The sequence below is a fragment of the Fragaria vesca genome, linkage group LG2 (genome assembly GCF_000184155.1).
Source record: "Fragaria vesca subsp. vesca linkage group LG2, FraVesHawaii_1.0, whole genome shotgun sequence".
Taxonomy (NCBI): Eukaryota; Viridiplantae; Streptophyta; class Magnoliopsida; order Rosales; family Rosaceae; genus Fragaria; species Fragaria vesca.
The window spans coordinates 3260579-3329368 of NC_020492.1; the positions used below are offsets into that span (position 1 = coordinate 3260579).

At 40.3% G+C, this 68790-nt stretch overlaps 6 protein-coding genes across 6 annotated transcripts; 5 read left to right on the forward strand and 1 right to left on the reverse strand.

Annotated features, from left to right (window-relative positions):
* Positions 1–95: 95 nt before the first annotated feature.
* On the reverse strand, positions 96–3947 carry LOC101302409. Its single transcript, XM_004289712.1, has 6 exons — positions 3366–3947; positions 2961–3158; positions 2294–2518; positions 1738–1976; positions 1353–1507; positions 96–764 (listed from the first exon to the last, which is right to left on the reverse strand). The coding sequence occupies exons 1-6, from the start codon at positions 3888–3890 to the stop codon at positions 409–411; spliced, it is 1698 nt and encodes a 565-aa protein (XP_004289760.1). The 5' UTR covers positions 3891–3947; the 3' UTR covers positions 96–408.
* A 9262-nt stretch (positions 3948–13209) lies between these two features.
* On the forward strand, positions 13210–14888 carry LOC101303391. Its single transcript, XM_004292052.1, has 3 exons — positions 13210–13485; positions 13573–14034; positions 14526–14888. Exons 1-3 carry the CDS (start codon positions 13210–13212, stop codon positions 14886–14888), a joined length of 1101 nt encoding a protein of 366 aa, XP_004292100.1.
* Positions 14889–33103: 18215 nt separating this feature from the next.
* On the forward strand, positions 33104–46816 carry LOC101302708 (pre-mRNA-processing protein 40A-like). Its single transcript, XM_004289713.1, has 30 exons — positions 33104–33173; positions 34181–34243; positions 35833–35898; positions 35988–36320; positions 36421–36600; positions 36681–36757; positions 36891–36960; positions 38928–38980; positions 39082–39139; positions 39256–39596; positions 39682–39751; positions 39835–39927; positions 39997–40065; positions 40144–40221; positions 40617–40703; positions 40790–40824; positions 40957–41062; positions 41670–41750; positions 41834–41926; positions 41997–42050; positions 42131–42247; positions 42347–42445; positions 42761–42808; positions 42884–42976; positions 43731–43838; positions 43985–44049; positions 44264–44366; positions 45237–45533; positions 45646–45776; positions 46646–46816. The coding sequence occupies exons 2-30, from the start codon at positions 34211–34213 to the stop codon at positions 46692–46694; spliced, it is 3087 nt and encodes a 1028-aa protein (XP_004289761.1). The 5' UTR covers positions 33104–33173; positions 34181–34210; the 3' UTR covers positions 46695–46816.
* Positions 46817–47458: 642 nt separating this feature from the next.
* On the forward strand, positions 47459–48110 carry LOC101302992 (phytosulfokines 3-like). Its single transcript, XM_004289714.1, has 2 exons — positions 47459–47666; positions 47788–48110. The coding sequence occupies exons 1-2, from the start codon at positions 47541–47543 to the stop codon at positions 47920–47922; spliced, it is 261 nt and encodes an 86-aa protein (XP_004289762.1). The 5' UTR covers positions 47459–47540; the 3' UTR covers positions 47923–48110.
* A 2805-nt stretch (positions 48111–50915) lies between these two features.
* On the forward strand, positions 50916–51534 carry LOC101303285 (thymocyte nuclear protein 1-like). The gene has a single exon (XM_004289715.1). It carries the CDS (start codon positions 50956–50958, stop codon positions 51427–51429), a length of 474 nt encoding a protein of 157 aa, XP_004289763.1. The 5' UTR covers positions 50916–50955; the 3' UTR covers positions 51430–51534.
* A 10731-nt stretch (positions 51535–62265) lies between these two features.
* On the forward strand, positions 62266–62715 carry LOC101303672 (phytosulfokines 3-like). The gene is made up of 2 exons (XM_004292053.1): positions 62266–62460; positions 62581–62715. Exons 1-2 carry the CDS (start codon positions 62335–62337, stop codon positions 62713–62715), a joined length of 261 nt encoding a protein of 86 aa, XP_004292101.1. The 5' UTR covers positions 62266–62334.
* The last annotated feature ends 6075 nt before the right edge of the window (positions 62716–68790 follow it).

Below are 68790 nucleotides of genomic sequence, written 5' to 3' on the forward strand. Positions count from 1 at the left end.
GTATAAACAGGTTTCTGGTTAAATGATAGCTTAATTCTTGGTGTCTCGCTGTCAGCAAACACGGCATGGAATAAATAGAAGGGACGGCATGGAATAATAGAAGGGTCATCTGCATTCTCATTTGCAGTCGGTAAAACTCATAGGTTTTTCCCTAAAGAAATTGATATTGCTTGTATAGCAGCAAAAATGGAGAATATATACAAGGTATGGTGAAAGAATACAAGGCATCACAATGGCTTGGAATAGAAGGTTACTTGAGTCTACCATGCTTGCATACTAACCTGGAACTATGTATATATCAGTCTGTGAGCCTTCATTCTTCCCTAGTTCTCTATTTTGCAGTTACAAAGTGAGAATAGAAATAGTCATCAATCTACAAGAACATATGGACATGCAGTTTTTGACTATTTACAGATCTCCCCTGAAGAACGGCGCATTGAAAAATGAGCTGGAGAATGTTCCTCCGCCATTGGGGAATAGAGTGAGGAAACATATGAGTCCAAGGACACAACCCCAAGCAAATCTGTCATCCCCTAATGGAGTGATCTCATCTTTTGCAGGTACTTCTTCTCCACCTCGGAAGAAGGTTGCAAATAACCCCCATGCCAAGCAAAGGACACTTCCACTCAGGCCACCAATGCCAAGTAAAAGCGATGTGGCAAATGATAGCAGAGTAGCTGTGCTTCTCCCAAACATAGCTTGTGCAATCCGGCCTCCCTCGAGCCTTCCACAAGGCAACAAGTTCAGAGATGTCACAACCATTCCTGCAGAGGATAGATAGTTGTCAGTACATAACTTGTATCCATACTAGTTCTATGTATTTGAGGACCGCCTTTAGATAAATTACAAACCATATATTCACTAAGACACTGGCTTGGCATTAAGTAATTGCATCTTCCCCCAAAACCCAGATTCTCAATCAAGTCACACTTGTTTTCCACAAATACAGACAACAAAGATGGTCAATAATAGAAACAGAACAGGTGATTTTATACCCAACCCCAATTTTCTAGCCAATTCATACTAGTTTCATGTTTTTCTTTTCTTCTTCACCATTTCAACTGGTTAAATTCACATTTAGACCTTGGGAAGAGTCTAAAGTCATTTGCATTTATTCTGATCATATGGAGTTACAGAAGCTATAATGCTTTGAAAGTGCCAAAGAGGTGATCAAAAGGACCAAGTAGAGATAGTATAAACAGAAGCTGAGATAGTAGAATTGAGTTTCTGGGCAAAAGTTGACATTTTTACCCAAATAGCTGACCGCTACCATAGTAATTTTGCACTAAAATATTTTATTTCAGGAAAAAATAACTCTTAATTGTATGGGTTAAGAAGACCAAGGAACTCACCTAGAAGTCCAGCAAAAGCAAGGGGATCAACAGGAACTCCAACACCTTCCACTGCATTGGGTAGCACATTTCCAAGATCATCAGCATAAGGACCAATAACGAATTGGATAAAAGAAAGCAGTGGGTTGTTGTCAAAGAACTGAGGCCTTATATACCTGCCAGGAAATAAGAGATGATTGTTAGAACCAAATAATGAAGGGTGCTCTGAGGGATGCCACAGTATAGTGAAGATTATAGACCAGTATTAAGATAGGCATAACAGTACTTTAATAAGCGCCTCTACCGTTGCTTTACTTGTAAGGTTGTGCCCAAAAATATACAAGTAAAAGTTATTTTTTGACAATTTTTTTAACTTTTTGTTCCGAGGAAGGTTGATAGACATTACAATGCATTGTCACCCCCGTTGAAGCTGCCATCCACCACAAATGCAGCAACTGCAAGCATCAGAGATGTAATATATGCACTAGCTGTGCGCGCCACTGGAATATCAAAGAGAGCTTTTTTATTTGGAAGAAGTGATTCATAGTTATTCATCACTCCTACACACCCCGTCCAATTGGATGGCACAAGAAAAGATGGGCTGAGTTTTACACCATACCGAGCTGCTGTTACTCTAGTGGCTATCTGCATAGCAGAAGTTGTGTCAGAATGAAAAGCAAATAAATGCTTAACACACATAGACAACTGTAGTACATTATCTCTTAACCGTCACATTGAAGTATTGGACAAAGGGATGGAACTGTCCTACTAGTTATATACTATCCACTTATTTAGGTACAAACATCAGGGTATATAAACCTGATATCAGATTTTCATTTTCCATTTCAGAAAAAGGTGTACTGTCAAATAATCATGAAAAAGATCAATCAAGGTTGCCAGTTGAATAATATGAACTATTGCATCATGGAGACATAGACAAGTACCCATGTATGATAACATACCTCAGAAACTCCCAAAATGGATATGAAGCCACTGAAGAGAGGCACAGCATTGGCTACGTAGTCATCAAAAGTAGCACCAGGTTTAAGGAAGAAGCCACTCATCAGAGCTATTGTTCCAAAAGTAGCAACACACAATGCTACTGCGCTAACATAACCCCACGGAGTGCTCAGCTTGGTATACTCAAATTGGAGATCTATTTCTGCTTTAGGTTGCACCATACAGACCTTAAACAAAACCAGTAAAAACCATTAGTATAAATTTCCCCTCACAGTACTAAGTGTAGGATCAGATGACTACAGAAGGTAAACAATTTAAGAAGTTGCAGAAGTTTGAAAACTCCCAAATCAAGGCCATAAGTCAGTTCATGCTACATCAAACTAAAGAATTCATTATCACCATGTAACAACATGCTTAGGCAGCTTAGCAGTTCAGGATACAGCTATAATAGTTCATAAAGCTGGTTAAATGCGTTTACTAAAACAAGGCAATTGCCATGAATATTGACCCCGTTTAGTATAGCTTAGAATCAACACCTCACAAAATGCATAAAATGAGTGATTCACCAAACCTAATAGGTTAACATTCAGGAAAAAATGATACATACGGAATCAGATTCTCTACAAATATAATTTAGAAAAGAAGCTATCTCGGCTCCTGTTCAAGTACCTGTTTTGTGATGTCATTTGTTTTTTCCTCCATGAACCATAAAACAACCTCTCTTCCTGCCGCTTCAGACAGCTTTTTCTCTAATTTGGGCATGACCTCTTCAATTGGTCTCCTCAAATTTCCAATGAAAATGCCTCCATCTCCAAATCTCCGAACATCAGTTGGAAAAAACGTATCGAAACCAAAACAACTCTTCAACTGCCACAACAAACAATAAGGAACAAAAGGTTGGTACTTGATAAGATACTAATCAAAACCAAGTGAGCCACATTATTCAGGTCATCTTTTGAGATGAACCATCATGTTAATATCCAAAGTTGTTTGCTTCCTGACTTATACATTCATACTCTAGAGAAAGTAATGTATCACAAACATGAATAAAGGATTTTCAAGGGAAAAAGTTACCTTGTTAAGGTCAATAGCCTTGAAGGTCTCTTCAGCTTTCTCCAATCTCTCCTTCTCTCTAGTCAAACTATCTCTTAAAGCTCTATTAAGCAGCCCTACAATTGGGTTATCACTACTTTCCCTATCAAGATCCTTGAGCTTCCTATCTGCCCTCTTCTTCTCCAACTTTATTGCAGCTTCAATTGAGGGGTTCCCCATGAACCTCTTGAACTCCTCATCTGTCTTCCAATCCATTTCTTGCTTCTCCTCATCACCCTCTTCACCGTTTTCGCCTTCTTCTCCACTCTTTTGGGTATCACTAGTGTCATCACTTGGCTTCTCAGAAACTACAGCAGTTGAAGAAGAAGAAGAAGATTGGTCATCTTTCATGGAAAATGTAATGGGGTGGTGTTTTCTTGAGATGGGTTTAGGAGATGAAGTAAAAGAGAAGTAATGGGTTCTTTTACCAAATGGGGTTTTGGTGTTCTTGTTCATGGGAGGACATGAAGGTATGGAGGAAGCTGAAGTGAAAGAAAGAGAAGCCATTGGAGTGATTGGACTGAGAGATGAGAGAAGACATGGTTTGGTGATCAGAGAAAAAGAGGGTTGGATGTAGAGGGATAGAGAGAGCTGGGGTAGTCTAGAAAGTTGGAGAAGAGAGGACAGGTGGAGTGGGTCTTGAAGGAGGTGACAAAAGTATGAGTCCCCAGCTGAGCGCCAAGATTGTGGTTTCCGAATTTTTAATTTTTTTAAGTGGAAATGATAATAAATCTATTACGATCGAACGGCCAAGCAGGAGAAAACTCCGATTTAGTTCGTAGATTTGGTCAAACAGGAGATAAACTCTCATCCAAGTCTAAAGAAACTTTACTCGACAAACCAAATGTTACAACTAGAGTTTAAATAGACGGACAATTAAACCATAACGAAAAGATATAAAACATAAATTAAAATTTTCTGACCTTGTACTGACCAAAATAGAACCAATTTTTAGAATCTTGGATCGTCTGAAGTTGCACGGAAGGTGTTTGAGCCCGGCGAGGATTTTGGTCCAAGACTCACAATAAGTTTTGGATAGTATTTTGGCCAATACCTGCGACACTTTTTTAATGTAAAGCCCATGAAGAGTGGCGAGCTTTGGCAGCGCGCGAGGTAGAATTTGGCAAGGACTCTGGTACCCCGCGAGGTTCGTTTCCTCGCGAGATCCTCGTTTCAGTTCGCGTAGGAGTCTACAATACTTGGCGAGGCGGGACGGTATTAGAAGCCTAAGCGGGGTCTGTTATGACACGTGTCGCGTGGGTAGCACAGTTCGCGGGCAAGTTGTGTCCTTGTGGAATTCTAATTGTTGAGTCCGAATGGGTTTGTGATTAAAAAATCTATCAGCTGGCAGCAGGTGCTATATAAGGGAGCTCGGCAACGATTCGAGACACACAATCAAATCATATAAAACTACAAACAAATCTTCGAGCATCCTCGAAACCCTAAAATTCTAAGTGCACCTCGCCTAAGTTCTCAGAGCCCGTTCGGACTTGCCCTTTCTTCCTGATTATTGCTCTGCTCTCTCTAACAGTGAGTATCGATTCATAGGTGAACAAGAGGTTTGCTCGTAATCCCTCGTTCGCGAGGTGGCACCGGAAACCTTTTTCGCTTGATTAGAAGTCTAGCACAGCGCACTCATCCCGCGCCCGTGCGGTGGCACGCCCCGCAACCTTGTTTTTTACTTTTGACGTCGCCGGAGTTACAACTCTACCCCTGCTGAGACGCGTGGCCAAAACATTGGCACGCCCAGTGGGACTGGGAGTATAACATTTTTGTCATCATTGGGAAGTCAGGCGGATCCCCGTACGGGAGACCCTCGATTTCTTGTCTCAAACATAAATCACCACGGTACAAGCCCCATAACAGCGCCGCTTGCCGATCTCTCACCCGAGAAGAGGTTTTTGCTCAGTTTGGCAACCCCGACTCTAGCGAAGCCACAATGACATGTTCACGACCAACCCAGGACTCAAGGTCTACTCTGTCTGCGGAGGAAATCCGCCAGATGTTTGAGGAACTGAAAGGCCGACTCGAGGCCACTGCTACCCAACAGAGCGTCACCGACCTGGCGGAACAGGTCAAGAGGGACAAGGTCCTTTGGGAAGCAGACCAGCACAACCTCGCCATACTTACCGAGGATTTCAACTAGTTTGCAGGCGAAGTAAGGGAAGATAAGGACTTGGTCAACGGGTCCCTCCAGCGAATCCAGAAGGGTTTGGACGATAACACGGAGGTTCTGAAGCTTACCCGCGCAACCATGAATGAGCAAACTCGTCGCTTGGACGAGCACGATACCAAGATACAACAACAGCAGGACACTTCCTTCTTTGGAAGTAAGAATGGCATGGAAAAGCTCGAGGACTACAAAGAATGACATGATAATCTGAGCTTAAGGATCCTACAAGTGGAAGACTGGATGCGGTCTCAGGCACCAAAGAATCATACTCTGAACTTAACTAGTTCAAGTGCAACTGAGGGTTTAAGGTACATTCCACCTAATGAACGCCCTAGGGGAAATCCGAAGGTCGGGGCCCAGAATACTCCCCAATTCACATTGGGGGCCAGTTCATCAAAGACGCCACCCCTTCTACCTCTGCCGCACAGCCCTGGAGTCACACTAAGGGGTGCTGGTAGTTCTCCATATTAAGGGACCGGGACACCAGATGACCCAGTTATAGCTTATTCCAGTTCAGCCCCTAAGAACATCGTGCAGGCCCCTAGCCTCTCTGCATGGCTCAACCACGATCAGGGGGCAGAGTCCACATCAGTAACGGCAACCGATTGGCGCCAGCTCATCTCGAGCATAGTCAAGGAGCAAACCGGAAAATGTGACGCTAACTTGCACTATCATGACCCCTACCCTGATAGCGTGGCACAATATCCCTTCCCTCAAGGGTTTAAGAATATTGTCTTCACCACTTTCTCTGGGGAGACAAGGGAAGATGCAGCAACACATATGGCCCGTTTCAAGGTCCAATGCGGCCAGTACGGGAATGATGATATTCTCAAGCTCAAGCTTTTTGGGACTTCTCTGTCCGGAGCTGCTTTCACTTGGTACTCCAGATTGAAGCCTGGGTCAATAGCAGACTGGCCCACTATGGAAAGACTTTTCCGAGAGACGTACGGCACAATTGAGCCTGAAGTCGGCCTCGACTCCCTCACACAGATGAGCCAACAAAGCATGGAGTCTGAAGTTTCTTTCCTTCAACGTTTCAAGATCCAGCGAGCCAAGTGTGATTACTTGCTACCTGAGCAGGAAGCCGGCCATTAAGTTGGCTATTAGAGGCCTGGAGCACCGCCAGCGGTTGAAGCATCACGGAGAGCGCTTTACTTCCATGGGTGACTTGATTAACAAGGTAGGCAACTACGAGCTAATCCTAAACGAGTTAGACTCCAAAGGAACCTACATGCCAGGGAAGAATCGGACAGTGGGGGCACTAAACCTACAGGCCCCTACTTATGATCCATACTATCAAAGATCTGAGGAAGCTCATACGAATCAGGACCTAGAGGATATTGGCGCAGTAGAATTAACTGGCAAGCCATTAGCTCATAAGTTGAAAAACCTGAAGATAATACATGAGCCAATCACCATCCAGTCCTTTGCATGGACCAAGCTAGAGTACGAGTCATACACCTATGATGCTAAGAACGCCCATCTGATTGAGGCAAGATACGTGTGCTTGGATCATAAGATCCCGCCCAAGGAAGAGTTGAAGGACAAGAAGTACTGTGCCTTCCACAATGTTTACAATCATGACATCAAAGATTGTGTCAAGCTCCGAGACCAGTTGCAGACATGGCTAAACTCTGGCAAACTAAAGATGAAGACGTACAACCTCGTTGGTAGATATAGACCATTTCCCGCCTTTAGTTGGCATGGTCGAGGTAAATTAGGCCGATCAGGCCGAGGATGAAGATCTACGCCGAGCACCTAAAAGGGGCCGCGAGGAAGGTCACAATGATGCCCGCCAGCCACGTCGCCAATATACCTACAACGTCAACCTTGCTCACGACGTTTTGGACGATCTCATTAATGACGGGCTCGTCACAGTGGCCAATTCCTTACCTTACATAGAATACAAGGAATGGCGCATACACTGCAAGTTCCATAATAGCTGGGGGCATAGAACCTGCGAATGTCAGCAACTCAGGGACCAGGTTCAAGATTGGCTCGACCTCGGGGACATTCGCTTTGAGAATAAGAGCGACTTCATGATCGCAACGGCTGACATCGCTTGGCCTCGTGTCGATCAATGAAGATTAACATTAGACTTGTCGCCAAATGCAGGTTTACGCGAACCGCCAGGCCGAAACCGCAAACGGCCGGCGAATAACTATACTATCCCAAATAACCCGAGGGGGAAAGCAGACAACCTGACTCGGCAGTTGGTCACTAAGCTCGAACCAGATCGCCCCTCTCGCAAAGATTAGGGCAAAGCGGTCATGAGAAACGATGGACCGTCCCCCGCTGGAAATTACCAGCCTATGAGTCCCAGGACCCGAGAAGAGCTGGAAAGGAGGATAGAACGTCTTGAGACGTTCGTCTATACATATTGGACAGAGAAGGTACCTTCGTCTCCTGCCACAAGTGAGATGGACGTGTCGGACTCCAGCAGCGATCGTCACGACAACGAGGCCTCGAGCCCTCGTGGAGGTATCTTGACCGACCTCTATATTCCCCCGACGTCCAAATCAGCAATCAAGGACGGGGTTTGGTACACACAGCAAGGGGGCAAGGCAGTTACCATCAACAAGTCCAAAAAGCGAAAGCTCCAAAAGCGGTATGGTAACATCCTGTGTGCCTTACGTGCTGTCAATAAGGGCGCTGTACGTCCCTCACAACTCGTGTAGACGCTTGAGCGGATTTGGAGGGAGGCAGAGGGTTTACGTGCATTCCTTCAAATGCCGCCTGTTACACCCCCAAGGATTTGCGAGCAGTTCGTAGACGAGCCTGCACCCAAAGCAAACATCTTCTGCCGACTCTCGGTTCCACCAAAGCAGGACCCACAACCTTCCAGGCGTAGGCCATCACCCAGCCTGAAAGGAGAAGGGATCCACAACCTTCCAGGCGTAGACAGTCACCGAGCCTGAAAGAAGAAAGGATTCACAAGTTCCTAAGCGCAGACCGTCACCGGAGACTGAAAGGAGAAGGGACTCACAAGTTCCCAGGCGCAGGCCATCTCCTACATCGGAGCCTGAGAGGAGAAGGGATCCGCCTACTGGTCCTAGGCGTAAGCTGTTCATGACCCCAAAGCCAGAGTCAAAGCGCGAACCACCTCAGCCCTCACGACGTCGGGAACCTTAGAATCTGGAAACAGATATCAAAAGGGAACCACCACAACCGCATCAGCCTCGGGCACGATCTACACCGGACCCCAGACTCGGATGGTTCCCCGAGTATCCGCCTTGCAGCGGTTGAAAAAGGAGGACAACGATAAGGCCCCTTTGGCAACAGACAAACAACCAGCCGGGGACCAGCAACCTTCAACTAAGGTAGTATGGCTCCCGCGGCAGCCGGAGGCTCACGAGCCACCAGTAACCGCATGTGCGTCCTCCAGTCCTAACCTTGCTCAGCAAATAGCCCAGCGCTTCTACGAGAATTCAGCGGACGACGAGGTGCACTTCGAACCTCGATTTAACTTAGAGGAAGACCAAGAAGAAGAGCAGGGGGAGTTATTCACCTGTAATATGGTAGAGGTCTCAGGATGGGTTGCAGACGAAGGGTTTAGCCACGAAGAAGACGCCTTCGCGGTGCTCGAAGGGGAACATTAGGTCATTGACACTCCGCTGGTCCTAGTTCACGAACAATTATCCTTTCAGGTCGAGATGGTGTTCTTCATATCGGAGAGATACGCTCTTCCGCCAAACACAACCTGCAGCGCGGCAAATATTCCAGTCAGTAGCGAGAGTGTCAGTAGCATACCTCCGCCATGCAGCAGCAAAATGTGACCAGTTCTGACACCAGCTGACGACGCCCCACAAGTAGAGGTTACGACCAGCATCAAACATAAACAAACTCTGACCTTCTCGACACCAACCTTAGACATGGCCACTCACATGCGGCCACTGTATATCACGGCTGAAGTCGAAGGGAAATTGATCAACAAAGTCATGGTCGATACAGGCGCCGCGGTTAATGTCGTTACAACCCGCACCATGGGACTCCTAGACATCCCGCGCTCGATGATCCAGACTACGTCCTTAACAGTCAAGAACTTCACCGGGCAGGTGTCCAGGACCCTAGGCTTGCAATATCTACGAGTCAAGGTCGAGCCGGCGTCACGGGTTTACACCTTCTTCGTCGCCGAATGCTCTTCCTCTTACAGCATGATTCTCGGCCGAGATTGGATCCACAGAAGTTTTTGCGTGCCTTCCTCCATGCACCAAGAACTCATGATTTGGGACACCGAGAAACGCGAAGCGATCATCATCAAAGCCGACTTGCGGCCATTTTCTATTTCCGCCAACTTCAACGACGCCCGATATTATACCACAAACATGGGCCCGTTGGACGTTCAAGGCGTCAATGACAAAGGCCGCCCATATGGGGTAACGGCCTTCAATTTAGCGCGATGGGGACTTACCCAGGCGAAGGACGATTTGCAACATCCTCACACCATTGCAGATTCCACACCCCGTTCTGATGGATAGTGCCTTCTCAAAGGAGGCACGCGAGGCTAGCGAGTCTTTGTGCGAGAGACTCCTTTCGTACTAGGCAGAACGCGAAGCCTACGACAAGGTCGCGACTATGGAATATGTCAACGAAGTAGTGGATTATACCGATACCAAGGAGGAAGTTATTCAGTTAGCTCCCGCTACCTTAGATGATACACCACCTCAAGTCCGCGACCCCATTTCACAAGTTGACATAGGGACTGCAGAAAAGCCCTTACTTATTTCCATCAGTGCTAAGCTGGCGGAGGACGAAAAGGAAGACCTTATTGCCCTATTACGCGAGTACAGGGATTACTTCGCCGACAAATACAAGGATATGCCTGGCTTGTCCCCAAATTTGGTCTGCCACCGGTTGCCAACTTATCCAGACCGACGTCCAGTGCGGCAAGATGGCCGATTCATGCGAACTGAGACTCAGATCATAGTCAAGTGATAGGTGCATTCTATGCAACGTTCTTAATGTATTTCCGACCCTATTTAGTTATGTAATTCCTTTAACAATATTGATTTTAACTTAGTTTGTGATTTTAGGTCACAAATAAAGCCGAGGAGCACAAAAGAGGCAAAAGAAGAGAAATCTTGAAGGAAAAGGAATCCATATGGCGCAAGGAAAGAAATCTAAAATCTGCCAAGAATAGTCAGTCAACTTCGGCAGAGAATTGTGATCAGCTCACAACGATCCAGGAGATGAACTTTATATCAGCAGAAAGCTAGAAGAGTCTAGTTTTCAGAACTTTTCGCAGATCGTCAATAGCTATTTTGGTGACCAAGTTATGACCGTTTGAGTGACCAAAGGTCAGTCTGCCCGAATTTCTGATTTGGACCGGAACTTCAATTTCAAGGCCCAGACCACAACGGCGAGCCCATGGACGAAAATTAAAGGTTCTCTAACCCTAATAGCAGCTGTTCATATGTTCTCTATATGTATGAGGAGTTGGGGACGGGAAATGGTCGCTCTTGGCCGCAGAAAAACAACGTCTTTCATCTCCTTCAGAAATTCTTCTCCAAACACAAACCCTAGTTTTAGGATTTCTCTTGCCGTGCCTTCTCCTCTGTAATTCTCGGCGTAGTTCCTTGTTTCAATACTCAAAGTGTAATCTAAACTCAAACCTCATGTTTTCTTTTATTATCTATTCAATTACTTTAGTTTGTTTCCATCTCTCTTATTCGTTTGTGTTCATGAGTTGGATTTTTGATTGAGTTTGTTCTTATAATCATGAAAATCAGATCTGTACACTTGAGTTGTTGGTGTAATTGATGATGCTTTTGATGATCTAAATTATGTTTATATGTGTGATTGACAACTTATGACTTGTTCTTAATCAATATGTGTCATTGTTTGTGTTAAGTCCGCGTCGGTGAATTACATTCTAACATGTTCAAGTTCTTCCTTTGATCTATTTTGGATATGAAGTCCGCGTCGGTACATATCTATGAGAGGTTAGAAGGGTTTTAAGTAGTTAAGTCCGTGTCGGTAAATTACTTGAAACATGGAATTTGATTCGTTTCTCCATATGCATGATTTAGGTTGTTAGGGTTGAAATTACATAGCTACTTGATTATATGAATCTGATTTAGTGTTTTCTTGTGTGCAAAGAGACGATCACATGTATATAGTAGCTTAGGTTTTTGTTTCTTTTTAGTTTAGGATTTTCGTCACTCTTCTGTTCTCTGTTTTCTTTTATTTTATTTTTGTATCAAACGATCTCCGAATCCCCTGAAAATTTGTACAGTAGTTCCTCTGTGTGTCTAGTAGATCTCTGTAAATTTTCATATTTTTCTGAGTAGATTAGGTTAGGTTTTTAATTAGGTTTTCGACTGCTGTTCTATGGAACAGTAGCTACTTTTGTAAATTGTTTAAATGTTTTATTACTTGTTAATATTTGTTGTGTTTTTCTAACGCTTTGTTTTGCAAGGTACCCTCAATCCCCGGCCCTATACGATACCCTACTTACTCAATGCTACTAACGATAAAAAGGGTTTATTTGATGCAGGTTTTGCACCCGTCATCAAGGAAGAGATCGAAAACATGCACCGATCGGGTATCATTCGCGTGGCAAAGTATAACGAGTGGCTATCCAACGTTGTCCCCGTTCGCAAGAAAAATGGCAAGATGCGCATCTGTGTTGATTATCGTGACCTCAACAACGCAACGCCCAAGGATATATACCCCATGCATGTCGCTGACCTCCTCATTGACGCAGCCGCGGGGCATGAAGTGTTGTCATTCATGGACTGAACGGCTGGATACCACCAGATTCCCGTCGTTGAAGAAGATTGACACAAGAACGCTTTCCGCTGTCTCGGTTTTGCCGGCGTGTTCGAGTATGTTGTCATGCCTTTCGGACTTAAAAACGCCGGGGCAACATACCAATGCGCCATGAACCTTATCTTTCATGACATCTTGGGAAAGCTAATTGAAGTCTATATCGATGACATGGTAGTTAAAACCAGGACACGCGCAACCCATGTTGAGGACCTACGGCAGGTGTTTACACGGATGCGCCTGCACAACCTGAAGATGAACCCCACCAAGTATGTATTTCTTCGCAGAGGCCGGTGACTTCCTCGGATTTCTCGTCCATCAAAAGGGCATCGAAATCCCAAAGGACAAGGCGCAGGCGGTAATCACCGCCTCACCCCCCACCACCAAGAAGGAGCTTCAACAGTTGCTTGGGCGAATCAACTTTCTCCGCCGTTTCATATCCAATACAACAGGGAAGGTCCAGCCTTTTTCACCTTTCCTCAAGCTCCAGGGGGCAACCGAGTTCGTTTGGGAACCACAACATCAACAGGCCTTCGATCGAATCAAGGACTACCTTACGAACCCACCAGTCCTGATCCCACCTCGCGAAGGTACCCCGCTTAAGCTCTATATCGCCGCTGCCGATTTGTCCATCGGCGGACTCTTGGCACAAGACGATGAAAACGGGGTGGAACGCGCTGTCTATTACCTCAACAGGGTGTTAACTGACTGCGAGACACGATACTCACCTATGGAGAAGTTGTGTCTTGCTCTATATTTTGCAAGATGCAAGCTGCGCACTACATACTTGCCTTTACCACGGTAGTGATCGCTCAATCCGACCTGGTCAAATACATGCTTTCTCGCCTTATCTTGCGGGGACGCATCGGCAAGTGGATATTAGCCATGTCCGAATTCTCGTTGCAATATGTTCCGCAAAAGGCAGTAAAAGGACAGGCAATAGCAGACTTTCTCGCTCATCACCCCCCTTCAGAGCTCACGGCGTTTCGCAAGTTGGAATTCGCTGCTGTGGCACTCGCGTCGTGGACCCTTTACTTTGACGGCTCATGGACTGATACCGCAGCCGGCGCCGGGATAGCCATAGAAAATCCCGCCGGAGATCGCTTCTCCTACTCGCTCCAGCTCGATTTCAAATGCACCAACAACCAGGCCGAATACGAGGCACTCATCATCGGACTGGAAATTTTGTTGGACTTAGGTGTCTGAGAAGTTCAGGTCTTTGGTGATTCCCTGTTGGTCGTCAACCAGCTGGTGGAGAAGTTCAAGTGCTTAAGCTCGTCCATTGAACCATACCTGCGCAAGGCATTCGAAGTGTTGGATCAATTCGACGACGTCTACATCGAACACATACCACGCGAGTTCAACTTCGCCGCCTACGAGCTCTCTCAAGTAGCTTCCGGCCTCAGCCTGCGCCATGAAGTGCACGAACGTTTGCTCAAAGTCGAGCGACGTACCCTTCCCTCTTTCATTGCTAGGGGGCAATTTCAGACCGACACCCCAGAGGTCGCGGCCCTAGACCCTATTGACGAGGATTGGCGGCTACCATTTATCGCCTACCTCCAGAATCCTAATGACGCCACTCACTGCAGACAGATACGTTTCCTCGCTTTAAACTTTGTTTTACGCAACGGCGAGTTTCGTCGGCGTGGTGAAGACGGAAACGACTTCCGCTGCGTGTATGGGAATGACGCTAAGCGTCTCATGCGCGAAGTATATTGTGGGGTTTGCGGTTCGCACCAGGCAGGGCCAAAAATGCGTTGGTTAATCCGCCGCCATGGATAGTATTGGCCGACCATTTTAAAAGACTACATCGCCTTTGCTAAAGGTTGCCAAGACTGCCAGGCCCACGGACCAGTGCAACACATCCCCAACATTCCGTTACAGCCTATCATTAAACCTTGGCCGGGTCGCGAATGGGCGATAGATTTCGTTGGCATTATTCATCCACATTCTTCTGAGCAGCATAAGTTCATTATCGTCGCCACCGACTTCTTTACCAAATGGAGGTCAAGGCCGAACCACTCAAGGTTGCCTCCGCCAACTCGGTCCGCAACTTCATTTTCCGCAATATGATTTCCCGCTTTGGTATTCCGGAGTGCATCGTTACGGACAGGGGGGCAGCTTTCATGGCCAATTCGGTCGTCAAATAGTTAAATGACTATGGCATCAAGCTCCTCCACTCTACGTCATATTATGCACAGTCCAACGGCCAAGCCGAGGCCAGTAATAAGGTCATACTTGACATTCTCCGAAAGATGCTGGAGTTGACCCCGCGCGTCTGGCATGAGGAACTTTACCACACCTTGTGGGATTACCGCACTTCAAAGCGCGGCCCGACGGACACTACCCCGTATGCTCTTATGTATGGTCATGATGTCGTCCTTCCCCTAGAGATCAATATCGCTTCGCTCCGCGTTCAGGAACAACACCAACTACTTAGCGAAGATTACGTCCAAACTATGTGGCAGGAACTGGAAGATCTCGATGAACACCGCGTCATCACTTTCAACAATCTCATCCTCGAGAAACAGCGCATCGCGCGGTTGTACGATAAAGTCACGTGAGGACGGAGCTATGCCGAGGGCCAAAAAGTATGGCGCGCGGTCCTCCCACTTGGGGAAAAAACCGAGGGTCGGGGCAAGTGGTCCGCTCGATGGGAAGAACCCTTCATTATTCACCGTATACTCCCCAAGGGGGCATACCACCTGCACGACCTCGACGGCACCATTCATCGCAATCCTATTAATGGCCGTTTCCTTAAGCGATACATTGCTGGAGTTTGGGAACGCGAGGATCCTCCACCTCCCTCAAAACCCGCAACCACGGTCAATAGTGCTACGCGCCATCGCATTCTTGCTCCGCCGCCTAGCACTAGGGGGCAACCCGGGATAGAAGATTGAAGAAGACATTGTAACGTACCAGCCTAAAAAGGCCAGTGCTAGATTGGGTCCTATTCTAGAGGCCCTAAAAAATAAGATAACTCTATTTATTTAGTTATCATTTTCTTCATTTTTTGTAAACGTGCAAAGTCTAAACACAAAGACAAGTACAAGATTGGGGCCTATTCCAGAGGCCCTAAAAAAATAAATTCATTATTTTTGCCCTTTTTGGCGTTTCTAATACAGGTTTCATACGTGGCTTTGCGGCCAAGGCAAATACATTGACAGAAAGGATGAAATCTGACTATGTTTACTTTCAAAAGCATAGATCTAAAGGTATTGGAAACCTCAACCCGCATATCTTGCAGGGTTGAAGAAGAGGCCGCCGCCGTGTTCTTCGGTTGAGACTGGCGAACGTCTCACCTCCTCAGGCCAGCACAAGCTTGGACACCGGCCCGGACCTAAGACAAATTGTTGAGAAGCTAGAGGTCTACTGGACCTGGGTCCCTCATGCTACCAATCACGCCTCGAAGGTGCTTCAAGGGCACTGGCCAGGGCCTAAAGCGCAAGCGGGTGCGGAACCTCGAAAACCTCACGTTTAGACAGAACAGCTGGTGCAAAACAGAAGGTACTCAAACCATTTGTTTGTCCAAACAAAGGCTTGGCCTGAGAGTAGATTTTCAGACTCAAAAGGAACGAAGGGTGAAGTTGAGAAATGGGGGTTTTGCTTTAAGCAAGGACAATAGGATGAGTAGAAGGGAAAAGAATCCATGGCAGTGGGTGCAAAAGACTTGGTTGTTGCTTCAACCCAACCAAGAGGCTCTCTTTTTTATAGGCAAAAGAGGCCGATTCTTCCTTTAACAAATGTCCTGCATGCAGCGATGTGCTCCGAGATATGAGCCTTGGAGATAAGGTCGAATGCTTTGTTCCATGATGACTGCCCGCGTTCCAAGCATGCAGTTACATTGGAAACCTCCACCGAATCTCGGAAAAAGATTTTTTTCCTAAAAAAGCAGTTTTTACACAAGGAAAACTCGACAAGAGCGGGAAAGAATTGATTTCATTTAATATTATAATATTATTATTTATAGAGGTTCATACAGAGGGGGAAAAACGCTAACCGAGTCTAAACCCGCCTAGAGGCCCTATACAAATCTAAGAGAAGTCCTTCTAAGGCCAACTCCTCAATATCCGTCTGGGCTTAGGCTTCGTCCACAGCAGCAGTGGCTGAGTCCAAAGCTTCCTAGGTCACTTCCGCGGCCTGCACGCGGGCTTCTGCATCTTCAGCTTGCGCCAGGCTCTGGCGAGCTTGAGCAAGTTGAGTTTGCAACTCCACTATCTGAGCCTCCAAGGCCTCCACTTTCCGGGTATAGAAAGTACATGGGTTCTCTGATGACGTCTCAGGAACATTAACATCTTCAAGCTCGGCCAAGAGGACTGACATCTGTTGGTCTAAGGCATGGCGAACTCTCTCCTGAGCAGCCAACTGAGTACCAACATCCTGAACTCGGCGGGCCTGCAACTCAACGGCATCAATAAGCTCCAGGGCATGATCCAAGGCAGGAGTGTTGCTGGCTAAGTGGCGAGCCAAGGCGCCATGAGCCTCGCATGCGCGCTGCACCAAGTCAAAGACATTCATATGTGGGCCTTAACGCATCAGCCCATGAAGGAAGCCCCGGGCCGAGCGAACGGGCTCTGGATCGGCAGGCGGGGTGATCCGGGCCCGAAGACGAGCGGTCCGGGTGGCCAAAGAAGAAGCCGTCTCGACAGATGGTCTCGCCAGGGCCGGAGTGGTTGGCTGGATTTCTGCAGCTGGTTCAATCTCTGAAACAGGTGGCAGGATGTCGGGTCCCGTTGGAGCTGATTGTTCATCGGTGTTTGAGCCCGCCGCAGGCTCCTCTTGAGCTGGTGCTTTCTCCTTATCTCTGGCAGCCTCGGGCCTCCTCGAAGATCTCCGGCAAGGTGTGGCCTGCAAAAAGAAGTTAAGCAAATTGAGTAGAAGTACTTAGTTGAGCGTGGTGAGAGCGATTAGGAAATTGCACAGTCAGCGGCCTACCTCGGGGGCGGGATTGCGTTCTCGAATAACGATCTCGGTCGAGCGGCGAGCAGCAGGAACTGTCGGGAGCATAGGCCTGGACCTTGTAGCAGCCCTCTGAGGACCCTCTACATGGTCGCGCTGGGTATCAAGGATGACGCGGTCCGACTCGCTCAGAGTGTCGTACAGAGGGGAAAAGATGGCAGCGAAGACAGCGTCATCCGAGTACCTCCAATGGTTGTCTGAAAGAGATCGCCACCAAGAGAGATAGGCGGCGTCAACACCTAGTGAAGGCTCAATCTCGAGCAAGTCGGGAGTGAGAGGAAAGATGTTCTGCAGCGAAGTGACCCGGTCTGTCTCGCCAATCTTGTGCCAGGATGTGTACTTGTTCACTGAATGGAAGAGTGGATAAGGGACCCCTTGGAAAAAGCCAAGCTACATGGCGAAGCGATTTGGGGCGTCAGCTCGAAGCCTTGTTCATCCTCGGCGAGCTGAAGGTCACAACATGAGGTTGCCCTTATGAAAGTTGTCTTAGCGTCTAAGTTCGAGTTAGAACAAGGGAAGAAGCCCGCTGACAAGACCTCAGGATGGCGTCGGCAAACCATCATATCTATGGTGGGAGGCGGCTCAAGTTGGTTGTATAGGATGGAGAGGCTGGCAAAGAAGGATAGAGGGGTCCGGTTCGCGGAGTTCCTGCACATAGTGAACCCGAGCAGTTGGTCCACCGATAGGAAATCAAGCAGGGCGCGTCGGAAGAGCTGGAAATACAGCTGCATCCACAGATCCAAAACCCACATTGGGCCAGCAGAAAGATGGAAGGGCCTTAGGGAGAGTGTATGAAGGGTCCAATAGAGCGCGCCCAGCACAGGCTGCCCTAGCCCTACTTTGATCCCGTTGTAGAATGCCTCGGCTAGTTTGGTCCATTTCCCTGTAGGCTTATGAGCGCTGCCACAGAATATGAATTTATCAAGCCAATATTCAAGGAAAGCGATACCTCCTTCGTGCCGTTCTGCATGGCCGATGTAGTACTTCCTCCATACTGCGTACGAGCCTTTCAGAGCGCGACGAGCCCCCAAGTTGCTGGAATATGTGAACTCAGTCGATGCAAAGTCGCCCGGCACGTATGGCTTGGCGTGGATTGGCAGCCCTGTGATGGCAAGAATGTCCAACAGGGAGACACTCATTTGCCCGGAGGGGAAATCGAAGGTGTTGGTGGCACTGTTCCATAGGCAGGCTGCGGCAGCGATAGGAGCTCGGTCGGCGTGAGGGGGCAGCGAGAAACTCAAAGCGATGGCTTCGCCGATGCCGGCGGCTTCCCAGATTGTTTGATCGGACTGAAGGCGAGCCGCATACCATGCCCGGTCCTCCGCGGTGGTAGTGGGCCATTCTCCGACCCGGATGTTTGTATGAGAACGGGCTTGCACCAGGAGGCGAAACTTCCCGGTTCACGGCGTTGGGCAAGGATTAGCCGACGCACGGAGTCAGCATAATGGTTTAGGTCGGCGGCTGACAGAGGTTGTGAGGGCGTCGGACCAAGCAAGGTTGCCCCCGTTTCAAGGAAGTAAATAAGTGTTCCTTGGGGGGGGGGGACCAGACCAAGCAAGGTTAGTCGACCATAAGCTCACCGCCGTTATGTTAAGGTTTGGGTCTCTAACAGCTGGTTTGGGAACCATTTTCTGGGTTGAGTGAAGCACGGCGGTGAGGTTTGTTGGTTGCAGAGGGAAGGAGAAGGATTGGTTGGAAAGCGATGGTGAGATGTAGGGACCTGCATCGAGGCTTATAAAGGGGACGGACCGTAACGTCTTTTCAATCAGTCGCCGTAATGAGGAGACGTGATGACGACCGAAACGTCAGCGCGTTTCGAAATTTCAAACAGTCGTAATGATGAAGGGAGGCGACGATAACGAAACGTCAGCACCTTTTGAATTTCGAATTCCCGTAACATATTCATTAAGGCCTTTTCGCTTATCTGTTGCAAAATGGGTCAAGCTCAAGGCCTAAGGGGCAATGTTTGAGCCCGGCGGGGATTTTGGTCTAAGACTCGCAATAAGTTTTGGATAGCATTTGGGCCAATACCTGTGGCCCTTTTTTAATGTGAAGCCCATGAAGAGTGGCGAGCTTTGGCAGCGCGCGAGGTAGAATTTGGCAAGGACTCTGGTACCCCGCGAGGTTCGTTACCTCGTCAGATCCTCGTTTCAGTTCGCTTAGGAGTCTACAGTACTTGGCGAGGCGGGACGGTATTAGAAGCCTAAGCGGGGTCTGTTATGACATGTGTCACGTGGGTAGCACAGTTCGTGGGCAAGTTGTGTCCTTGTGGAATTCTAATTGTCGAGTCCGAATGGGTTTGTGATTAAAAAATCTATCAGTTGGCAGCAAGGTGCTATATAAGGGAGCTCGACAACGATTCGAGACACACAATCAAATCATACAAAACTACAAACAAATCTTTGAGCATCCTCGAAACCCTAAAGTTCTAAGTGCACCTCGCCTAAGTTCTCAAAGCCCGTTCGGACTCGCCCTTTCTTCCTGATTATTGCTCTGCTCGCTCTAACAGTGAGTATCGACTCATAGGTGAACAAGAGGTTTGCTCGTAATCCCTCGTCCGCGAGGTGGCACCGGAAACCCTTTTCGTTTGATTAGAAGTCTAGCACAACGCACTCATCCCGCGCCCGCGCCGTGGCACGCCCCGCAACCTTGTTTTTTACTTTTGACATCGCCGGAGTTACAACTCTACCCCTGCTGAGACGCGTGGCCAAAATAGAAGGATGATTCAACGTATTCTTTAATAGCAGAGCATGATAAGACAAATGAGCAGTTTTATTTCCGTCTACCATTACGGGTACTGTCACAACTTCTTGCTCTGTCTGTAGATGGCAGCAAGAGGGTATGTAATTACCACTCTGGCATTAGGCTAAATCAATCTAAAACTATGAGAACACACCATACAGACTTTTTAGATATGTTTCGGAAGCTTGTCACCAAGCTAGCTATGGAAAATTCTACAATGAGTTAATGTAAGACATGTTTTGTCCTAAAGTTGTAAAATGAGTCTTCAGAGTAGTAAAATTAGTCTTCAAAGTTGTAATATGAGTCCTTAAAGTTGTAAATATTCTTAATTATCACATGAGTCCTTAAACTATGATAACACACCATATAGACTTTTTAGATGTGTTTCGGAAGCTTGTCACCAAGCTAGCTATGGAAAATTCTACAATGTGTTAATGTAGGACATGTTTTGTCCTAAAGTTGTAAAACGAGTCTTCAAAGTAGTAAAATTAATATTCAAAGTTGTAATATAAGTCCTTAAAGTTGTAAATATTCTTAGTTATCACATGAGTCCTTAAAGTGATAAAAAAAAATTTATGCAACTTTGAGGGCTAATTTATCACTTGAAAGACACATTTTACCACTTGAGGATTGCTATTGTAACTAAAATTTTACAACATTAAGAGCATCTCCAACAGCTTCCCCAAAATTTCTCTAAAATGGGGAAGCAAAAACTAAAATCTCCAAAAAATTTATGCTCAAACTCCAACAGTTTCTCTATTTTGGAGATTTCGGCATTTATTACAACAATAAAAAATGTTATATGATTATTGATAATAACAAAAAAAATCATATATTCATTATAACATAAATTACCCAATAAAATATTTTAGATTTTTGTTCTTATCGTTGGAGCACGTAAATAATTAATATTTGGGGAATTAAGACTTTGCTGCAAATTTGGGGAATGAGTGCTCCTCTTTCTTCTTCATCCCCATTTTAGGGAATGAGATGGGAAAGCTGTTGGACCACAAAATAACCCAATATTCTTTAAAACTGATCAAATCAAGAAAATAGGGAAGCTGTTGGAGATGCTCTAAGGACTAATATTACAACTTTGAAGACTAATTTTACTACTTTGAGGACTCATTTAACAACTTTATGATAAAGTTGATGCATTTATGCATTAACACACCTTAGTCTTTCCCGTTATATCTTGTAGCTATGCTCTATTGAGCCTGTCTTTATATTTGCAATAAAATTAGGGGACCTTCTATTCATACATTTAAAACAGCTACTTGGACCTCTTTACTTAATAGACCTCCATTTTACTTTTGTAAATAACAAATTTACCATGTATACCTCCCTAATTTTTCCATAATACCCCTCATTCAATATAGAGAAATTTTATTCACATGTTGCTACATACTAGATACACATCCTCTACTTAATACATCACCTAATAACTGTTTTACTTTAATATTTTACTATATACACACCTTAAACTCCTAAACTACCCTAATTCACAAAATACAATACCTATTCATTAATGCACATCCTAATTTTATATAGCTTCCCACATGTCGGGTATAGAAACCTAACGGGATAATTTTCTTCCCTCAGTCATATTGAAAGCTCAATTGGCTACACCCTTTCACCTTCTTTAGAGATTCTACAGATGGAGTAACAGGGTACTTCCCATGCTTTCCGTTGGGCAAAAACCCAACTACACATTTCTATAGTTATTCACTGCTGGTACTTGGAGGTAAGAAGAACTTGTTGTTATGGAGGTGTTATGTTTCCATACCTTTCATATATGGCTGTAAAAGAAGGCTAATTGGTTTTGAGGGTGAATCCTTTCAAGATGATGCCGAGATTAACACTCAATTAAAAGTTTTTTTTTTTTTTTGTTTTGAGAAAGATACTCAATTGAAGGTTGAGAAACACTAATATAGAAAATCATCATGTTATTACTGATTTTGCTTTGAACAACGAATGTTCATTGACGAAAATTCAATTAAAGAGGAGAAGAAGTATAAAGAAAAAAAAATTAAAGAGGAGAAGAAAATATCAAAAAGTGAGAAATGTTCTTTTTTTTTTTTATTTTTTTTAAGGTAGGAAAATTCCAAAACGACCATAAGGCCAAATAAGGATAGTCCGAAGACTATACATGCAAATAGCAACGAAAATAAAACTACATCTACGAAAAAAATAACAACCTTAAAGCTACATCCAAAAAGGTGGATATGAAAACTAGAAAGCAAAATAACCTCCCGATCCTTAATAACAACTCAGCTTCTAATCGAATAAGGCCTAAGACCCAATGGTGTACCTGTCATCGAATTGAGAGAAAGAGAGTAGTTATTAGAGAACATAAGGGGTCTTTCCTAGATGCACTAGGACTTACTCCTCCTCAGCCTCAGACTCGAGGCATGTTTTTACATTGGCGCCCTCCGAACTAGGAGCCATAGAATCTCATAGCTCCGGATCTCCATTCGTTGTCCTCTTCTTGTTACGATTGCCACGCAGGTGACCTCTCTTCTTAGGAGACTTTTTTCGAGGAATCCTTCCAAACTACACTGAAACCTCTACGAGCTTGCCAGAGTGAAAGCTTGACTTTGGCCTCTTCAGCACCAAATCAGTCCCAGCTAGCCCATCGAAGGCCCAAACCCACCAAATTTAGTCCCAAACCCAAACTTCCTTTTCATGCCCAACCCTCAGAGGCCCACAAAATCCTCCCGGCCCATCACCCTCAGTCAACCCCCTACTCGGTTAACCCTAGTTTGAAACTATGGTTTCCCACCGAGAAAGTCGGGGGAGTGACGACCAGCACAGCCGCCTCCTCGCTGCCACTCAGTCCATCCTCTAGCCCTGTCGGCGCAACCTCTTCCACCTACAGAACCGGCTCCTTCACCAAACTAATAGCTTCCATCGGCCGGCTCGCCAAAAGCTTGGGCTCACCGTTGACAGCGCTAATTGCATCAACCATCGATAACCCACAAATCAAGCCCTTGTCACAAGTACCTCCTCCATGCCCAAATAATCTACAATCCTTGCAAATCCAATAAGCTCTTTCAGCCTTGAAATCCAACTTGACAGATAACTCCAGCGAGTAGTCAAAAATGCGTTCGGTCAGAATCTGATTTCAAACGTCTAACACAACCCTAACTCGTTGGATCTTCTCCTTCCTTTGAATCAGACCCGGATCTGCTCTAAAAAGACTTCCAAACCATTCGTAACACAACTAAGAACCTTGTTATTCCTCATGGCAAAACAGAGTCTGGCAATCGAGACCCACACCTCCAAGTGATTCAGAGAAACATCCTCCATCAGGCTAAGCCCGTCGTACTCCGCCAGGACACACATGCCACCGTTGAAAGACAACGGCCCTCTTCCAGCGATCTCGTTGGAGGAGAAAGTTTTCTCTTTGTCCCGCCTTTTCATCTCTCTTCTTTCTTTTTCTTTAGTTTCTCTCTTAATCTCCTCTTATTCCACGACTTCATTTTGGGAAGTTGATTTGATTTCCTTCTTTCTTTTTCCTCTTCCAGGTTTTCTTTTTCTTGGGTAGCATTGACTTCTCTTTTGGGATAAAAGAATCATGGTTTGGTCTTGATTGGAGAAGCAATTTGATTTTGTAATCTATTGAGATTCATGATGCATGTTAGAGAATGATGAGAGGGGAGAAGAGATCTTGAGTTTACAGACAAATTGATTTGAAGGCAGTAACCTAACGGATCTGGAGTCTTCCTATTGATCTTTTGTTTCAATTTCATGTATGAATTTGTTGGAGATTCATGGTCTCATCTTTGATTGGAGGACCAAATGAGTTCATATTTGAGCCATCTTTTGATCAAAATTGTTCTGTGTTTTAGTTTGTTCATCTCTTTTAGTTTTCTGACTTTTCTCCGGGTAATGCCTTTGGTGTTGATGGTCTGCTCCATAGTCATTCAAGGACTAAACATGTGTTAGGCTTAGTGAAACATAAGCCAAGTTACAGTTTACCCCCTCAAACTTTAGGAAAAAAAATCAGTTCAGTCCTTCATCTTTTTTTTAATCAAACTCATCCTTATACTTTCAATTTCCATCAGTCTTCTCTTAATTTCAAATTTGACTCGAACCATGATGTCATGATGAGCTGAGTTGGCTCGGACATTAGGACCCATCTTTTCAGTTTTGGCTCTGTAGTCGGTAGTTGGGAACTATCTTCCCCGCCCACAGACCAGTCATGAAACTTGTAGATACGATGTATATCCTACCTCGCCATGGTGAAAGATCATTGGTACCACGTCGGGAAGGTGCTTCTCCATGCTCCACAAGAAGGCACAATGATAAGATATATGTGTAGTTAGTCCCACATTGATAACATGTAATAAAAGGGAACCTTCATTAGCTATAAAACATTAGCTATAAAAGGAAGACTTCCCATATGTAAGATGGATGGATCTCTACTCACTCCCCAAATGCCTATTGGCCATGATAGTTGATTCGTAAATGAACGTAGTCATGTCCTCTGATGGCATGGTGAACCATTATATGTCCTTGTCTTTTGCCCATGTTGTTTATTGTTCATGTTCGTGTTCCACCGTGATTCTACATAGTCTTCACGATTATGTAGAAACATTTGACGCGGTCTGTAGGAATCATTACGAAAAGTCACGTTGCTCTGTCTCCGAGAGGCAGTTCACTCAAGTCCATGAGAGCAATAGGTCCATTGGGTTGTATCCAAGCCCAACAAGAGGCTAGCCTGTCAGCGGGCCAACGAGTGCCCTACCGGGTCCAACTACCATCGAGCCCAAGTATGTATTAATCAGCGGGTCAAGGTGCAATTACTGGTGCACGAGACCCGAGGGTTCATCTCCCGATGAGTGCCTCCGTTTTGTTCCAAATCGTCGGTAACTTTCGACAACAGTAACACCCATCCCGGACCCTTGTCCCCTCAGTCCAGGGAGCGACTCACCGGGTTCCCGATGGAAGCATCCGGGTCTTACCAATCTCAGTGGTAGTCGATAATCTCGATCATGATTTCATCAAAGTTTGCGGGTGTGCAGCCAGTTGTATCTCACCGGGATCATCTCCATCACTCGGTGACTGGAGAATTATGAGCTAGCTTCCAGGACCGTTCTTATAATATAACGGGTCCGGCCCCATGAGCTTTCCCGGGTCAAGCTCGTCAATCAACTGCTAACGGGATAAGTGTGATTCGCTGGGAACCGGCATTATCTTGGTAGAGTTCAGTCTTCCAGGTCCGATATCAAAATAAGTCACCGGCACCCGCTGCTCTCATTCATCGGCTACTGCTCGGTAAGCATCCGAAAAAAAAAAATGCAGACTCTTGGTGGCATATACATAGAGTAGCAAATCCAAGAGGAAAGGATGATTAATGTGGGATGAATAAGCCTGCAAGTGAGGCGCAGTCATCGGGAGTTCAATGCGCGTTGTATATATGAGGTGGCAGAGGATTAGTACAATGGTGGATTAGTACTTGTCAGCCAAAGCTTGTGACTATTTAACCGAGCGGGAAAGAGAAAGTGACCAAGGTTCGAATCCATTTTAGTCGAGTTCAGTATCCGGGAGCACTCTTCCGGTTCGAAGACGGAATGAGACATCGGCATCCGCTGGCTTCATGAAGAAAGATTATCGGGCTGAAATGGCATCGGGTTATTTGGAGTGCAAATCACATTCCTACCGATGATACCAACAGCTAACAGAAGAGGGAATACTCTTGGCACCCAAGCAACAACTGCTATGGACACCCATCTTGTCTTCAGATGAAGTCTTTTTCGGTAGCAACTCATCTCCCGGTGAAACTCGATCCCATCTATGTCAAATTTTCAAACAGAGAAACCTGGTGATCAGCTTCTCCTTACTGGTGTACGTTGCTGTGTTGGGTTCGCTTTTCTTTGTACGAAAGAAGGATATCCAAATTCCAGATAAGTCCTTTGTCTTGATTGTGATTCGTATAATCTCTTTGATTTTCGAAAGTTCAACATGCTCTTCATGCCGTGATTTCATTCAACCTGTATATATGAGTATGCATGCTGGTCTGTACTATAGGACAAAGTTGTAGTCCTATCTATTATCAACTCATGCAGTACACATGTCAAGCATGACTCTCATAGAACATAACTATTCCATGTTGAACTACACGTACATATGCATGGCAGATGCACTAGGCTGCCTATATCGTAGTGGCTCCATTTGTCAAATGTTCTTAAGCATATAAGTTGTTACCACATCTGATTGAATTGCATGAATCTTTGGTTTTTAGTAGCCATGCATGAAATTTTGCCAATCCAGGTATCTTCATGATGGGATAATCAAAGTGTGTATCCCTGAACCAATATCTGTAGGCTCTAATTGCCTACGTGCACATAGGTTGGAATTTCAATTATTGCCCATTATCAATTTGTTGGCATATCAGCGAGTCATGCTCACCAACATGCATTATTTGCATCACCGGCATACTGGTAGCACCATGTATTCCATTTTATTTAATCATTTGAGAAGATTGCACTAATCACTTATTTGTTTTTGATGAGGTAAACCGACAGGAAACCTTGTACGGTCAACTCGATTTACTCTCCGGGATGCAAACGTGGGAATACTCACTACGTGAAACACATTTAAGATATAGGATACATGATCACTCGACCGAGTATATTATTGGCACAACACATGATGGCACCATGATTAAAGCAGAACAGTCTAAAGGGATCAGAGAACACTAAGAGTTAAATAGAGTACAAGTCTCCATGAATGAATCAAGAAGCACCAATGGGTCACGAAAAGAACAAAGTCATCATGAATGAATTTGAAATCACCAGGAATTCATGCAGCCTTGGGGTAATTACGTTCATCAGAGGAAATGCATGGATGAGTGTTGACAGGGATCTTCCTTTGTAGCATATATACAAGACTCGTTGAGTTCATCCTTTCACTGGATTCAATTATATCTCCGACACCCGATGGTTAAACTCCCTGACAGAGCTCCCCAAGTATAAAAAGTCGAAAGAAGTGAAAAGAATCTCTGGTATCTAGTGAGACCTGCATGGTTTAAGCTCGATGGACGGACCTCAAAACCACTCTAAAGTACCAGGAACTCGGATAGTCTCGTAATCCCGGGGTTCCCGTCTGAGCATATTCAGCCACCGGGAGCAGAAAAGAAATTGAAGAAGGTAGAGAATTGACCCCATGTGTAAGTCAGGGCTCCACCACTTTCATCTCCGGGAGTCAGAGGGGAAGGCTCGACACTGAGAATCTAATTTACAAGCGAAGACTGACCAAAGGAAATATGGTAGCTAGTCATCGGGAGCTCGGAGGCTGTCACCCGGTATTAAAAACAACAACAGAAGGGGAAAGAGGAAGAGAAAGTCTCTGGTACCTGTTGAGACATATACTGTTCAAGTACCGAGAACTCGCATAGTCTCGTAACTCCACTGGCAGACATTTCCTATGTTCTTATATCCGGACTCCCGGGGAACCCCACCGGCAGTTTTTGTGCCTCACCAAACATATTCAGCGACTCTCGGTGACTACGGCCCGGAGCTTCGCCTCCTCGATACTAACCTTCAGGTCTCCGGCACCAGGAACTCAAAAATCTCGATGCCTCAGTCTAATCCACAAGTAGCTGTGCGCAAAGTTGGAAATCATCATGTCTCGATGGCTTTCATACAAGGCAGATCAAAAAAAAAAAAAAAAAAAAGTAGAAATAGAAAAATCTTATCGACATGGCAAACATACAACACGGGTAATGCAACATGATTTTACTCTACGGGATTCTAACACGAAGGTATCCACATTACTACATCTCCTATGTGCACCCGTTCGACAGCTCTTTCCACATATAAGTTTTTCATTTGATATCTTATTTTGCCTCCCAGACATTGCATATGGGAGTTCCAAGTCTTCATGATTGAATTGGAAACACAATCAGGATATGCAAGTCTAAATCTTCATGATTAGACTGAGAAACCACCGAGAGATTGGCATTCCACTGAGAGATCGGCATTCGACCGAGATTGACATTCGACCGAGAGATTGGCATTCGACGTTCAGTATTACACAATTGCATGAACCATTGTGCTTTTTGATAATTATTATGCCATAATAATACTCGGTTGGCCCCATATTGTGTTGATCAACTAAACTATGTAAGCTGCTAATCGATCATTTGTTTATTGTGAAGGTACAATAATCCTCACCCAGCCGAGTAATTTTTGAGGCCGGAGGTCGGGAGGGGCATTTTTTATCTTATTGGTGGACTTAAAGATTATGATGTATATCAAGAAAAGTAAGACCTGAAATAAGCAAGACTCGTTCAACATACGTCATGAGTACGTACTTGGGGGGATTGGGACAGGGTACCCGTTGATAAATGATTGGTCTATGCATTTTATATATTAAGTCCCCACTCAAGACGTGTCTTGAACGGGAACATGGGGGGCCTTGTAGTCGGTAGTTGGGAACTACCTTCCCCGCCCATAGATCAGTCATGAAACTTGTAGATACGATGTATATCCTACCTCGTCATGGTGAAAGATCATTGGTACCACGTCGGGAGGGTGCTTCTCCATGCTCCACAAGAAGGCACAATGATAAGATATATGTGTAGTTAGTCCCACATTGGTAACATGTAATAAGAATGAACCTTCCTTAGCTATAAAAGGAAGGTTTCCCATATGTAAGATGGATGGATCTCTACTCACTCCCCAAAGGCCTATTGGCCATGATAGTTGATTCGTAAGTGGACATACTTATGTCCTCCGATGGCATGGTGAACCACTATATGTCCTTATCTCTTGCCCATGTTGTTTATTGTTCATGTTCGTGTTCCACCGTGATTCTACATAGTCTCCAGAATTATGCAGAAACAGGCTCTCAATTTGAGAAAATGTCTAAATTACCCATTTTCTAGATTATTTGTTTTAACATAATTAATGCCACAAATAAAAGCTCACATTTTTTTTTAACTCACAAACATAATCTTTAATAAAAAGAAGATTAACAAGACCATGAGCCATAAGCATCAACATCATGAGAATTACAAATCAGATTGGGTTGGTTTCTTTGTTTATTTGGGGTGGTTGCTGGTGACAAGTGGGTTTGATTCAGAATGGGGAAGGGGGTCCTTAGATGCATGGCTAAACGTATTAAAGGGATTGGATTCATTGGAAGAGTTCTTCTTATTCTTCATCACCCACGTCGTTGGCTAATTCACCGCCACCTCCGATTTCTTCCTCAGAGGAAGAGAAAGTTCCTCTTCTCAGCTGTCCCAAAGCCAAATTCCCAGCTCCAACTCCGGTCGTCGTACATCTCAAATCAACGACATCATTTTCTGCAAGACACCCACATCGCGATTATGGCTGGAGGGTTAGAGGTCGTCGTTGACATAAGCGTACGTGGGATTGGTTGTAGATTAGGGCCCAGAGCTGGTCGTCAACTAGAGAGAAGAAACGAGGAGGTGAGGTTAGAGAAGGAACTAGATCTCATCCATGAGAAGTGGGCAGCGGCGAGAGGAATGGAATTTGAATATATTTTTAGATGATATTATTTGTTGGAAGCCCTTCTAGTGAGGACCTTAAGTTGAGGACTTTGTGAGGACTTTTCAGTTTATGGTTTAAAAGACCCAATTTTCGATCACATTTTGACATCTTATCCGTTCAGTTTTTAGGTTTATATGAGTAGATCATTTCTACAAATTTTCACCCAAATTGGTGTTCGTTAAGATAACAAACTAGATCAAATTAATGGACGAATCAAATCTGTTAAATATGAACCGTTCAAGTTCATAATTGATAAATCACACTTATGAATGTCTTAACAATTTTCAATATAGCTGAAAATTTGAATAAATGATCTACTCATAAATACCTATAAACTGAACGGTCAAGATGTAGATATAAGATCGAAATGTGGGATAAGCCGAAAAGTCCTCACCAAGTCCTCAACTTAAGGGTCCTCACTAGAAGGGCTCAGTTTAAATTTTGAGATTATTGTGTTTAAATGTCCATCATGCCCTTGTAGGGGTTGAAAGTCTGAAAAGATAAGTCCCGATGTCCAAGCCAACTCAGCTCATGACATCATGGTTCGAGTCAAATTTGAAATTTTGAGAAGACTTATGGAAATTAAAAGTATAAGGATGAGTCTGATTAAAAAAAAAAACATGAAGGACCGAACTGATTTTTGTCCTAAAATTTGAGGGGGTAAACTGAATTTAATTCTAATTTTTAATCTCTACTAGGCTCATGCATAAGTGACTGGAATTTTTCGATGCAATGGCTCATAAAGCAACTAATGACACGTTTACTTACTTAAAATAGAGAATAATCATGAATCAGAGACAAGTGAAGTGGGAGAAGAAATAAATCGGTATCACTGTATTAGAGCATGTGGTATGTTTTTCATTTAGGGGACCTCTATATGCACACCGAATACATATTATTGATGGATTAATTAGTGGGAATGCTGGTGTCAGTATGACAAATTTCATCGCTATGGGAATGCTTGTTCATAGTGTTTAGGTTATTTGACAATTTGCTCAACTTTAAAATTGCATTGATCATCATTGCACGTACCATCAAACAACAAGACAAGATCTATTAAGCGCCCTGTAACTCGATCAATTTCAGTTTCAATCCACCAAATCTCGTTTCCATTAACTCAACACAAGCGTTATGTCATAATATATCCAAACCAAGTCGCGGATTTCAACTGATGACATCACAATGTGGAGATAAAACAGTGATATGTTCTAGATTCTATATTCATATTCATATTCGACCGTTAACTAACAGTGACTTATTTAAAAAGTTTAAGAAAATATTCCTTAATTGCATACCATATTCTAATCAGATTGTTTCCACATCTACACAAATTCACCTCAAATCACATTCTAAAATTCACCAACAATTTTCATGTCCTTGGCCCTTCTTCCTATGACACTAAAAAAGGACCAAAATTACAAGACCTTCAGGCTGTCAATTTTGGCGCCGTTGCCGGGGACTTTAAAAGTCTCCTACGGTTTTCTTTTAATTTAATTACTTAGTTTACTCAATTAATTGTAGTACTGATTGTTTGTTTTATTTTCTTTTCAGGTTTATATCTCATTTGGTAAACTGTCCAATTAAAGAGGCCACAAAGCAGATTTGGGCCTTAACCCTTCGTGAGTTCCTTTTTAATGTCTCTCGAGGTTGAGAGCGGCCCATATTGTGCTCTTGTTGGATCATCAAAGATATAAGTTGTTCCTAGCTGAGTAAGGGGCACTTTCAGTGGTGTTTAGGCCCGAGTAAGTGACTGGGACCAAAATTGGGTTTCAAAGGGATATGGACTGTGTGTAAGCACAATAGGGGTTTCGACCTCCGTAGCTCACTAAAAACGAAACCCTACCAGCCCGTTTCACTTCGGCGCCCTGCCACTCAAGCCTTCTGAAACCACGGAATTGCTTATGTTTAGATGGCAACGCCTATGTTCCCACCAATACAGTCTACAACTTGAGATATGGATTTGAAGGGTGAATAAAATTTAGAATCAGTAATGTTGTCTTATTGTTGTTTAAACTGTGTTGTAAGTCGCATTAAGGTATATTGGATCAAACATGACTATGGATTGGGTAGCTGTTTCAGTCCCGTTGCACACCATTGTCCTCTGTTTCCGTACCTAAGTGTAGAGTTGAAATAAACTTAAGCATAGGATAATGCAGACGTGTAGTGTCTTATGTGTTTATGGAAACTCAATGTTGTTTAACTTGTCTTACTTTACTTTTAACTTCTGTAAATTGTATGTATTTTTACTAACAATTATTTTGAATGTCCAGATGACTTTCCCAAATAAGCCTTCGATCCTGGACACAATTCTCTACTTCAAGAAGGGTGAAATATTCTACAACATGCTCAGAGTGGTGCCAATGTTTGATGGTATTGAAAAATGGGATGCAGTAAGTCACATTGCACATGTGGAGAACGTGTGTGCACTTATGGCTCCCATGGAGCCCAATACGGAAGCTGTGGCTGTGAACCTCTTTCATCTATGCTTGAGTGGGGAGGCCACATAATGGTTTCTCAGTGAGCTTGATCACAATGTCATTTGGGACACATGCAAGGAGCTGTTCCTGAAGAGATTAGAGGAGCTGTTCTTGAAGAGATTCGATGTCCTTGTCGTCGACCACGATCTCGGCCGAATGCAATCTGGCCTAGATTTGTTTTGTCTGTCTTGCTAGGATGGAGCGTTGGTGGTAGAGATCTTAAATCCATGGAGGAGCGCTAGCGTTTGGGATGCAGCAGGGGAAGGGACGGCGGCGGCTACGTTGCTGGGATGGAGGCAAGGATGTTGATGTTATGGTGGGCCCTGGTTTTCTTTCTCTGATCTGGGCTGGTTGCTGGGCTACCAAATTCCCTTAGAATAATAGGGCCTGGTCTAAGGCTCCTTGTACTGTTTAGGCCTGGGGGTTCGTTATGGGCCCATTTTGGGCTTTAGTTTTATTTTTTAGTTATGCTAGTATTTTAGCTGGTTTTTATTTTTTGTTTTCAATAATTTCTAACTCAATGCCGGTTTGGAGATGTGGGCTTTGTCTTAATTTGTGTATTTTGCATACCATGTCTGTTCTAGGTGGGCGACGAGTTCCTTACTTTGTCAAATGGTCGCAGCCTCCTCTTGGTAAGATGAGACTTAGTGTCACTAGTACTATCTTCCAGTGGTAACATGCTAGGAAACCTGGTAGACATAGTAACTTATGGCTCTGCATGAGCATTGTCTTTCTGGTATGTCGTTGAAATTGTAAAGCAAATGAAGTAGTCAATGATACACTCTCTACTAAATGGTGCTTGTTAGAATCCATATGATTGTTAATTTCTGATATTATTTCGGGATGTTTATGCAATACGAGGTTTAAGCTTTATGTCCCCTTTTGTATTCTGCGGTTTTGTTAATGGTTAAAGCATGAGGGATGCCGTTTTAGCCTCTATTAAAAAAAAAAGTCTAAAATTAAAGAAGAAAATCAAGAGAAGAAGAAGAAAGGACCTTTCTTTTCACTATATAATAAACAAAAACTTGACCCGAGTGAGGCGTCACATAATAAACCGAGACGAGAGAGAGAGAGTTTGGTGTCATCTTTAAGCCGCGAAATCAAAAACGCTTTGGGCACTTTGGCAGCTTCTTCCTCACTCAGCTCTCTGGTACGATTCTCTCAATTTTCTTCAATTTTCAATTCCCAAGTTTCAATTTTGATTAAATGCCATGCATATAATCCAATTCTGTGCTCAAAGATTCATGCTTTTTCTGTGCTGTGTGATTGTCTCTATCTGCAACTGAAACTGTCCTCACTATTGAATGCAATAAATTAGGTCAGCTTCCTTGTTCAATTTGGGGTTATAGGGTTCTTGATTTGATTTGATCCACATTCTGGGTTTGTTTGTGATGCTCTGTGGTGTTATTGGTGTAGTAGTTGCTCCATTTTTGCGTTGAGGGAATTGGATTATGCGAGTATTTAGGTCTGTTTTGGCTGAGTTTTAAAATGTTGGTTTGGTAAAGCAGTAGACAGTTGTGGTTTTTAGTTTTAAAAGATCGAAATTTGGTGTTGGTTTTACATGGTTTTTGAGGTTGATATCTGAGATATTGTTGTTGGAAATAGTTTGTGAAAATGGTTCAATTCTTTTGTGTATAAAAGAACCAAATAGATCCCAAGGATGCTTGGTTTGAGGGCTTTTCAATGTTTGATATGGTTTTTCATTGCTGAAACTATCTCGTGTTTTATAGACTAAAGTAGGGTGCTTTATACCTTGAAAAGAAGAGATGCATGGTGGTTCACTGTGTATGTCTATGCTTGGCATGCCTTGGATCATGGCATTCATTTGTCTCTAGATGTTGATAAGTGGGAGACATGAGGATATAAAGGGGTTCACAGATTTAAGGATACTTTTCAGTTCAAATGTGGCAGATAAAGTTTTCCACTAATCATAAATTGGTGGTTGCTGAACCTTAATCCTTTATTTTTCTTATTCATCTTCCCAGCCTTAGATCTGGACTTGTCAAATTACCTCCTCTGAGCTATGTGCCTACAGACTCTACATTCATGTTTCTCCATTAATGGTTTTTTGATATCACAGTAGATAAATCTCAGTGGACCATGCCCCCTTGGGAGTTTGGAACTCTAAGATGCTAATAATGCTTGTTTCCTTTGCAGTTGTTGTCAGAGGCTGGCTTGTTTACTCAAATGGCCAATAATCCTCAATATTCAGGGTTACAGGTAGCTGTTCGGAGAAAGTTATATTTAAGCATCTTGTAGACCACTTTATAGACAAAATTTTATGTCCTATTTTTTTCGTACTGATTTGGTCTTTAACATTATTTGTAGTCATTTGAAGCTTTTACTTTTTATCAACATTCCATTTAAATTAACGATCTCATGGCATCCAAGCTTCATGAGTTCATGCATCCAGGCTTGCATTTATCTTGATGGGTTCATATTCAAATAAGAACCCGGGTTTTGTATTGTTAGTATGTTCTTAACCATCACAAAGACATATATTCTGAACGTTATGAAATATGGTAATTTGTCTGCCGATTCTAGCCTATACCTAAGATATACCCTTTACAAATTTTAAGGTTCATGTTGCAATATGTTACGTGACTGGTAATTTGTGGTTCATTTGGTACTATTATCCTAGTCTTATTCAATGACCTTACCTAATGTAGTGTTTGGTAGATTTAGAAAAAATAAATACTAAGTTCATTATTATATAACGTCTATACGGTTGATTTATTATTCTTCTCTCTGCTTCTGGTATTACAACATGAAACTTAATGGTTTAAATATTGGGGCCTGTTTGGTTATTGTAATTTGGGAGGAATTTGGATTTGAATTTCTCCAACTCCAAATAATGCCATTTTGTTAAGTTTTGCATGTAATTTGGATTTGGGTAAAATCCACTGAAAAATCATATATCAACATTTGTCAAGATTTGAAATATTTACCCTAACCTAGTTGTTTCAAATCTTCTGCCGCTGCACCTTTAACCATTTCTTAGAGAAAAAAGAAAAATGCCAACATCAGAATCGCTACCTCTCTCCACCAGTCCTTTCTCTCTCTTTTCTCTTACTCTTCTCTCTCTCATAGCTTTTTATGTACTCTGTCTCTCTCTTGACTTTCTTTTCATCTTTCAATCTATTCATTTGGTCTCCTCTCTAAGGAGCTTTTGTCTCTTAACCTCTTATCCTCTTCTCCCTCCCTAAAAATCAGAAGATCAGATGTAGAGAAAGCTTTGGGAATGGGTTTTTTGGCAGAGGGTTGTGTATGCTGATTTGCCATGGTTGGGGCCAATTTGTTGGTTTTTTGTTGATATCTTCTGGTATAAGCCAAACAACACAATTTCAAATACACAATCTTCTGTTTTTTTTTTTTTTAGTGAGGATGAACACAATCTTCTGCTTGTTGTTGAAATCGTTTTGTTTCCAAATGGGGTCTCAATGAATTCAATAATTTCATTTTCTTTCTATATACTTTATATTTTGATATATTCTGAGAGTTTATTACCCAGTAGTTACGGCTGTCATTTCTTCGTTGGCTTTCTATTCTCTACTGATATGTAGGAAAATGTGCAGTGAAAAGATGATGATGCAATGAGTACCTTTCTTACGGATCCATATCATCAATTTTTATTCCTGCCATTATTCCACTTATCATATTTTTTTTTTATTAATGTGAAATGTCTTAGCACTGAGTGTCACCTTTCAAAAGGATGACAGCTTTTGATTCCATGTAGATTTCCAAAATAGTGCTGGTATATTAGCTTCTTATGCGTTGAATATTAATTTCTCCTCTGTTTCCCTTGGTAGCCTCTTCGGCCTCCTATGGTAGGTCCCGTGGATCCTCCTCGAAGTATGCCGCCTATGGGGTTTCAAGTAAACATTCCTTCTTCATGAGTTTGTGTGTCACCATTATTTTAGTGACAAATAAAAGTGATTCTCTGCCATTTAATTTTGTGCTACAGTTCCGGCCAGTAGTTCCAGCACCTCATCCGCAGGAGTTCGTTCCTGTGGCTTCTCAAAATTTTCAGCATGTTGGAAGAGGTGTTCCACCAATGAATGTTAGACTGCCTCCTCCAGTTCACCAACCTCAGTTTCCACAACCAGTGCAGCAGTTACCTGCAAGATCTGGTCCACCAGGCCATGGTATGCTGCCACAGGCAATTCCCTTACCAGTTGCTCAGCCTATCAGGAACTTTGCACCTGAATTGCCTGTACCTCAGCCTAATGTGCTACCTCCAAATAACGTCATGTCTAACTTAAGTGCCCCACGGCCACCTCTTTCTTCATCATATACTGTAAGTTTTCAAATTGTGGTTATTGTTGATTCTTTTATTGCATTTTGTCATCCTTTTGAAACACCTTTAGGCATTGAATTGATAAATTACACATTTGCAGTTTGCACCTCCTTATGGTCAAATGCCAAGAAGTTTTAATGATTCGAACCAGTACCAGTATGCACCAAATGTTTCATCTGAGGGACAAGTTAGGTTATCATCTGATAGCCAGTCTGCTGTTGCTCCTGTACCTTTGCAGCCCACCGGTGAACGACCTTCTGTCACCACTACGGTTGCTCAAGTAAGAAGTCTCTTATCTCATCCGCACCTAGTTGCCATGCTTTTTCTCCAGATAATGTTCATTAATTTTCAATCTTTCAGGAAGCCAGCATCCAACCTATCTCTCTTGGAGGGAATCCAGCAGAGTGGATTGACCATAAATCTGCTGATGGAAGAAGGTACTGATTTCATAGCCTTTCTCACACTTCCATTAGTGAGAATCTTGAGCTTCAGTGATTTTTATGGTAGTCTTACTTTGGAAAGATCACTTTCGCTGATCCAAGAATATTCTTTGCTACATGAAATATTCAGGTTTTATTACAACAGGAGGACAAAATTATCTACTTGGGAGAAGCCTTTAGAATTGATGACACCACTGGAGGTGAGTCATATGAGGAACAGTTTTTAATATATTTGGTGGAATGTGAGCTTTTCTTTGTGTGCCCTGGTAGGTGCTGTTCTGCCTGGGTTTAAATTATGAAGTTGTTATTCAATTATCATTTCCTTTCCTGGCATGTTGTATCACGTTATTATTGACTGCAAGTCTGGTGAAAGTTAGTGAAATGGTTCATCGCAAGAGTTTCTCTCAAGCAGGCAACCATGAGTTTGTAGTTTTCATTGTAAGGTATTCATTACCTTATAGCTTGGGTGAACCATATAATACCTTTTCTGCTTTCTTTAAGATTATACTCCAGAACCTTGTCTATCTGCTTAAGTATGAAAATTTGCGAAAATCTTGTGGGTTGACCGCTATTCCTAAAGTTTAAGCTGTTAGGATGTGGATGCAATATTTTGTACATAGTTAAGCTGTTAGGATGTGGATGCAATATTTTGTACATATACAAACACTCGCTCACATGTGTCGGTCCCTATCCACTAATAGAGAGCCAACATGTGGAACATACAGTGCTGATCTGCTGTTGTAATTACTTAAGCTTTAGATCTCATGCATTCATATCCCAGCAGGTGATGGTTAATTATATTCCCTAAAGTTAAAGCTTATAGAAGCTTGGCCTGTTCTTTTTGGTAAAAGTTTTAAATAAGGAAAAGTTACTTGTATTACCACCGCTATTCTCATTATTTATTTCTGTTGATAATTAAAAGTTTAAAACTTAAACCTGTACAAATGGTGATATATCCGTTATTTGGCTGTAACTAAATATTTGGATGTTTAGATTGAGGTAATCGAAGAGAAGAGGAGAGATGAGAGAAGTTCTAAAACTCTTTTCATAGGTGTAGAGAGATGGAGAGAGCTGACTTGTAGAGAGAAGTTTAGTTTTCTCCAAAACTAGGAAGTTTTGCAGAGCTAATGAGATCTATGTTGTTAGAGTTAACATTTTCTCCATGTGAAGTATTTTCTCTATGTTTCTCTCCTATTCATCCAAATCTTTTCTTGTCTCTCTTAACTAATTGCCAAACACGTTGAATGAACAGTTAGTTTGTTTCTTTTGAATGAGTTATAATACTCAAGGTCTCTCTCTCTCTCTCTCTCTCTCTCTCTCTTCCCCCCCCCCCCCCCTCTACATACCTAGAAATGTGCCCCTATGCATTTGCATTATGAATATTTAGAATGTAATGCATGCTTTCTTGACATTAATTTTTTACAACATTTACTGACATCAAGGAGTAATTTTAACACGAAAGGAATCTCACCATAATCAGTGATGGTAATAGTTGTGCCTAATCTTATAAGCTGCATACTTGTTCTGGCAAAGCAGTCAGATGTTTATTTGTTGTCATATTGCTAATCTGTAAGGTTTTATGTACTTTGAAGGTATTCCCTTTTGGTAAGGACTTCAAAGGTACTATCACTTGTAATCTGCTGTGTTCTATTCACACTAGTCCAAAGAAAAAGAATTATTGGTTTCTTTTCTATAATTCCTTCAACTTTTATTCCCTTTTTTACTTTTATGTTTCTATATGCTTTATCCATTCATGTGTTGGGTAATTTCCATACCTCAAAAGATGCTTACAGGTACATGCCGTGCCACTATTGAGAGGTAGGATATGCTGTGGGTCTTTGCTGCTTGCTCTACCTACTATATTGCTTGAATGTTAGTAATTCTGTCATTTTGTTACCTGATTTTATAATGAATCTGTGTGAAGTTATCTGTTTGATTCTTTTGCGTCAATTAACATCTTTTTTTGTGTTTTAGACTGATATATTACATCAGCTCATTCCTTAGACAAACGTTGTTTTTTCTTTTTACTGTCTTTATTTTTCTGTTACTGCTTCTTTATTAATGCAGCTACCTTCAGACCTTTAAGCTCTTTCCTTTTTCTAATTTTTTATTTGGGAAAAAGATCTTGTTTTACAGATTTAACTTATATATTATCTTCCTTGGACAGAGGGCAGATGCATCAACTAACTGGAAGGAATTTACCAGTCCTGATGGAAAAAAGTGAGTAATGGATACTGGCTCCTTTGTGTGGTAATTGGTGTGGCTTATGATTCTGTTTTCATTTGTGGTCATTTACCTTGTCATATTTGTAAATGCTGCAGGTATTTCCACAACAAGGTCACTAAAGAATCAAGATGGATTATACCTGAGGAACTGAAGGTTTATTTTTGTTCCGTCCATTTTTGCCACCACCAGCTCATATATGTAGTTCCATTCGCATGATTTCTCTGTTAACTTTTTCTCTTTCTTTTCTCTTTTGCGAACTTTGCTTCAAGTTGGCTCGGCAACAAGTGGAGAAGGGATCTGTCAAGGACATTCCTCAGGAGATGCCTGTAGTTCATCACTCCACAGTAACAGTTTCTCCCCCTGTAACTGAAGCTCACACATCAACCACTACTGCTCAAGTAGCATCAAGCCCTGCTTCGGTGGCACCTGTTGTTGCCACTAGTGATGTTCAAACTGCCATAGTTTCTAGATCATCTGCCTCACCTATGGTGTCTTCTCCTGTAAAAGAAAATGCTGATGGAGTTCGGATACCTGTTGTTACACCATGTTCTGATGCTTCTGAAAATGCTGAAGCTGCTGTAACAGTCAACAATGCCGCTGCAGAACTAATGTACCGTCATCTAACTGCTTTCAAGTGCTTTCGGTTTCCAAGTATATGGAGTAGGTTATTGAGCTTTCCTTTGCTCATTTTGTAGGGAAAATCCAAAGAAGTTACCAGCTCAGGAATTTGTTAGTTCCGAGGGAGCTCATTTACAGGAGAATAAGGTAATTGTTCAGTTTGTATCTTAGTTGTGATATTGTATTTTTGTTATGCCTTTCTAGCAACTTGATACAGTGAATCCTTGCAGGAACCTACCAATGATGTGAGAGGAGAGAAAGCTAATGACATTGCAGAAGAAAAACCAATTGATCTGGAACCTATGAGTTATTCAAATAAGCTGGTACGAAACTGTAGCCTTTTTCCTTTACCCTGCCAATTTCCCTTAACATTTACCCTTTTACTTTCTTAGGAAGCTAAAGATGCATTTAAAGCACTCTTGGAGTCTACAAACATTGGGTCTGATTGGACTTGGGATCGGGTAATTCAATAATGTTGTACAATAACTCTATTCTTTGTGTTTAATTTAAAGTACCTGAAATAACGCTCAATTTATCAGGCCATGAGAGTGATAATTAATGACAAAAGATATGGTGTTCTGAAAACACTTGGAGAGCGGAAGCAAGCTTTTAATGAGGTAAGTCTTTTACATGGTCGTGTGAATAAAACAGTTATGTTTACCCAGTAATTGTTTCATGGAAGTGAATCCTGGGAGGAAGGTGTGGTAATGACTTAGCTTTAATCAATTTGTCATACTAATCTAAGAGCTTTCAATCCATGCATTTGTTATTTTGCAGACTGGTATTACAAATTTAAAATTAAATCATGACCATGGCCCCTTTTTTCATTCTTATAAAAATGGAAAAAAAATATAGCTGTAATTCTTCAGTCCCTTTCTCGGTATATTATTTTTTTCATATAACCTTCCATCAGCAGTTTGCTACATCACCATCCTCGTAATTGCTGCCTCTGGTAATAAGTCTAATATCAATATGGCTATAATAATCACAATTTTTTGTTATTGTGCTTCAGTTTGTGGGCCAAAGGAAAAAACAGGAGGTTGAGGAAAGGCGAATCAAGCAGAAAAAAGCACGTGAAGAGTTTACAAAGATGTTGGAAGTATGTTACTATATGCTATTTCTTCTTTCTTTTTTCCGCAGAAAGAATAAACCATTATGATCTTATTTGTCTTGAAATCCTTGCAGGAATGCTCAGAGTTAACATCATCCACAAGATGGGGGTTCGTCTTTCCTTACATTAATCTTTTATTTATTTTTTTAAATTCAATTCAAGTAATATTACGTAACAAGCTCTTCTATATGTATATAATGTTCAGTGTATAATACTGATGCTAAATCTGTATATCATTCAGCAAATTAGAGAGCTTATTTGAGAATGATGAACGTTTCAAAGCAGTCGAAAGAGATAGAGACCGCAGGGATTTGTTTGATAGCTATCTGGAGGAACTTCAGAAGAAAGTACGTTGACTAAGTTATGCAATCTTAAATGCTTTTGTATCTCTGTGTTTATCTATGGAAGTTGTGGATGCTATACCCTTAATAGCAGAAAGTGAAATTGCATTGATTAACTCAAGGCTCAGATTCAACTGAAAAAAATCCATCCCTCATCAAACTGTTGGAACTTTTGCTCACCTACATGAGTCAGTACTTGATTTGATCTACAAATATGCACTGTGTGCACCAGCATGAGTTTAAATGTGTTTCAGCATGAGTTTATGTTAGTTGTGCCCATCTGCAGATTCATGTATTTGAAATTATGAATGCATGATATGCTGAGATATTCAAATTTACTCTAAATATTCTATTGGCTACTCTTTGCTGACAAATAAGAGCTTCACATATGTCCCACCTCATAGTTGTCTTTTTCCTATCCTTAGGTTATTCTGTCATGTCATTGAAACTATACGACCGAAATTCTCATTGTGAACATAAGATAAAACATTAAAATATGGAAAGTGTTTTGAAGCATATTAATTGGCGTGCATATGTTTTTATTATCATTTTCTAAGGTTGGAACCTGTGGATTCTCAAGTATCTTACCGCTGTTGAACTAAATTTTGGTCAGGAAAGAGCAAAGGCACAGGAGGAACGTAAGCTCCATATAGTGGAGTACAGACAATTCTTGGAATCTTGTGACTTCATCAAGGTTCTCTTTATTATGTTTCTTATGCACGTGGAAGTTTTGTTTTCTCACCAAAACTTATGCGTTGTGGTTATCTTGTCATTTAGGCAAGCAGCCAGTGGCGAAAGGTTCAAGATCGCTTAGAGGCAGACGAACGGTGCTCACGTCTTGAAAAAATTGATCGTTTGGAAATTTTCCAGGTAATTTTCCTTCTGTAGCCAATGATAGTTCAACTGAGATGTTATAGCTTATATATAAATGTGGTCTCAGGAATATCTACGTGATCTAGAGAAGGAAGAGGAAGAGCAGAGGAGGATACAGAAGGTCCCTTACTGTTCAACTTTGTTTCTAGTTATTTAATTTTAAATGGCAATTCCTTGATCTGGTGTTTTCTTGGAGAACAGGAAGAAATAAGAAAGGCAGAACGTAAAAACCGTGATGAGTTCCGCAAAGTGATGGAAGAACATATTGCTGCAGGCGCTCTTACAGCTACAACTCACTGGCGAGATTACATCCTGATGGTAAATGCAATTTTCCTTTTATGAAAAGAACTTTCTGGTGATTGTGTCAATCCTGATATGGTATTATTTCATGTATGTTTTATTTTGTTTTTCTTTTAGGTTAAAGATCTACCTGCATATATGGCAGTGGCATCAAACAGCTCTGGTTCAACTCCAAAAGATTTATTTGAAGATGTTATTGAAGAGCTGGAGAAACAAGTAAGTAAAGTTAAACTGAAACTGAGCCTTGCGTTTTTATTAAGTTATGGGTAATGTGAAATACAAACTATCAATATACCTTTGCGGTCCAAAATTGAAACTATGTCCTGCTTTCCATATTAAATTACGGGTTCAAGGTTCCAGTTTTTAGTTTTGATGTAAAAACAGGACATAGTTAACCCTGTAATCACTTAAACTTCTTTTCATGTGAGAATGTTTTAAGTTTTTTATATGCATGTGTACGACCTGTGCTGGTTTTAATTGAGCTATATGATCAGTTGCTAACAAAATAAAAATCTGCCGAACTTTTCACAGTATCAAAGTGACAGAGTTCGAATAAAAGACGTGGTGAAGTCTGGAAAGGTATGATTGGTCAGACTTTCGGCTTTCTGTTTTATATTTATCTCCAGATATATAATGTGATGCTGTTGCTTTTAGATTGTGCTTTCATCAACCTGGGACCTTGAAGCCTTCAAAACTGCTGTATCGAATGATATTGGCTCTCCATCCATATCAGATGCAAACTTAATGGTACATATAGACTTCAAAACAATTTAACAAATATGATTCTATTTGAACCGAAGAATTCTTTAGTGGTATTGGTTTGATGTTATGGTCCCTGATGTTAATAATTTGGACAAACACAATGGATCTGCTACCGAAATATCTTCTTGTTCAATGATTTTGAAGTTTTCAGGTCAAGCTATGATCAGGGACATTGGCTGGTTGACCCAACATTTTCAGGCAACAAGCATACTGTCTTTAAAATTTTGAAAATTATTGTTGCTGACAAAGTGCATGTGCTTATATCTAGGCTGCTATAAGTTCAACTTTAACCCATATAGTCCATACTCGTTAGTGATGATGTACCTACCAATTGCAATTTTATTAATAAAGTTGATGCCATTGTTCCAAATCTTCAACCTTTACTAGTAATTTTTTCTCGATAAATGTTAGATGATGAACTTTGCATTGCCGGGATAATGTAATTATTCTTATGTACTAGCAATTTTGATGATGTGTGAATAGGAAACATAGGAAAACACTGTTGTGAATCTATACTCTCTTATATTGTGGATTAAAGTGTTGAGAGTACTGACTGCTTCGCCAGGGCAGTTGCCATGTGGCAAGGAAAGGGAAATTCTGTTAAAGGCAGTCTGTTGATAAGATACCGTTGTTATTGATATGTTATGTTTTTATTTTTTATTTTTTAGTTTCATGTGCTATGTCATTGTTCTGTTCCTATGGGCCACAATGTCTATTCTGATATTTTACTGCCTTGCAGGTAGTATTTGAGGAGTTAATGGAACGTGTGAGGGAAAAGGAGGAGAAAGAAGCTAAAAGGCGTAAACGTCTTGCAGATGATTTCTTTCATTTCTTATCTTCTTTCAAGGTGCAGCAGGCTGTTTGCCAACTTAAGATTTTTGTGTTTTATTTTTTAATCGTTTCTCTCTGCATTATTGCCCTTTTCTTGTATCTCATGTTTTAGGAGGTGGGGAGGAGGGGAAACTTTATCAATCTGATCATTTTCTTTTACAGGAGATAACTCCATCTTCTAAATGGGAGAACTGTAAGTCACTTCTTGAAGTTAGTTCAGAGTACAGGTACAATCTACTAATAACTTGCCATGTTTTATTTTTCCACATAGTTATTATCGCTCTTAAGTGTTTGGGGAAAATGAAGGAGTTTTAAAGGAAGTAGAATAAAAAATAAAAAATTTAGGTTTAAATAATTAAATGGGATATGTTAGCTGTAGCTTTTTTACTGCTATCCTTATCCAACTGTCTATTGCATGATTCTGTTGCAACTCTTGTTCAGTGCTATTGGTGAAGAGAGCTCCTGCAAAGAGATATTCGATAAACACATCACGCAATTGAAAGAACAAGCAAAAGAGAAAGAGAGAAAACGAAAGGAAGAGAAGGTACTATATCAGCGATAACTTTATATATATAGATATACCATGTGGACTTTATCCTCTTTCCCCCTGCATAATTTTATTCTGAAAATTACTTGTACGTTTCACACTGGAATTGTTATTAACCCTGTGGTTGGTCTCGTCTCGATGTTTGCTTGTTGTCTCTGAGTATGTCCGTCAAATGATAGTTAGCGATTCTGCCCCCTCCATTTCAGTGTCTTCTCCTTCTTTCGTTAGGTGTTCCTCTTTAGTTTGCGTGTATAAAATTATTGATTTGGACTCTTGTCTAAAAAACAAATTGCCTCACAAGATGATTATTTGTACTGTTTCACATGCTACTCTTGTGTCTGCAACAACTTAGATAAATTCATGGCTATTGTTTCCTCTAAGGCAGTATGAGGATTTGAAGAGTTTTTGAGGTGGTTTGGTTGTGGAAAGTTCCATGGCTTCGTGGTTCATAATGTTTCTAGTTTATCCCAAAAGTCCAATTGATATTGCGATGAAGTACGTGGCCTATATTCATTGGGATGATTTAAAAAATTATGTTCACATTGATGGACCTCTAGAATTTTAAAATGGGTGTACTAGTTGATTACCAAGTAATTGCTACTCTGGCTCCTAATGAAAGAGGGAAAAAGGTAAAAAGTGGTATCTAGTTGCTAATGAAGGTGGGGAAAAGGTTAAAAGATAGTTGTAGTTAGTTGTTACATGACTTATATCTGCAATTTTGGTGGCAACTGGTATGAATCTGTGGATGGATTAATTGTGAACTAATGCTTGATGCTTGTTAACTTCTGTGACATTCATGTATTACCTGTTCATTTATAGCTGAAACCCTAAGTATGATGCCATGAATTTCTATTATTCTTTCTGCAGGAAAGGAGGGAAAAGGAGAGGGATGAAAGAGAGAGGAGAAGGTCGAAGCATAGAAGGGAAAGAGGGGCAGGATATGAAAAAGATAAAGAGGAACACCTTACAAAAGACGGAGAAGACACTGAAATTATTGACATAATGGAGGTTAATGATTCCAAAGAGAAAAGAAGATCAGGAAAAAATGATGATAAGAAACATAGGAAGAGGCATCAAAGTGATGAAGACCAAACAAATGGAAATGAGAACGATCGGTCTAAAAGGTCTCATGGATCTGGCAGTGACCACAAGAGATCAAGACGGGTATGATTTTGATGAGAAAAAATGATAATTTTCCATGCTTCACTTTATTTGTTACATGAACACTGATCTGAATTCTTTAATTACTTTGTTTCCATTTGTGAATGGATAGCAGGCATCTGGTCCTGAATCAGATACTGAAAGCAGACACCGTAGACATAAAAGAGATCACCGCAGTGGTTCTCGTAGAAGTGGTGATCATGACGAGCTAGAAGATGGGGAATTTGGAGATGTTGGGGAAAGTCGGTAGTTATTTCATCCAACATATTACTTAAACTTTTAGTTAAACTGTTTCTGACTTGTGAAATATCTGTTTACCTTAGAATCTTTGAACTTCTAGGGTTATGTCATGTGTCATATAGATATTTATTAGAAAGTCATGCAGAACCACAGTGCAGTATGTAGCCAGCAGTTTGCTCCTTTTTAGTGATTAAATGGAATTTTAGAGAAGAGAAGAAATTTTTTGGTTTTTTTTCTTTTCTCTGTTCTTTTCTTATTATGACGAGATATAACCTCCTATGCTATGAACTATGAAGCTATGACCTTTCCAATGTGGTGGGCAATAGAAAACTTTCATTTTGAAACAATAAGTGAAACCAACTCTATTCATTTCATTACATTTATCAAGATGTTGAAGTTCTTGATAGTGAGCTCTTGCTGAGTACTACAAGATTCAAAGGATGACTAAATCTATCCAAATCTAGAAGAAGCCTCTTTCATTGCCAATTGTCGTGCTTCCCATTTGTCATGCTTTAGATTCCTACTTTTCTCTTTATACTTTTATGCCAGCCAAACCAAACCAAGCCAACCAACACCCAACAGCCAACAACTAGTTTATGTTAGAAGAACACAGCTTTCTTATGAAACAGGTAATACGTATTAAATCTAAGGGCGAGTGAGCACAAATATCCCGGATCTTGGTGACCAGGAAGTTTCCGGTGACGTCGGAGGAAGGAACCGGCCTTCATGGTGAACTCTCTAGATTAACTTACCATTATATAAACTTCTGTAAGTAGGAGAATTTGTGTAGCAGATGGATTGTGATTCTAGATGAATTTGGAAGTGTATGGTTCTGACTTCTGGAACATGTTTTTAATATCGACGACGTGTTTCAGGTTTGTCAACGCGTATGTTTATCAGTCCGTGACCAAATGTGTATTCTAGAGTTTGTAACTTTGTGTGGTGTTCACATTGCAAAGCTGCTGCTGACGGCGTCGAATAGTGTGTGGACTGTCTACTATGTTTTTCAACACTTCATCAAATATAAACGAGTTGACCATGCCCACATATATATACATGATGAATTCATGAACTTGAAAATATGCTGTCGCTATAATGCTATATTACATGTTAGAATTATGGATAGCTTGATTTAAAATTTTTGGTTGGTGTATTTTTGCTTATCTAATTGCTCTTAGACTCGTAAGTCATTTCATTTGAAGGTTTTAGGAATCTTATATGGTATTTCATTTACTAATCATACTTTTTAAGATCGAGATTCATTTCCGATTCTATTTGATAATAAAATATCATTAGATATACACTATAATTTCTAGTTTCTTGATTTCAAACAAAAACAACACGATATTAACTATATCTATATTGTTATTTTGGGTTTAATACTTTTGGTGTAGGACGCCAGCCGATGCAAGTGTCTTATGGTCTTGAATAAGTTATGAAATTATCTATTTTTTATCTTAACTAAAACATATGTCGTTGCTAGAGACATTTTCGTTTGTAGGCTTTAGTTAATCTAAAAAAGAAAATTGCATCAGCCACTTATAAGAATTTGTAAATTATAAAACTCCACCTGTATTTTTGGAAATTTCTGAAAATGGTCAACGACATACCGAAATGAATCATTCATCTGATTTCTTGAATCACACATTAGCCTTTCAAGTCCTATATATATCTAGCTACTCTCATTCCATAGAGTCATCCATCCTCAATCCTCTCACTAGTTCATAGCAGCAGCTCATCGTTTTAGAGAATCAAACTACAGCTCAAACCATGTCGTCTTGCAAGCTCACCAACCTCTGCATCATCGCCGCTCTCCTCCTCTTCCTCTCAATAACCTCCACTGCTCGGGAGATGCCTTCTTCTCCAGACGTTACTACAATGAAAGTCCAACATGAGGTAATAATAACTTCAGCTAGCTATTTCGATCTGTCATGTAGTCGATCACTTAGTTTAGAGCAGTCAGTTTCTGGGTGTGTTTTCTAAATTTGTTGTTTCTTGATCTGTTGTTGTGGTTTAGGGGTTGAAGGATGCTGAAGTGGAAAAAGTGATGACGGAGGAGAGCTGCGAGGGAGTTGGTGAAGAAGAGTGTCTGATGAGAAGAACTCTTGCTGCTCACATTGATTATATCTATACACAGAAGAACAACCCTTGAAACTTTTACATATTATATGTATCTATTTTACTCAATTTTTGAGTAGTACATGTATTCATGTATGTACTGATTTGCATCATTGTATTCATATTACTCAGTTATTTTTAGGAAGTTTCCTGTGTAGTAATACGGCCAGTTTGTATAGATGATACCGATCACATATATATTGAAGTTCTTCAGTTTCTGGATCTTTTATTTGCTGTGTGTTCCTCTATCTAAATTTCATTTGCAACACATGTAGATCCTGTAATTGAAAGAATCAAACAGACTAGTTGGTTTTTATCTTTACTTGTTTTGATCATCGAAAAATAACATCACCTCAAATACTTCAAACCAAATATGAACCCTAAGTTCACAAAACTAAAAACAACCTAAAAATTAAAGAACCTGCGAACATTATCAGAGTACCGTCACAACTAAATCCCGTGTGTTTATAAAGCACATTGCGTTAAGAAAAAGTTGATGTCAAACGATCAATTACATGTAATAGCGAACTCGATCAACAAACTCCATCTAAACTCACATGCATGAATGGAATGTGAGAATGTGACCAGAATACTACAACCAAATTCTTGAACTCTGATATAGATCTAGATGTAGAAATAATGGAAAATGTTAGGGAAATATATAATCGGACATATAGAACCGGATCAAGGTGCTTCTTCTATCGACCTCCTCTACCCTCCATTGTAAATTATACCATACATGTAAAACTAATAATTTTGACCAAGCTAAAATACAAGAACACGTGAAATATACATATAATGTCTGTATCAGTTTAATTTATACATCTGTCATAGAAATTATAGTAAATTTTGGTGAATATTGTTGTTAATTACTAGCTAGCTCATTTCCAAACTGTATTATCATGAAATAATTAAAAATAGCCAACCTAAACGCCTTTGTCCACTTATAAACAAGTGTACCTTAATCAATTCATCCTTACCATAATTTGAATGGACATAATCATACGTATAATGTCCACAGATAGACGATCGAGTTGTTAATTATATGTAATTATTGTATGTTGAATTTCGATTCTCATCCTCACCATCATGATGTTTTAAGCATGGGAAGCAATCCAAGCAGGCAAGCATGAATATATATAGCATCATGATAATATAGATAGAATCCTATATAGATAGCTAGAGACCCATGTTATGGGAGCTAGCTAGTATGATGACTCGACTGGTATTATTCAACGAGAAAACTTTCCCAATTAAGTGATGATGAATCGTATTCATGCCATATGCTACAAAATTTGTGGCATGGCATAACAACCTAATGCAAACGGCTATGCACTTGTATTTAATTATCAACTTCATGTATAGTCAAAATGAGAACGAGCTTGCCAATTAATTTAGTCTGAGTTTGAAACTTCGAGAGCCACGTACGTACAAGTTCTTAATTGTATCGTTCATATGTGTGTTGATCTAACAATTTCTCGTAACGGAACAATATACTAATTCATTATCAATCTGAACAATCTTTCATGTACAAAATTGCACATTGTGATTTGTGAATCATACACGCATGCATGATGGAACAATTAGGTAAATCAATAAGGTTCAATTCTAAGTTAGGTTTAAGACAACTAACATCAAAATCTCCCTCTCTCTCTCTCTCTCTCTCTCTCTCTCGTCTCTTTAACAATAGATGAATCATTCATATACTCGATTGATGAAGTCGATATATAGCATTCCCTGTTGATACACACACTTCCATATCAGTGCCTCTTCTTGTTTTTGCCTTATAGCTAGGGCATCATGCAGGGTGTTCTATTGCATGGTCCCATATGTATATATGAATCAAACATTGCATTTCGAAGAGTCATCAATCCCACACATGGCTAGTACCCCATTTTGGTCGAAAATTAAACCAAAGCATCTGCATAGCGTTCAGACTAGCTTGTGTATAAATGCAGGTATATGTGATCAGCATTGCATTCCCGAGTTGTGGTTTACAATATGGCAGCAACAAGGTACTTACACATCGATCGATCTGCAATAACATCATATCAGATCGAGCTAATATTGCGTACTGGTGAGGAGTTGAGAACTGAGGTCGATAACGATTCACTATATTAATATCAATGGCGACCTCTTCTGGCTTACGTCTGGTCAAATTATATGCATGGCCCTGGTGCCTGGAGATAGCTCGATCTGTATATACTGATACGTGTACGTCTCTTTGTTCTATATATGAACATGATGACAATGATGAATTAATATTTCCAGAGAATCGTCCGACTGCGTACTGGCACCGGCAAACATATCTATAACGGGAAAAGCCTCTAGCAACTGTGCAGGGTGTTGTACTGGTTCATATATAATAGAAACTGTGTCATCCCCCTATTGATTGTTGCTCAGTTGGTCACTGGTCAGTACTTGTATATGTACATGCCCTTCTAGTGATGGATGTTATATTTCAGTGATCGAGTGATAAAAGCAGATTGTTAGGGTCCATGCATGACTTTAATTTTGTTTTTTTGGTGTTATATATGAATCGACATTTTTCTAACTTCTAGCACCTTTTAGGAATTATTTAGCTCAGCTTACTTCAACAGTTTCAAATTGTTTCATTATCCAAAATGGATCAATATTAATAGAAGGAATGACCATATAGATATAAAAAAATTCTAGTATATCATATGGTACAGCACGTCATACAAAATGTGTGGTTATTACTATTGAAGAAACAACTAAATAATTATTTACTTGTTCAAAAGTCTTATGTGCCATATAATTAGACACATTTACAATAAATAAGTTATATCATATGATATGATATACAAACCCATCCTACAATAGATATAAGACCCCAATATAAGACTCACTGTTTGAGTTGGGCATAGTGTTTTTTTTTTTTTCCCTCTTGAAGCATTCTTGGCGCCAAATTCATATCAGTTCCCGCTAAAAATCACAAGCCACCGCATAACAAAACCCAGTATTCCAGGAGAAGACCATAAAGGCAGAAAACACAGAAAAGAAAGAGAAAGAAGATAGCAGATTAGCAGACACGAAAATTCCAGCGATGGGCAAAGAGAAGCAGTATTGGCTTCTGAAAACAGAGCCAGGCGAGTGGTCATGGGAGGACCAAGCAGCCAACAACGGCATAACCAAGTGGGATGGAGTCAAGAACAAGCAGGCACAAAAGTACCTCAAGTCCATGAACCTCGATGACCTCTGCTTCTTCTACCACTCCGGCGCTAAAGCCCGCCGCGTAGTCGGCGTCGTGAAGGTCGTGCGCGAATGGTATTCGGAAGGCGAAAACGGTGACGGTGCGGTTGACGTGAAGGCGATTGGGGAGATGAGGAGGCCGATTGACTTGAAGGAGATGAAGGGCGAGGAGGGTCTTAAAGGGTTTGCTCTGTTTCGGCAGCCGAGGCTTTCGGTTGTGCCGGTTTCGGAGGATGTGTGGTTGAAAGTTTGTGATTTGGGAGGTGGGTTTGTAGGGGATGGTGTTGTTGTGGAGGATGATGTATCTGGTGATGAAGTAGATGATTGAATAGGAGGTGGCCAGGTGGGTTTTGGTTCTTTTTTGTTAGTTTGCATACTAGTGTTTGTGATAATGCCTCAAAGAACCATAGCTGCTTGTATTCTGGATTGTGTTTTATGGGTAATAGTAGTGTAGAAACTGAATTTCATTGATTGAATTGGTTTTACAGTCTCTGCATATATACAGGTTTCAGTAATGACATTCTAGGAAACTAGCTACAATTGTGCACAGCAATAAATATAGACATAGACTGGTGATTCTCCAATCAATTAGGAAGATCATCTGTGAGGGAGGTACGGGCACATTAATAAGTATACTTGATTCACATGTCCATTTTTGTTGTGTTTGATGGGCTGAAGGGAATTTAGGCTTGTAATCGATCAGTACGTTTACCTGCACAACATGCATGCGGTTTTAGGAGCTATGATTTGCTAGGAGATCGATTTGCATTCTTTTGGTTTCGCCTAATTTGCAGTTGAAGCTAGTTCATGACAACTTCAAGCGCAACAATTGACTACGTGGGTTAAGTAGTCACTTCTTCACACAACATGGGCTCAGAAGAGGAATTCGCCTGGCTCGAAGATCCGGCAGACTCCTCTACAACCATCCTACCAATATCAGAATCAACCACTGGTTTATATTTCAAAGCTGCAAGTTGCAACATCTCTTGCAACCTCTTTCCTAACCAACTTCGGTTGAATGCTTTCCTCTTTCAGAGCGAGACGAAATCGCTTACGACTCTTCAGTTTAGGTCTAGCTGACCCAGAGCTCCCATCATCAGTATCACTTCGAGCTTGTTTCCCGATCCCTTAGGTCGTACACGCATATATTATCAATTAATCATTTTCTTTTGGGAGAGACAAAGCAATCTCCGGTCTCTCCTGAAATGCCGATTCTGAGACAAGACAATCTCTTTGCCCGCTCGCACACCTCTCTCTTCTGGCCCTTCTTCTCCATAAGGGAGGATTTCTCAGTTTTCATCAAACCCGGAGTACCTTGAGGTTCCTCAGCAGGCTTGCAGCATTCTGCCTGTCAACATATGAAGCTTTCAAGCCTGCCTTCAAATGGGAGGCAAAGGTCTTGAAGCAGCATCAATGGTCTGAAACCCAAAATCGTCCAAAACCTTAGGAAGGGAAGGAATTTTAGGTGTACGAAAAACCGACTTAGCATGATTCTCAGAAGTAGTAACGACAGCGGAGCTACTGCCTCCTACTGCGATATCACCGCCATTCCTTCCAGTTCCATCGCTGGCGGTATGGTGCCCTGATTGTCGTTCTCCTTAACAAACATCATATCATAGCCCTCTAGAGAATGCATAAACAGACCACACTTCTTTCACAGACCCATAATTCGTTCATAGTCCAAAACAATCTCAACAGAAACAGATGTAAAGAGAACTTTAATAGAAGTCATATATTATGCATGAAAAGATTATGAACTTGGCTAGTCAAACTCCATACTGATGTTCTAATTTCTTAGATGCTAATTCACATAAACGTGGCTCAAGTCATTCATGTGCTGTAAAATCTTAGCAATAAAAGCCTACCATACTGCACTTTGCATCCATAACAACAGATATTCGAACTTATAAAAATTAAGCAATGAATTAACTAGCATTCAATACCCAAGAAACTATATAATTACCCCAAAACCGTAGTTTACAAGTCTAGAAATAGACAACTTCTGATGTATATCCCCTAACTATCACACAGTGACTCTATTTTTTATACTTTGAACATGATTAGTTTTACTTCATCGTAATGAAGGAGAGATGAAAGAACAATGTACTTCATATAATTTCTAAGAAGCAGAGTTCAGAAATGATTGCTGACAGCTATGAATTCTACATTGCTACATCAGATCCCCTGCTCCAAATTTAGAACTAGTGGGACTGGGAATAGCATTACCAATTAATCTTGCGAAGAAAGAATCACAATCCTTTAAGAACACATAAGATGATCTTTTCTACATCAAATCCCATTCTTGCCAGTTCTTCCGCAACTGTTACTGGTTTGTTAATAAAGAAATTCTATCTCCACATGCTCCATAGTCGAAATATGTGAGTGTTTACCGGTTATTGCGGTTCCAATGACACATTTAATTTCCTTGTAACAGTGGTACACTAAAATTCATCACTCCAACCGCCAAAATCGTCACCATGGTCACTTTGATTGGACTTCATGGGACTATGAACTTCAGAAACAGCAGCTTCCTCGTGTTGAACTTCGGCAGCACCATCAGTTTCCATATCTTCAATTTTATCCAACTCAGGTGTTGTCACTTCCCCCTATATATAATCAAATATAGTTAATTATAACAAATAACAAAGAAAAACAGTAGTGATAGAATACTCAATATATGAATTAGACTGAATTAAACAGTAGTGATAGAATACTCGGTTTTGAGTCAGCTCTTCCTCCTCCAGGTCTACCATGTCACTTAACTCATCTGAATTAGACTCCTCCGTTTGCCCAGCAAGTTTTAGCATCTCATTAATCACCAGAGCATATTTGGAATTGTCTGCATGAGATAATTATTTCTATCATGCAAATAATTGAGTAATTCACAAACTGAAATATCACAGAATCATGCAAGTGAAAGCATCTTTCTTGTCCACTTGACATGCTGAACATATTTGCAGCTAAGGTTAATAACAGCAGCAGGTCCTTATGAACATTATAAATTAGAGTTATTTCACATGGCTTGCACTCAGTACGATTGAAGTCTAGGGGATTAATTTTATTCACTTGGAATCAAATCAAATAAGATTAGTTGATAAGTAAAACTGTTTTCTTATCCCATTATACTGGAACCTCCAGTCACATAATATAAAAATGGTATGTATGGGAAGGTTGATGCACAAAATGTGAGCAAAGCAACCAATGAATCCGGGGTAGGCTACGTTCTCGCCTTTCCCTTCGCAAGAATGGAAAGTATAAACCATGGCACATGGCACCCAACCGATGGAAGAAGCAGCCACCAGATATAACCGAAACACAAATGACCAAAAAATCTAGGAACAGAGAAAGTAGAATGACTAATACATGGAGAGCAAAGAAGGTTGAAAAAGCTGACACAGGCAAGGTAGTTTAACTTCCATCAAATTATGAAGGACTCTTGTAGAATTTAGATTGGAGTATAAGATTCTGCCATATTCAGCAGAGAACCTCACTGAATTACAGATGGCCCTCTAGTAAACTGGCATAGCCCTCGAAGGTCTCTCAAGTACTTGCTTCAAACCTGGTAGGACTGTATGAGAGGGGACAAACTGAGCGGAAAACTGGAAGAGGAGGCTAATCCTCACCTCCAGAGAAGAATTAAGAATCCTCCATTTCAATAAACTTATATCCTCAATTAAACGTAGATATTCAGATGCTCACTCTTCAAGGTTTTTATGCATATAAGTATCGTTGGTAGAAGACCATTCATAAGCTAGATAAAGACTAATTTGGACAGGTGATAAGAAATGGTAAACCTAAAAGTAGCCAACTCTAATTTCTCAAAGATCACTTTCAGTTGTCATATAAGATACACAGGAAAAAAAGTACACTTTTAGCCTAATACTCAGGTTATTCACAGAAACTGGACAAGTTTTTACCTTATTTGTCCCACTCGAATTATTCCGATCTTCTGAGTTCTTTTATATTAAGAAGTGGTAGGAAAGAAAGGGAGAGAGAAACAGTAAATAATAAATCCAGGGCTTCACCTTTGGGTCGATGGTGCAAGGCTTCATCGATACGTAATGGATTTTTACGTTTTTCCTTCTTGTGCTTAAACTTGATGTGATCACGTGTTCGACCAGGAAAAAGTAGAGCGACCATATGAAAATCAGATCCGAACAGCTCAATACCCTAAACAACATGTAAGGTACTATATAGTCAGTTTCCATAGTACCTTGGGACAGCCAAGTTGAAAACTCCAGCTTCCAATCAAAGGTACTTGGTCAGAGAAGAATACCATTCAATAACCTCCATACAGGTACATTACCTCGTAGAACAGTTCAATGTCTTGTTCAGACCATTTTACGGGCCGTGGTTTTTTCATAAAAGACGTGTAATTCAAGCTAAAGGAACTTGCGCTAACCCTATCCCTGTAACATATGATTTTCATCAGAGCTTGATAACCAAAATAGTGATACGAACTTGGAATCATATATCATCACGATCCCCCAGCAAAAACTATGCCATCAAACTTGAAACTACAAGGGGGAAAAAAAAAGACGGATCACCAGTCGGTGATTTATATATAACAACTCAAGTACCTGTGATTGGAAGCTTGAGTTTTCAACTTGGCTGCCTCTTTGATCTACATGAGTGGATAGACAGTAACCAAGCAAAGAATCAGTATCAGTATTGAAAAATATAAAATAGCTTCAAAATTGCTGTGCACGAAACATCATATATCCTATGTAAATGTTAGACCACTAAGACCCTGGAAAAGTGTAAGCAATCTAGAAATGGTAATGTACCTCTGAGCGCTCTGTATACTCTCGAAGTCGAATAAGATCCCGCAATGGAATTTTTTTGAGGATCAATTTCATCCTCTGGCATCTCAATCAAAGACTTGTCCGCTGCAAAACATAAAAGGAAATCACAAAGACATGCATACAAATTCCATAACTCATCAAAATAAATACCCAGAATTATGTTTACCACGTCTTCTATTTCTACAAGTTGAATGAGAGAACTTTTTAGTTGGTTCTTCAGTTGGTTCATCAGGTGCTTTCTTGGTCCTTTTACGCTTTTGAACTGGTTCATTGTCAGATACAGGTATCTTCGACTTTCTTGGGACTCTTTTTCTCCGTGCTGAATTATGCTCCCCATTTTCATTGCCATCAAAATCACTAGTATTTTCAGCATCAAAGCTGTCCTCATAAGTATTGTTCCCTGGCTAATCAACTTGTTGACGGGGTAACCGCTTCCTTGACTTCCTGGATGATGTACCATCTTTAGCATCCTCATCAACTGCTGAACCTTTGCGCTTCTGAGGACGATTTGATGCCGTAGAAGCTTTTCCAGTTCCGCACTTATGACCCTAAGCAATCCAGTAAACCACTTAAATCGGTTGGTGGACAAAAACCAAACAAGAAGAGCCTTTTTTTGTTTTAATGAAAGAAGAAAGACATGGCAAAGTATTATAGTTGAGAACAGTCACTCTGACAAACACCCTCTGAATGGGCCCCATCCCCGTATTCAGCCTCATCTAACTGAGTAGTCTCTGCATTTGCTTGAAAACTGGGGGTTGGATTTGAGGCTATAGAATCACCAAAAGTGGGAAGTATGTGATTATGAACATCTTCTCGCGGAAAGGCACAAAGTGAGATCTCATCCATCTCGCCTGTTTTGAAATGTGCAGGTTGTGGTAGTGTGGTGGACTCAACTTCAGCGTGAGGGACGTTTGGATTCTCTTTTCCTTTTTTTACCGTAAGCTTGGGTTGAAATTTTCCAGCATGGCGTCCTAAATCAACGTGAGGTGTGATTCAACATACTTGACACACAATGTGGTAGTAAGAAAACAAGGCGCAAATAATGGTGGTACATACCAGTTGAAATGGGAGCCTCAGACACAACATTTAAAGCTTCAAACTCCTGAATGTAATCATAAACTTTACTATTAATCAGAGACATTATTCATAAGAACTCTATCAAAGCACAAGTCTTTACCTTTGTTTCTAACCGGATTTCACAATGTTCGATGGTTAGCGATTCTGCCCCCTTCATTTCAGTGTCTTCTCCGTCTTTCGTTAGTTGTTCCTCTTTAGTATGCGTGTATAAAATTATTGATTCGGACTCTTGTCTAAAAAACAAATTGCCTCACAAGATGATTATTTGTACTGTTTCACATGCTACTCTTGTGTCTGCAACAACTTAGATAAATTCATGGTTATTGTTTCCTCTAAGGCAGTATGAGGATTTGAAGAGTTTTTGAGGTGGTTTGGTTGTGGAAAGTTCCATGGCTTTGTGGTTCATTATGTTTCTAGTTTATCCCAAAAGTCCAATTGATATTGCGATGAAGTACGTGGCCTATATTCATTGGGATGATTTACAAAATTATGTTCACATTGACGGACCTCTAGAATTTTAAAATGGGTGTACTAGTTGATTACCAAGTAATTGCTACTGTGGCTCCTGATGAAAGAGGAAAAAAAGGTAAAAGTGGTATCTAGTTGCTAATGAAGGTGGGAAAAGGTTAAAAGATAGTCGTACTTGGTTGTTATATGACTTATATCTGCAATTTTGGTGGCAACTGGTATGAATCTGTGGATGGATTAATTGTGAACTAATGCTTGATGCTTGTCAACTTCTGTGACATTCATGTATTACCTGTTCATTTAGAGCTGAAACCCTAAGTATGATGCCATGAATTTCTATTATTCTTTCTGCAGGAAAGGAGGGAAAAGGATAGGGATGAAAGAGAGAGGAGAAGGTCGAAACATAGAAGGGAAAGAGGGGCAAGATATGAAAAAGATAAAGAGGAACACCTTACAAAAGACGGAGAAGACACTGAAATTATTGACGTAATGGAGGTTAATGATTCCAAAGAGAAAAGAAGATCAGGAAAAATGATGATAAGAAACATAGGAAGAGGCATCAAAGTGATGAAGACCAAACAAATGGAAATGAGAACGATCGGTCTAAAAGGTCTCATGGATCTGGCAGCGACCACAAGAGATCAAGACGGGTATGATTTTGATGAGAAAAAATGATACTGTTCCATGCTTCACGTTAATTGTTAAATGAACACTGATCTGAATTCTTTACTTTGTTTCCATTTGTGAATGGATAGCAGGCATCTGGTCCTGAATCAGATACTGAAAGCATACACCGTAGACATAAGAGAGATCACCGCAGTGGTTCTCGTAGAAGTGGTGATCATGACGAGCTAGAAGATGGGGAATTTGGAGATGTTGGGGAAAGTCGGTAGTTATTTCATCCAACATATTACTCAACTTTTAGTTAAACTGTTTCTGACTTGTGAAATGTCTGTTTGCCTTAGAATCTTTGAACTTCTAGGGTTATGTCATGTGTCATAGATATTTATTAGAAACTCATGCAGAACCACTGTGCGATATGTAGCCAGCAGTTTGCTCCTTTTTAGTGATTAAATGGAATTTTAGAGAAAAGAAGAAAATTATTTGGTTTTCTTTTTTAGTGCGGTTATTGGGAACTCCAAATTTGCTCAGTATACCTCTCATGCTATTTAGACCTCCTTTTTAATTTTAACTACAAACATTTGCTTACTGGACCTCATTTCAAATTCCTAAAATAAACTTAGGTATGTTATTCACATATATTTTGATAATTTACTCATTATACCTCTAATTTATTCTCTAGACCTCTCATTCTTTTAATTTTTTTTCTTTTTGCATGCTATCATCGAGACCTCTATTCCTTGATTTTTTTTTTTCATTTAAACCTCTTTCACGACCTCAATTTCTTGATTTATTTTATTTTATTTCCCATAGAATGTCTCAAAACCTTCATTATTTGATCAATTTGTAAGAAAAAATTTTCAATGACGTCAATTTTTCTCTTAAAAATCAAATAACACAAAGTATTGAGTTTCAAAAACTTGTATTTACCAGCCTAGTATCGTCTCTCCTTATACGTGACAGGTCGTGAGTTCAACTCACAGTAGACTCGTTGTACCATAATAGTTTTTTATCTGATAAAAAAACTTAGAATTAAATTCAGTTTACCCCCTTGTGGTTTGGGGGTGACTTCATGTTAGTCCCTACATTTTTATTTTCATCAGTTTACCCCTTGAACTCTTCAATTTCTATATGCCGTGTCCAAATTCTCATATTCCGTTTGAATTGATCTTTAATTATCAGCAATTAAGGTCCGATTTGCCCAAATTCTAGATACTGGCCTCACAGTTAATGTTAAAATTATCAGCAGTTAACGTTCTATTTGGACAGAATATAGGACATTTGGTCACGCTTGAGGAAAATTCAAAAGTTTAAGGGGTAAACTGATGAAATTGAAAGTATAAGGATTAACATGAAGTTACTCCCAAACCTCATGGGGGTAAACTGAATTTAATTCAAAAACTTATATACCAACAAGAAAATATTCTAACATAAATTAGCTTTTCTTTTTCTATTTTACTTGTGCTAAACAACGATCAAGGATAACATTGTATACTATGTATGTTCTTTTTTTCCTCTATTTTATGTACATCATGAAATTATTTCAATAGTTATTTAATTTTTCATTATCATTTTTTTTTGCATATATAATCCTTCATGTATATATATGCTTTCAACATGTATGATAGTAGAAAATTTTATGTCACATGGTTGATATTGATCATAGTTTTAGCTTTAATTAAATATATAATAAGTAGTAAAATTTAGAAAATAGTAAATTAGAAACTAAAAATATATAAGAAAAATAATAAAGAATACAATCAATTAATTATCAAATTGAAAAGTCTAGAGAAAATAAATATACTTCTTTTTGTATGATTATTGTCCTTAATAGTCATTATGTAAGAAGAGATAATTGTCATTCAATAACTCATATAAAAAGAGGTCAAATGAGTAAATTTAGAGGTCCCAATAGCCGCACTTTTTTTTTTCTCTCTCTTCTTTTCCAATTGAGAAATTTTAAATACACACCCCTAATATCTTAATACACACCCCTTACTTTATACACCACCTATCAAGTTTTTCATTTCAGTATTATACTTAATACACATCCCAAACTGCCTAAAATGCCCTTAATTTATGAAATATTCTATTATTTAATATAATTAATATATATTTACTATTTGGTACCTCTTTTTACATATTATTTCGTCTTATTTTTGTTAGAAATTTTTTGTTATCATTGTTCAATTTATAATCAAATGATTATTGTTATATCTCAACTCTAAATTACCAATACAAGTTTTCAAAATTCACAAGCTAGTAGAATTGTAGAAGTACAGTAGCTATTAAACATAGATAGCTAGTTATTTGATAAAACATGTCATGATAAATATGCAGTACTTGACAACATGATCTGCAAGATCAAATTAAAGCTGATACAGATAAAAATAAATAAATAAATAAAAAAAGTAGAAGAAGAAGAAGAAGAAGAAAAAAGACAACCCAAATGAATTATGGAGAAGAGTTGGGGTTAGGGTAGAACATGTTGAAAAAAATATTTCTAGCGTTATTTTTTTTAATAATAGATGTTTGTTTTGGTCATTTAGCTTACCTATAAAATCTCAATAGAAACATAAAATAATTGAGGTGTGTATTAAGAAATTAGGAGTGTGTATTTAAAATTTCTCTTTCCAATTATGAAGAGATATAACCTCCTATGCTATGACCTTTCCAATGTGGTGGGCAATAGAGAAGTTTCATTCTGAAACAATAAGTGAAACAAACTCGATTCATTTCATCACATTTATCAAGATGTTGAAGTTCTTGATAGTGAGCTCTTGCTGAGTACTACAAGATTCGAAGGATGACTAAATCTAGCCAAATCTAGAAGAAGCCTCTTTCATTGCCAATTGTCGTGCTTGCCAATTGTCATGCTTTAGATTCCTACTTTTCTCTTTATACTTTTATGCCAGCCAAACCAAACCAAGCTAACCACACCCAACAGCCAACAACTAGTTTATGGTAGAAGAACACAGCTTTCTTATGAAACAGGTAATACGTATTAAATCTTAGGGCGAGTGAGCACAAATATCCCGGATCTTGGTGACCAGGAAGTTTCCGGTTACGTCGGAGGCAGGAACCGGCCTTCATGGTAAACTCTCTAGATTAACTTACCTTTATAGAAACTTCTGTAAGTAGGAGAATTTGTGTAGCAGATGGATTGTGATTCTAGATGAATTTGAAGTGTATGGTTCTGGAACATGTTTTTAATATCAACGACGTATTTCATGTTTGTCAACGCGTATGTTTATCAGTCCGTGACCAAATGTGTATTCTAGAGTATGTAACTTTGTGTGGTGTTCACATTGCAAAGCTGCTGCTGACGGCGTCGAATAGTGTGTGGACTGTCTACTATGTTTTTCAACACTTCATCAAATATAAACGAGTTGACCATGCCCACATATATATATATGATGGAATTCATGATGATCATAGCAAAACTTGAAAATATGCTTTCGGTTTAATACATGTTAGAATTATGGATAGCTTGATTTAAAATTTTTTGTTGCTGTATTTTCGCTTATCTAATTGCTCTTAGACTCGTAAGTCATTTCATTTGAAGCTTTTAGGAATCTTATATGGTATTTCATTCACTAATCTTACTTTTTAAGATCAAGATTCATTTCCGATTCTATTTGATAATAAAATATCATTAGATATACATTATAATTTCTAGTTTCTTGATTTCAAACAAAAACAACACGATCTTAACTACATCCATCTGTTATTTTGAGTTTAATACTTTTGGTGTAGGACGTTAGCCGATGCAAGTGTCTTCTGGTCTTGAATAAGTTATGAAATTATCTATTTTCTATATCTTAACTAAAACATATGTCGGTTGCTAGACACATTTTCGTTTGTAGGCTATAGTTAATCTAAAAAAGAAATTGCATCAGCCACTTTTAAGAATTGGTAAATTATTAAATTCAACCTGTATTTTTGGAAATTTCTAAAAATGGTCAACGACATACGCCGAAATGAATCATTCATCTGATTTTGTTTCGTTGTTATTTTGTTATGAGAGGTTTTGGTCTAATCCCCCTCTCTTAATGTTTCTTTTTTTCTTTTTTAATACATAAGAGTGTTAGGGGGTCATTCCTCTCTCACTCATCTTTCGGCCCAAAAAAAAAAACATATTAGCCTTTCAAGTCCTATATATAATTAGCTACTCTCAGTCCATAGAGTCATCCATCCTCAATCCTCTCACTAGGTCATAGCAGCAGCTCATCGTTTTCGAGAATCAAACTGCAGCTCAAACCATGTCGTCTTGCAAGCTCACCAACCTCTGCATCATCGCCGCTCTCCTCCTCTTCCTCTCAATAACCTCCACTGCTCGGGAGGTGCCTTCTTCTCCAGACGTTACTACAATGAAAGTCCAACATGAGGTAATAACAACTTCAGCTAGCTATTTCGATCCGTCATGTAGTCGGTCACTTGGTTTAGAGCAGTCAGTTTCTGGGTGTGTTTTCTAAATTTGTTGTTCTTGATCTGTTGTTATGGTTTAGGGGTTGAAGGATGCTGAAGTCGAAAAAGTGATGGCGGAGGAGAGCTGCGAGGGAGTTGATGAAGAAGAGTGTCTGATGAGAAGAACTCTTGCTGTTCACATTGATTGTATCTATAGACATAAGGGCAACCCTTGAAACTTTTACATATTATATGTATCTATTTTACTCAATGTTTGAGTAGTACATGTATGTACTGATTTGCATCATTGTATTCATATTACTCGGTTATATTTAGGAAGTTTCCTGTGTAGTAATACGGCCAGTTTGTGACTTTGTGTAGATGATATCGATCACATATATATTGAAGTTCTTCAGTTTCTGGATCTTTTATTTGCTGTGTGTTCGTCTATCTCAATTTCATTTGCAATACATTTGGATCCTGCAATTGAAAGAATCAAACAGAAAAGTTGGTTTTTATCTTTACTAGTTTTGATCATCGAAAAATAACATCACCTCAAATACTAAATGTTTCAAACCAAATATGAACCCTAAGTTCACAAAAGCAAAAACAACCTAAAGAAGAACCTGCGAACATTATCAGAGTACCGTCACAACTAAATCCCGTGTCTTTATAAAGCACATTGCATTAAGAGAAAGTTGATGTCAAACGATCAATTACATGTAATAACGAACTCGATCAACAAACTCCATCTAATTAAACTCACATGAATGGAATGTGAGAATGTGACCAGAATACTACAACCAAATTCTCCAACTATGATATAGATCTAGATGTAGAACTAATGGAAAATGCTAGGGAAATATATAATCGGACATATAGAACCGGATCAAGGTGCTTCTTCTATCGACCTCCTCTACCCTCCATTGTAAATTATACCACACATGTAAAAGTGTAAAACTAATAATTCTGACCAAGCTAGAATACAAGAACACGTGAAATATACATATAATGTCTGTATCAGTTTAATATATACATATGTCATAGAAATTATAGTAAATATTGTTAATTACTAGCTAGCTCATTTCCAAACTGCATTATCATGAAATAATTAAAAATAGCCAACCTAAACGCCTTTGTCCACTTATAAACAAGTGTACGTTAATCAATTGATCCTCACCATAATTTGAATGGACATAATCATACGTATAATGTCCACAGATAGACGATCGAGTTGTTAATTATATGTAATTATTGTATGTTGAATTTCGATTCTCATCCTCACCATCATGATGTTTTAAGCATGGGAAGCAATCCAAGCAGGCAAGCATGAACATATATAGCATCATGATAATATAGATAGAATCCTATATAGATAGAGACCCATGTTATGGGAGCTAGCTAGTATTATGATGACTCGACTGGTATTATTCAACGAGAAAACTTTCCCAATTAAGTGATGATGAATCGTATTCATGCCATATGTTACAAAAGTTGTGGCTTGGCATAACAAGCTAATGCAAACGGCTATGCACTTGTATTTATCAACTTCATGTATAGTCAAAATGAGAACGAGCTTGCCAATTAATTTAGTCTGAGTTTGAAACTTCGAGAGCCACGTACGTACAAGTTCTTAATTGTATCGGGTGAAGGGGGGTGGGAAACAGATGAAGAGGAAGTGGCGGAAGCAGAGGCCATTGGAAAAGAAGAAAAGCTAGAGGTAAGAACCTGAAACTGCTGATACCATATAGAAGTTGTATTTCATTGATTCAATTATATGTACAAGGATGAGTATTTATAATACAATATTACTTGGTAACCAAGCTAAGCTAAGAGGTAGAAATCTATACAAAGATTACATGATAGGAGACTATGACTTAAGTCGTGTAGAAGAAGACTCGCTAACAGTTCATGTCACATCCCGACCCTTAAATTTTTACTTTATTTACTAGCTTAGTTATAATAAGAATTTTACCGTCTCCGTCATTGAGGTTATAATTTAATTGGTCCCTAGAGGGGTTTTGGGGGACGATTATTTCGGAGAGTTTTTCGTAGGAGAAATTTATGACGACGGTAAAAATGGTAAATTTTAGCTAGTAAAAGGTAATTTTTATTAGGGTATTATTTTGGGGTGTAAATTTTTGGGGGAGTTGGGTATATTTTTGGACTTGGACCGGGTATGGAGGCCCAAAGCATTTCTTTCTTCTCTCTTTCTTCTCTCTTCCTCCCGGTTCTCTCTCTCCCCGAGTCTCTCCCGCTGCTAGACATTCCGGCCGCTCGTCTGCCGCCGTCCGGCCGCCTGGGACTGCCGCACCAGTCCCGTTCGGTTGCCCTCCGACCCAGCTACATCCCTAGACTGGTGACAGCCACCCTAGCGCCGCCGTGAAGGAGTTCTCTCGCCTAGAACCTCGGGCTGCCCAAAGTCCTCTATCGCCGGAACTCCCTCCTCCGGCCACCAATTCCGGCAAGCTTGGAACGGTTTTGTAGGTCTCTAACCCAGTTGCCTTGCCCTAAAAGGACTCACTTCGGTTCGCTACAGGTAAGGAGAAATTTGAGGTGGAAGTTCTAGGACGTTTTTGATGTTTTTGTTCGATTGGCATAGCTAGACTTGGATTTTGGGTTTGTGCTAGTTAGGAAAGTTGTAGAGCATGATGAGAGGATTATGCTGTCAAAATTTCATAGGAATTAGAGGTCGCCGGAATCGGCCTCCAGCCGCCGCTGCCCGCGGGGCTGGCACCAGCGCCGCCACTGGTTGGGAGATTTTAATGTTTTTAAATTTGGAATATTAAGGGGAGTTTATTGAAGTGAATTATGGAATTTTTGGATGAGTTTTGGATAGGTTTATGATTTTCCAAAGTGTGGTATTTTTGGCAGTTGATTAATGTAGAATCCGGCCGAAGGATTTAAGCCACTAATCTGTGGAAAGTTGTAATTAGGGCTGCCGGTATGTTTGGTGAAGTTTGAGCCATTTGAGTTAGGAATGGCGAAGTTGCGCAATGATGAGTGTGTGGGAGGCTCACGTTTAATTTTGCCCATTGTGTTTAATTATTGGATTTTTAGTGGGAAATTAATTATATATTTGGAACAGGACGAGAGGAGGCCCGAGCAGAGGAAGCCTCGGAGCGTCGTCAGGCTTAGGTCTAATTTGTGAGTGGACCTTTGTGTTAAATTGAAAAGCATGCGATGAATTAATTTGTTGATCATTTATTTCTTTTCTTGAGATTTATTTATTTCTCGAATATTTGGAAATTTTCCTTCTTTGGAGAGACCCCAAAAATGAGATTTTCGGTGGATATGTTTATGGATATTATGAGTATAGTATGTATATAAATGCTAGCTAGCCATACGTGCTTGGTCCGTCATAATGAGGTAAAATGCTATTATGGTGTGACGTGAGTGTTAGACACTAGCGTCATAGCCCTATATGAAAACTACTTTCTTTTCTGGTTTATTTAGGTTTTCATATAGGGAGTCCACGCGTATATAAATACACCGTCCTCTTCGGTCATAATGAGGAAAAATACCATTATGGCGCAACGTGAGCGTTAGACGCTAGCGTTGTAGGCTTGTATGAATTTCTATTTTTCAAAATTGTTTCTAGGATTCATACAAGGAGTCTGACGAGTGTAAATACATACGAATATATGATTATATATAATTTAGCCTGAGAGGCTCCATTTTATTTGAGTTGGTGACTAGCCGGAGCTAGTCGTGAAATTGCCAGTTTATGAGTTGAGTGCTTTTGAGCTGCCGCATGCAGTATATATTTTTTGGAAATTAAAATGGGGAAGCATAAATATTTTTTTATTAATTTATTTTTGTCCACTCACTCTAATGTTATTAAATGTTTTCCCCTGGGCCCTTCGTTTTAAAATGCCCAGTCTGCAGAGTACGGGTTGGACCTAGTAGGAGACGAGACATAGTCGCCCGCATTTCCACTACTTTTCATCCGTAGGTTACTTATTTAACCTACCAGTGTTTTCTTACTTCCGCTAGTGTCTAGTAGCTCTGAATATTTGGGTTTAATGTATATTATTTCGGTTGTGAGTGAAGGCATGTTGTCATTTTAGAATATTTGTCGGATGATTTATGTTATCTTATTTGGATAATTATATTTTCATGTTTGGATAATGTTAGGTTATTGTTGGTGGTGGTTATATTTGGGGAGCACGTAAGCTTCAGGAGTTAAGGTGGGATTGAATTTTTTGGGAGTGTTTGCAGGTTTTCTTTAGAAAAGGTTGTCCATTTTCAAGGGAGGTTATGCCGAATTTTCGGTAATATCTTTCTTGAAGGTGGTCCCTGCACGACTTACTTCGGGTTTCAGGATGAAATTCGGGGTGGGTCGTGTCAGTTCATATGTGTTGATCTAGCAATTTATCGTTCATATCTTCTTAATTATACTAATTCATTATCAATCTGAACAATCTTTCATGTACAAAATTGCACATTGTGATTTGTGAATCATACATGCATGCATGATGGAACAATTAGGTAAACCAATAAGGTTCAATTCTAAGTTAGGTTTAAAACAACTAACAGTAAAATCATTCTCTCTCTCTCTCTCACGTCTCTTTAACACTAGATGAATCATTCATATACTCGATCGATGAAGTCGATATATAGCATTCTCTGTTGATACACACACTTCCATATCAGTGCCTCTTCTTGTTTTTGCCTTACAGCTAGGGCATCATGCAGGGTGTTCTATTGCATGGTCCCATATGTATATATGAATCAAACATTGCATTTCGAAGAGTCATCAATCCCACACATGGCTAGTACCCCATTTTGGTCGAAAATTAAACCAAAGCATCTGCATAGCGTTCAGACTAGCTTGTGTATAAATGCAGGTATATGTGATCAGCATTGCATTCCCGAGTTGTGGTTTACATGGCAGCAACAAGGTACTTACACATCGATCGATCTGCAATAACATCATATCAGATCGTGCTAATATATTGCGTACTGGTGAGGAGTTGAGAACTGAGGTCGATAACGATTCACTATTAATATCAATCACTACGTCACAAAACGCTTCAGACGACAGACATTCACTGTCGTCTGATAGCGTAAAAATTTGTAACGTAAGTGGCTGCCGTCTCTATACAACTCAGACGACGGATAAAAACCGTGGACTATCATGCACTCACACGATAGATGAACTTAAAGTGTGTGTCGTCTGAGTTACTCAAAATTAAAGGATCGAGGATATTCTGTCGTCTGTTTTAGAATTGCACTACAGAATAATGTTGTTGATGTTGCACTATAACTACAGATTAATGTACTTGAAATGTGCAAACACTACATATATATGTCGTTGAATACTGTATAGGGACCATAAAAATACATCACTTTCTGTAGTATGAAGTTGTTTGTTATGACACATTTATGTCGTCTCTTGTTGCATTAGACTACAGATTTTTGATTTCATTTGAACAATATGTAGTCTGAGGTTGTTTTCAACAACTAATTTTCTATCGTCTGAAAGAATTCTAGTCACCATATACTAGGAGACATATGTTGTTCATAGAGAAGTGATACTACATTAGATTGATTGATATAGCAAGAACATCTAGTGAGAAAACACCAAAATCATAAGATTTTAATATATATCATCAAAACCAAAAGGCTTGAATCTCAGTACATACATTACAAAGCAAAACTATACTATTTCTAACAAAAAAGTAACAACTTAAAACTAATATAACAGTGAGAGAGCTTGGACTGCCTTATCCCTTGTCAGCTCCCTTTGCTGACAAAACTGATTTCATATCAACCCATATGCTAGAGCTGCCTGAAATGGTTAACCATGACAAAGATGAAATTAGTAGAGGCAGATATAGGTATGACTCCAAAACTATAAAATGACACTGCATTTTACATAAGGATGATAGGAAACAAAATTGCAATTATAAAAATTCACACATCAATAAAGCATCCATCATGCCAATCTCCTGTGATCTAAAATCCACATTCTTAATGTAATATATGCTAAAGATGACATACATCTGCAATGTGAGAAGAATTCTATAATGATACCCTAAAACCAACTTAATATTCTTTAGATCAAGCTGAAATTATATCCAGTTGCATTGGAAATTATAACATAAATATCTTGTCAATATATACCTCTGGTACAAATTAACAGACTTTGTGGTTACCTGTAAAAGAGCAGGCTTACGCACTCAAATAGAAGCATGCACAAGAGCCTGCAGAAAGGTATAAATAAGGTACATCAAAACAATGTACTAATAACCAACACACTGAAAACAGGCACAAGGACTGACATGAACTAAGCAAAGATTATCAGC

Bases quoted from the DNA above. Each gene is read 5' to 3' on its own strand.
- LOC101303285 (XM_004289715.1), top strand. From the start codon at position 50,956: ATGGGCAAAGAGAAGCAGTATTGGCTTCTGAAAACAGAGCCAGGCGAG.
- LOC101303391 (XM_004292052.1), top strand. From the start codon at position 13,210: ATGTCCGAATTCTCGTTGCAATATGTTCCGCAAAAGGCAGTAAAAGGA. The intron at 13,486-13,572 runs GCACTCATCATC...GTCGTCAACCAG, and splicing joins ACAACCAGGCCGAATACGAG to CTGGTGGAGAAGTTCAAGTG. The intron at 14,035-14,525 runs GTATATTGTGGG...TATTATGCACAG, and splicing joins CTAAGCGTCTCATGCGCGAA to TCCAACGGCCAAGCCGAGGC.
- LOC101302409 (XM_004289712.1), bottom strand. From the start codon at position 3,890: ATGGCTTCTCTTTCTTTCACTTCAGCTTCCTCCATACCTTCATGTCCT. The intron at 1,508-1,737 runs GTAATGTCTATC...ATTTCCTGGCAG, and splicing joins AACGGGGGTGACAATGCATT to GTATATAAGGCCTCAGTTCT. The intron at 765-1,352 runs GTGAGTTCCTTG...TATCCTCTGCAG, and splicing joins TGCTTTTGCTGGACTTCTAG to GAATGGTTGTGACATCTCTG.
- LOC101302708 (XM_004289713.1), top strand. From the start codon at position 34,211: ATGGCCAATAATCCTCAATATTCAGGGTTACAG. The intron at 36,601-36,680 runs GTAAGAAGTCTC...TCAATCTTTCAG, and splicing joins TCACCACTACGGTTGCTCAA to GAAGCCAGCATCCAACCTAT. The intron at 44,050-44,263 runs GTACAATCTACT...ACTCTTGTTCAG, and splicing joins GAAGTTAGTTCAGAGTACAG to TGCTATTGGTGAAGAGAGCT.
- LOC101303672 (XM_004292053.1), top strand. From the start codon at position 62,335: ATGTCGTCTTGCAAGCTCACCAACCTCTGCATCATCGCCGCTCTCCTC. The intron at 62,461-62,580 runs GTAATAACAACT...GTTATGGTTTAG, and splicing joins CAATGAAAGTCCAACATGAG to GGGTTGAAGGATGCTGAAGT.
- LOC101302992 (XM_004289714.1), top strand. From the start codon at position 47,541: ATGTCGTCTTGCAAGCTCACCAACCTCTGCATCATCGCCGCTCTCCTC. The intron at 47,667-47,787 runs GTAATAATAACT...GTTGTGGTTTAG, and splicing joins CAATGAAAGTCCAACATGAG to GGGTTGAAGGATGCTGAAGT.